General features: G+C 38.9%; 3 protein-coding genes across 9 annotated transcripts; 1 reads left to right on the top strand and 2 right to left on the bottom strand.

The window, feature by feature from the left end:
• The first annotated feature begins 31,913 nt into the window (after positions 1–31,913).
• Positions 31,914–39,334, top strand: rangrf (RAN guanine nucleotide release factor). 7 transcript variants are annotated; one of them, XM_065284592.2, is made up of 7 exons: positions 32,016–32,065; positions 32,185–32,323; positions 32,420–32,597; positions 33,055–33,122; positions 35,338–35,500; positions 38,012–38,106; positions 38,314–39,334. In XM_065284592.2, the coding sequence occupies exons 3-7, from the start codon at positions 32,424–32,426 to the stop codon at positions 38,423–38,425; spliced, it is 612 nt and encodes a 203-aa protein (XP_065140664.1). In that variant the 5' UTR covers positions 32,016–32,065; positions 32,185–32,323; positions 32,420–32,423; the 3' UTR covers positions 38,426–39,334. The 7 variants fall into 7 exon arrangements, with proteins under 7 accessions (XP_065140663.1, XP_065140666.1, XP_065140664.1 ...); XM_065284591.2 differs by lacking the exon at positions 32,185–32,323 and having other exon boundaries at positions 31,914–32,065; positions 32,455–32,597; XM_065284594.1 differs by lacking the exon at positions 32,185–32,323 and having other exon boundaries at positions 31,931–32,065; positions 32,455–32,597; positions 33,006–33,122.
• A 2,939-nt stretch (positions 39,335–42,273) lies between these two features.
• On the bottom strand, positions 42,274–51,697 carry slc25a35 (solute carrier family 25 member 35). The gene is made up of 5 exons (XM_065284590.2): positions 50,950–51,697; positions 50,471–50,536; positions 49,651–49,803; positions 45,763–45,897; positions 42,274–44,257 (listed from the first exon to the last, which is right to left on the bottom strand). The coding sequence occupies exons 1-5, from the start codon at positions 51,319–51,321 to the stop codon at positions 44,087–44,089; spliced, it is 897 nt and encodes a 298-aa protein (XP_065140662.1). The 5' UTR covers positions 51,322–51,697; the 3' UTR covers positions 42,274–44,086.
• An 838-nt stretch (positions 51,698–52,535) lies between these two features.
• On the bottom strand, positions 52,536–63,104 carry tmem141 (transmembrane protein 141). Its single transcript, XM_065284697.2, has 5 exons — positions 62,958–63,104; positions 53,994–54,060; positions 53,157–53,240; positions 52,926–53,033; positions 52,536–52,717 (listed from the first exon to the last, which is right to left on the bottom strand). The coding sequence occupies exons 1-5, from the start codon at positions 63,009–63,011 to the stop codon at positions 52,641–52,643; spliced, it is 390 nt and encodes a 129-aa protein (XP_065140769.1). The 5' UTR covers positions 63,012–63,104; the 3' UTR covers positions 52,536–52,640.
• Between the last annotated feature and the right edge of the window lie 8,985 nt (positions 63,105–72,089).

Here is a 72,089-nt window from a genome sequence, read left to right as displayed (position 1 = left end):
GGTCGTCGTGGTCAGGTGGCAAGGACGATCTAAAATTCACGTGACGTGGTATAAGAGTGCTGTGGGTGAGTTTCACTGATTGATGGTGTTTACGCTTGACTTGCTGTGCGTATGCTGTGCTTATAGCGTTCGAACTGCCCAGCCTCCGACGAGACGCGAGATGGTGACATCTGTTGTGGCCTGAATCCTATAGAGAGAGAGAGAGAGAGAAAATCAAGCTTTGCGCCCGGGGCGTGACAACGAGAGCTTCGCCTTCTACCTACTTGAACCAGTGGAGCTCCGTGTGGGAACGAGGATCCCCCGGCCCTGTGAGTAACGCAGCCTGTGCAATAACCTGTTCTGTGCTTATAGCAACAACCTACCTGAACCAGTGGAGCTCCGTGTGGGAACGAGGATCCCCCGGCACTGTGAGTAACGCAGCCTGTGCAATAACCTGTTCTGTGCTTATAGCAACAACCTACCTGAACCAGTGGAGCTCCGTGTGGGAACGAGGATCCCCCGGCACTGTGAGTAACGCAGCCTGTGCAATAACCTGTTCTGTGCTTATAGCAACAACCTACCTGAACCAGTGGAGCTCCGTGTGGGAACGAGGATCCCCCGGCCCTGTGAGTAACGCAGCCTGTGCAATAACCTGTTCTGTGCTTATAGCAACAACCTACCTGAACCAGTGGAGCTCCGTGTGGGAACGAGGATCCCCCGGCACTGTGAGTAACGCAGCCTGTGCAATAACCTGTTCTGTGCTTATAGCAACAACCTACCTGAACCAGTGGAGCTCCGTGTGGGAACGAGGATCCCCCGGCACTGTGAGTAACGCAGCCTGTGCAATAACCTGTTCTGTGCTTATAGCAACAACCTACCTGAACCAGTGGAGCTCCGTGTGGGAACGAGGATCCCCCGGCACTGTGAGTAACGCAGCCTGTGCAATAACCTGTTCTGTGCTTATAGCAACAACCTACCTGAACCAGTGGAGCTCCGTGTGGGAACGAGGATCCCCCGGCACTGTGAGTAACGCAACCTGTGGAATAATTTGTTCTATGCTTGCAGCAACTACTTACCTGAACCAGTGAGGCCCTGTGTGGGAAACGAGGATCCCCCAGGGCTGCGGGCATCAGTGGAGTGTTTGCCCTGGTCTGACTGTGTTCGATTCTGCCTCCGGGAGAAGCGGAGCGCGCCACGGGCTGTCGAGCCAGAGCCCCGGCCCCCAGTCTTTTCCCCAAGTGGCCCTGGAGGCGAAGAAGAGCCATTAGTTTTAAAAGTTCCCTTTTTTTTCTTCCCCCTTTCCCCTTTTAAATATTTAATAAAGTTTGTTTTAATTATAGTATACTCGTCTGTCTGGTCATTGGGGTGGTCTTGGGAAACTCCTCGAGGTGGAAGAGTTAAGAGGGGCGTGACCCTTTAGCATATTCGGGTCCGCCCCCGGGGTGTGACAGATTTGGCGTAGTCGGCAGGATTCCACCTCGAGTTGAGCGACCAAGGCCCTCCAATGGCCGACGACGAGTTGCCCGAAGCCCCACCCCGTGTAGTGCCCGAGAGGCCTGAAGCCCCCACCCTATTCCCCACCTGTTGTCCCCCAGACCGTTCTCGGGACGAGAACGGATTGGCAGGGGGGGATGTCACCAGGTGACGTTTAATTGAACGACGGGCGGAACCCGGCTTCCACATTTTATTTGGACGACGGGCGGAATCCGGCTTCCACACTTCATTTCCGGGGTTTCCCCAAAGGCAAAATTAAGCCTGATCACGCTCAGGTGGGGCAAATTAACACAGCGGTTGCTAATAGGCTAACGAGGAGAAGAGTCAGGGTATAAAGACACCTTTGGAGACATCAAACGGAGTTCGTTTCGGGCACGAGTTGCTACACTGCCTAGGGCAGACACCGACCACACGCTCCGTCCTTAGAGGAGCCGGAGGGCGCCGTCGATCCACGGAGGTGCTTATAGCACATGGAAAGAGTGCGGCAGCCAAGAAGGGCGAAAAGGACGGAGCGGTGGATTTTAAAGGAACACTGCACCGGAACGGAGTTGTGGTATACGTTGTGTACGTTGTGTTGCTGCTTTGCAGACGGATCACGCTGGTCGGATCGCTCTCCTGGGGAAGAGAGTGAGAGGCAGTCAGCGAACGAAGGGGTATTGTGGAGTTTATGTAAGGAGGAGTGGACACAGAGCCATCGAGAGCACCGTGAACAGAGGTTATTGGCAACTAAGCGTGAGTAACCGCTGTGATACCTCTCTGCAAATGTCTTGTATGAAGGATTACCCTGGTGTGTGTTCTTGTGTTTCGTGAGGTCCCTGGCCCCACTGGAGAGGAGAGCGTGGGTGAGCCGCGGTTGACCAGAAGCGTGGACGAAGCACCCGCCGCCAGTAAGCCAGTGGCCCTGTGGGAAAGAGGAAGTGCAGGTGAGCCAGGGAAGTGACAACCGACACGCCGGGCTTGTGAATACCATACATCTCTCCGTCCCTTGGGATCCAGTTGTTGCCCAACCGATCTCTCGAGGTCGTCGTGGTCAGGTGGCAAGGACGATCTAAAATTCACGTGACGTGGTATAAGAGTGCTGTGGGTGAGTTTCACTGATTGATGGTGTTTACGCTTGACTTGCTGTGCGTATGCTGTGCTTATAGCGTTCGAACTGCCCAGCCTCCGACGAGACGCGAGATGGTGACATCTGTTGTGGCCTGAATCCTATAGAGAGAGAGAGAGAGAGAAAATCAAGCTTTGCGCCCGGGGCGTGACAACGAGAGCTTCGCCTTCTACCTACTTGAACCAGTGGAGCTCCGTGTGGGAACGAGGATCCCCCGGCCCTGTGAGTAACGCAGCCTGTGCAATAACCTGTTCTGTGCTTATAGCAACAACCTACCTGAACCAGTGGAGCTCCGTGTGGGAACGAGGATCCCCCGGCACTGTGAGTAACGCAGCCTGTGCAATAACCTGTTCTGTGCTTATAGCAACAACCTACCTGAACCAGTGGAGCTCCGTGTGGGAACGAGGATCCCCCGGCACTGTGAGTAACGCAGCCTGTGCAATAACCTGTTCTGTGCTTATAGCAACAACCTACCTGAACCAGTGGAGCTCCGTGTGGGAACGAGGATCCCCCGGCCCTGTGAGTAACGCAGCCTGTGCAATAACCTGTTCTGTGCTTATAGCAACAACCTACCTGAACCAGTGGAGCTCCGTGTGGGAACGAGGATCCCCCGGCACTGTGAGTAACGCAGCCTGTGCAATAACCTGTTCTGTGCTTATAGCAACAACCTACCTGAACCAGTGGAGCTCCGTGTGGGAACGAGGATCCCCCGGCACTGTGAGTAACGCAGCCTGTGCAATAACCTGTTCTGTGCTTATAGCAACAACCTACCTGAACCAGTGGAGCTCCGTGTGGGAACGAGGATCCCCCGGCACTGTGAGTAACGCAGCCTGTGCAATAACCTGTTCTGTGCTTATAGCAACAACCTACCTGAACCAGTGGAGCTCCGTGTGGGAACGAGGATCCCCCGGCACTGTGAGTAACGCAACCTGTGGAATAATTTGTTCTATGCTTGCAGCAACTACTTACCTGAACCAGTGAGGCCCTGTGTGGGAAACGAGGATCCCCCAGGGCTGCGGGCATCAGTGGAGTGTTTGCCCTGGTCTGACTGTGTTCGATTCTGCCTCCGGGAGAAGCGGAGCGCGCCACGGGCTGTCGAGCCAGAGCCCCGGCCCCCAGTCTTTTCCCCAAGTGGCCCTGGAGGCGAAGAAGAGCCATTAGTTTTAAAAGTTCCCTTTTTTTTCTTCCCCCTTTCCCCTTTTAAATATTTAATAAAGTTTGTTTTAATTATAGTATACTCGTCTGTCTGGTCATTGGGGTGGTCTTGGGAAACTCCTCGAGGTGGAAGAGTTGAGAGGGGTGTGGCCCAGTAGTATATTCGGGTCCGCCCCCGGGGTGTGACATGTGCATGGGTTTATTTAAGACGACAAGTGCCCTCAATAGTCGACACACGGAGAGAGCTTTGCGTTGATTCGGCGCATGCAAAAACATTAACATGTCATACGACTATGAATAAACGTCTAGAATTTCCTCAGCCTCTAAACTTTCATTGCTATTAACTGTTTTCCTTTTGTTAAGTACATTTTCTGTTGCATGAAGCAGGTTTCACTTTCAGGTGCACAGGCTTTGCAAACTCTAGATAAAACACAAAGTTTAAACCAAGCATTGTCCAACATCTGATCCTGATCTAAACCAGTTTGGATTTATCTGGATTTGTCGACTCCAAACTTACTCTGAATTTTGAAAATTAAGAGTTTGTTGTTCAAATAGCTTCATGCAACAGACCACAGCCTCAGAAGCATATTTAAAGAAAACAACATAAACATTATTTTTTTCTATACTCAATGGGGCTCTGTGCAATATGCCATTTAATACAACCAAATGTTAGGGATGGCGAAAACGAAAAATTTTCTTGACCGGCCACCGAGCCTCATTGGCCGGTTGAAACCGGTTAACTGATAGGCCTATTAGTTTAAAATATGCTATGCTATTTAAAATAAACAGCCATTTCGAGCCGCGCCTGCAATTTCGCAACTCGCATCTCTCTGCGCTCTGCCTCCGGCTCACACACACACAGACCTCACAATACTTTTTAAATCCCCTACAGCGCGAAACATGAGTCCCGCAAACGGCGCCGTGCTTAGTTTCGAAATAGTTTAGGTACTAGGTGATCGCGTTGAACTTGAAAATAAAGGCGTTTGTGAAGCTCATTTGAAAATTGCCGCGGCTCATTTAATAAAATGACAGCTCAGACTGCGCTTTAGTTTGGGGTAGTAATATTAAAGACATAGGATGATCATCATCACCTTTTCTGTTACCACTGAAATATAGATGTAATGTATTTCCAAATCTAAACCCATCTTATGCGGAATGTTGCCTAATAGACTGCAACACGATAAAACCAATGGATTAAACGGGCACCTTCAGAATGTGTAAAAGCACCGGCCAAAGCAGGTCTCGCACTGTGTTTGTTCTAGAACAAATGCAGCAAAGATATTTAATGCTTGTATGAGGCATATAGGCCTACGCTGAGTTTTATTTATTTATGATGAGGTGTGTTCTAATTAACAATGCAATGCAAGTGAACGCGCAGTGCCGGCGCCTTCATGCACGGACCGGTAATTATATACTCTGCTATATTTGCTTTTTATTTAATAAATACATGCATTTGGTTGATTAAACATTTATTAAAATTAAGATACAATTTGTACAAAACGAAATTCACTTCAAAGAAATGCTTTCTACAAAGCAAAACTTAATAAAGTGGTAAAAATCATGGCTGAGGATTTACAGAAACAAAACTTACTCTGCACTTTACTGTTAGCCTAAAAGACATAAATGTTAATAATTTGGAACACAACCAGGAGAGACTTTAATTTTAATTATTGTATTACTGTATTTTATTTACTATTCGAATAAAGGAATTTATCAAAAAATAGCCTGTAGCATTTACTTTTCGCAAACCTTGTGAACATGCGAAACCAAAAGCAGTGACCTCGCGCCAAATGTTTTTTTATTGGTTTATAAAGTACAAACAGACCAGTTATGAAAAACTGAGTGTGAGGGATTTGTTCACTTCACACAAAAAGATCTTGGAAAGAAAGAGATGACTAACTGTAGTAGGGTTTAGTCCACTGTCTATAATAGCCTAATTTACAGACCGGTTAACGTTGATACGGTCAACGGTTAACATCCCTACCAAATGTAATATCTTTATTAAGATGATATGCGGACAACATTCAACTTTAGGAAATAAATTAGTTTATGACTTGACAAAGTAACTGAGAAAAATGCATTATTATTTCTTTAGGGACAGACAGACAGTCAGATACAGGCAATAGGACCAATGAAAAGGTCTCAAAAAAATTCAGAATTTCTTCATTTTGAAGAAAAAAAGAGAGATAGAAGCAGAAAGGCATGAGGAGAGGGAAGAGAGGAAGACGCAGCAGTAGTCCACTGACTTTTCTGCAAACCAAGGTATGTGTATTACATGCAGAGACCAGAGGGAGGTTAAAACAAAAACACATCAGGAGGTTTAAATGTACTGAATGTATCAGGATACAGTATACAGTATTATTACCTTCAATGTAGGGCAAGTTACACTAATTCACTGTTTATATGTATTTAAATGTGCCACCCCTCTCTAAGTCTGTGCCCCAGTCCGGCCCCCCTATGAAAAATTCTCTAGACCCGCCCCTGCTTGTAGGGGTCTTCCTTAAACAACATAAACAGACATGTCACAATACTGTACAATACATAAGATGACAGACACATTTCAATTTGACATATGAATAAAGATTTTGAAAGTCATCATTTATGAAAGCATGTATTTTGACAAATTAAATTAAAATAATGAAGTGCATTTACCAATGCATTTCTACCATATGTGCAACAAAAATGTTGACTAGGACTTCCACTATTCTGCTTAACGGCACAAATGACCATCTTCCAAAACACAATAAATGTTTGCATGTTACTTCTTCACGCACATTTAATTATGCATAGTGAAAATACTATTGAAATGTGTACTCTTTTACCTCTTTTGCCTTGGTCATGGAGTCATCTGTTGTCTTAAGATTTCTTGGAACGACTTTGGTCAAGTTCAGATGGTAAATGACAGTGGCAAAAGCTGCTTGTTGCATCTGGTGACAAAAATTCATGAACATACAAAAACTGAAAAATTAACCTAAATTAGTTTAATCATCACACTGTACCTTCATTTTGTCCTCTAGCTGTAAGCAGCACATCTTGCAAAATGTCTTCCTCGATTTCAGTGTCATCAACAATGCATACGTTAGTCCACAGTCAGTTTGGCTCAGTAGCGGAGCTAGACTTTTAAACCAGGGGTGGCAAAGGGGTGGCAAGGTATTATTTTGGGGGGTCAATAAACAAAGTGTTCAATTACACTAAAAATAAATTCTTTTCCACAAAATGTATATAGATTAAATTAAAGTTGTTTATTTTCCAAAATGTACACAATTATATATGCATTAAGTATACAGCAAAAATAGAACAACTGGGATCTATTTGGCCCTGATCTGCATCTGACTTTTGCTTCTTTAGAAAGAAGTTGGTAATATCGCTTTTTTTTTTTAATTCTGCTGTCCCTATACAAAGGAAAACTTGGTTACACACCTCATGAAGAAACCAAAATTTGGAACAATTTGCTTGTTTTTATTTACCATAAGTACACTGTTACAAATAATAAAGTAATACATTATGACAAAATCTGAGTATATTGAGGTCTAGCCTATTTGACAACACAAGGAAAATTGCTTAAAGACGTCTAGACATCTTATGTTTAGGGAGGAGGGAACGAGTTTTCGTAAACTTTAATGTAATTATGTAAATAGACTTCTGTTCCTCACATTAAGCTATGGAATGGCTTCAGATGACTTTGTGAAATTATAATCCAACCCTCAAACCCATGTCACCCAAACTGACGTGAAAAAAGCGCGCTGTTTACATCCTTGTACTATCTCCACGGTGGTTTTATTAAGTTCAATATGCTGCATTTCACATGCCAATATGAATAAGCCTACCTAATGTCTGTGATTGTTGCTGAACATTTGCTAACGACATGTTTTTTATTGTTTTAAGCATCTTCACGCAGGCGTGACAGTATTAGTCAGTTTCACAAGACTAGTGCTCATTGAAGTATTAATGCCAAGCACTACAGTGCAACGTCTCCTTACTTCCCGTTAAAACAGTACTTTGTTTAATTTAATACCAATAAAAGCCATACATACCAGCAAAACGCTCTACATCGATCCTGTTTGTGCTGCGCCGTTATGTTTTGGAGCACGAAGGAGCTCAAAGTACTGCGAGAGCGATTCGCGAAATCATACGGAGGAGTTTGCTCTTAAATCGCTCTCGCGGAACTTTGAGGTCATTCAGCTGTCGGTTCTTGCTGCGCTGCATGAAGTCGAACAAGCCTAATGAAAAGTGTAGCAGCAACAGCACGCTTGTGCAGTCACGTCCGCTGGGAGATTTGAGAAATGTTCGTAAAAGTCAAACAGTGTAATGTTTTTAGTGGGGTGGCAACAGGGGTGGCAAGGACTTCGTCTGGGGTGGCAATTGCACAAGCAGAAATAACTGATATTCACAATTTAATCACATTTAAACAGCGAAAATAACCCCTAAAGTTTAATTTATTAATAGTCTAAAATGAAGATATTGTGACAAATGTACAATTAAGGAGTTAGTGATAAAGGTTGAATACCACAAACACCTGCATTGCAATCATGTTTCTCTGCCCACAGTGCTTGACGCACACCCTAATCTGAAACCGCCACCCTGAACATAAAAGAACTGCACTAACTTAACTGTAAAAATACCTCAAATAGAAAATTAGCTATGTTTGCGTAGTTTGTTTTGCAAAAACGTCGAGCACATACATAATTATAGATTTTATTAATTATGTAATTTTAGACAAATTGTAGTGTAAGTTACCTCTATACAAAATTAAGAAAGCACATTTAATATAAAGTTAGTCTCTTAATAATAATTGGTTAACGTTACATATTTGTCCAAAATCACTCAAAAATTAAACTCAATGCATTATTTAAACAAAACTGCACCGTCATGAGGTAACGTTAACCGATTAAACAACGTCAGCCAATTACAAATTGAAATTCAGTTCAATTTTAAAGATTTCCTTGTGGTCACCCACCAAAATTTTAACGATTTAACAAACCTACACGGATTATTTGCAGTTTATTATACATTTATCACCATCATATTTAACTTATTTGACTTACCTCAGTAACGTGTGTCCAGGTCGGTCGATGCTGAGTAACTGACTTTCCCGCTTCAGAAAGAAGGGGCATGGTGTGAATCTTAACTCCCCGCAAACGTTATTATTGGAACACTGGAAAGCAACACCCCCTTGTGAAAGTTTCTGACACTGTGAGTGATGATAAATTATAAACAAACACTACAACTAACACCTGACCACTCTAGAGTAGGGAACTCTGTAAAATCAACACTGGTGGTTTTGCTGTGTATAGACCTATGCAATTATTGGCAACACTTTACAATTCTTATTTGTTAACATTCGTTAATGTATTAACTAACATGAACTAACCATAAGCAGTAGCCTACATTCGTTACTGTAGCCTATTTGTTAATCTTTGTTAACATTACTTAAAGGCAGGATAGGCAGGAATTATCTAAAAAACTTTTTTACAAATTTGTTTAAACTGTCTTTATATACAGGGTGCGATTTGTGAAAAAAACAGAGGGGGGGGGATGTTTTCATACTGTAGGCGTCGATTTCGGCGACGGTGGGTACTCACCATATTTCGTAATGAGTCAATTTGTACCCACCACTAGTTTTTACTTTTTTGACTGTTTTCAGTGGTTATGAAGAGCAATATGAGAGAGAAATTTGGTAATCATTGTCCGGCCTAACAAAAATCCATTATAATATTATTATTATTTTTTTTATATATTTCTAATTAAAATATTTCTAATATTCAGAAATGCGCTCTCCGCTCACGAGCTCTGATCGGAACAAACCTGAACCTTACTGTCTGCTGAACTTGTGCAGAAACATCAAAATATAACCAGCTTTTTAAAATGGTTTTAAAACTAAACATTTAGACTATTTTAGCACAAATTATGAGCTTATTGACGATTTTTTATAATACTTGGCATAATGCGTTTCTGTCCACAGCACATTTCAAAACATTTTAATTCATAAAAATAAATCATGAGAACATGAACTTCATCACTGCATTTGCAGGAATTGTAAAATCTTTTTTCTTATTAACTCATGAAGCAGCCTAACGCAATATTTTTACTCTAATAGCTTATCTTTCCCCACACATATGAACTGTGATCATGCACAACGAAAAAACACGCAATAATTAAATCTTGAATGGCAAAACTATATGGCACAACGTAGTGTCAACTTAAACATAAATATGAACAATGTATTGATTGCAAAGTTAAACCATTACAGTAGAAACAGCTTTACTGCTGCTTTTAAAGTAATAACATAAACTTTACACCGCAATGCTGTGCTACAGTGAAATGATAGAAAAGACAGATGCATTACATTAGTCACGAACTGGACTCATCGGCATTTATCATGTGTAACTTCGGTCATTCTCAGTGGTGTGACTGGGACACTAACTCTGCTTGTCATCATAAACAGATAATCAGATTGTTATGTTTATTCCCGCTTTATTAATATGCGGCTGAATATGCTGCCTTCCATCGTTTCGACACACAGCTCCATAACCATCTCGCAAGTGTTGATAGGCTATTACTCGTGAGGTGTAACCGGGTCTGTAACCAATCAGATAGCGCCGTGGGCGGGACATTGAGAAAGTCTGCAGAGTGGTGAATACAGGGAGGCTGCGCGGCAGCTGTATCAGAGCCAGCCAAAGTAGCGCATTTTAAAACAAAATTGACTTTAATCAAACCACGGATCCGTGATAAGTTTTGTGATACGTCTCGCCACTAGTGTAGTAGCACTGATCACTTTGAGGGGGGGGGGGGTAAATTTATCCCCACCGGGGGTAAAAAATAATTAAGCAGAGGCAGGGATACATTGACCAGAAAGGGGGAAATCCCACGCATCCTCCCCGGCAAATTGCACCCTGTTTATATACCAATAAATAAGTAAAATGTAAGTACTCTGAAAAAGAGAGTATAAAAATCAAGTGTCTGTAGACCTCTCACATATGTTTTAAACACAGCTCATTTTTACATTCACTCCACCCCCTCCCTTCTGGGTTTCTTCTAAAGCCACGCCCCAAAACACATGAACGCGCGACGCATACCGGCTCTGCTGGGAGCAGCATTTAACTCATACGAGCGGAGAGGAATGAGCGCGGTGCATGTAGTAACATCATGTCACAATCACATGTAATAATACACCTAACTTTATCACTATGAATATAAACAAATAGGATGGCTTTTAGTACTCACTATTAAGCTAGCATATCCATACTGGTAAAGTTTAAAATATATTTTGTTTGATTCTGTAAAAAACGAGCTTGTTTGGGCAAAAACAGTTTCTAAAAACAGATTGCATTGATACAAGTTTTTTTTATTACCATCAGTTATAGTTACACTGTGATGAAGGTGAATTTCGTGGAAGATTCATAGTACATAGGTGTTTTGCATGTAAGAGTTTCTGTGATGAAAGCATTGTTGACACTCCGGAGACAATACCGCTACTGCATTGTCGACTCGAGGAAAAGACATGCAATATTTACTCTCGTTTGATTTCTTCGTTTATTCCTTTTTTCGCCTTGTTTGCCTTCGCTGACTGAATATGCAGGTACTGTGAGTTCTGAATGCTCTTTCTCTGCCGTACTTTTGCTCTTCCTAGAGTGCCTCGTGCATGTTCAAATCAATCGGGTGTGCGCATGTGTGGGCAGATCCCATAGCAACAGGGGTGGTGCCATGGTCGCGAGAGAGAGTGACAGTCGTGCAAGCCAATCATTTGTTTCGTCGTGAGAGGTCTACAGACACTCGAGTTTTATACTCATTTTTTCAGAGTACTTACATTTTAATTATGTACTGGTATATAAAGACAGTTAAAACAAATTTGTAAAAAAAAATGTTTAAGATAATTCCTGCCTATCCTGCCTTTAATAAAAATACAGCTATTCATGGTTTATTCATGTTAATTCACAGTGCATTAACTAATGTTAAGGTCTAAATAGCATCTAGCCGGCCTGAAAAATGCACATGAAATTAAACTTGTTGAACTCACCTCAACATGTCATGTATTTTACAATCATTTAACCCCCCATGGGCAATGTTGAAGTCACTGTTACAAACTGTACAGCATGCAAGATTGTCATTACTTTTAACTCTTATAAGACTTTCGTGTAGTCTAGCTAAAATGTGTCTTATATTTTCGCTTTTGGGGCGCTCTTGTTTCTAGATAATTTGGTTCGGGAGAAGCGATAAAAGCCCGCCCACACTGACAATTGATTGGTTGATTTACCGAAACAGGCCAATCAGGATGCTCTCTGTCTTACATGCGCTTAATGAGGCACGCACACACACAGACCACACACACCCAGACGCAAGGTCTCCCTCTCTGCCGTGCGTGCGCTAAATTACATATTCACATAGCTTTTTGCGAAAATCGGGACATTCAGTGTTAGTGACAGGTTATTAAAAAGAAGGACAATCTTGGTAAAACCAGAACAGGTGGCAACACTAGACCCAACACTATGTACAAAAGTAAATATAAATGTATAAATAAGCTCACTACTTTAAGACAGACAAAAGAGATTGCTCACAGCACCACATTTGCACACTCGCTAGCCAGGTAAACTGACACAGATCTTTTTCTGGGGTTCCTTCTTATAGGCCAAGCCCCACCCCTTTTAGTTAAAACCCTCATTAACACAAGAGGTAAGTAAACAGATGTACAATTTCCTGAATAAAGATAGCCCCTCCCCAAAGGACACAGCATGATTTCACCATGCAGGCCCGGGACAACAACTCTCTACGATTCACAGTGGACTTCCTACCAAGACCATTTGGTTTTCAAAGATTACACATTAGGGCGTCATATATCTGTATTCTCATTTTCTCAAAGCAAACTGTTTATGAAATGCCACATTCTACAGTACATGCACAAAGAATCTGAAACTGATCTTATTTATTTTTCATTGAAATATCTCATTGCAAGTAGTTACAATGGTCTTATGCTGCGTTCCAGAGCCCATACAAACCAGTGGGACGTGGGACTTATCCTACCTCCAACTAGGAAAAGTGCACTGGAATGCCTGTCGAAGTGGAACCTCCTACTGGCGAACTCGGGGGAGTTCGACCTATCCAAACTTTGCAAAATTAAGTCGGAGGATAATGGCGGCGCCCATGGAGTCTTGCGTCGTAAGAGGTAAAGTTTCAACAAATAGGCTATAAACTGTACTTCTCTGCTTGTTGGTTTTTTTTAGACACTGTAATTTGAACACAACTTGTTTTTTATATTATACCGTGAAATTGTCGTTATTATCTGTTAGCATGAAGCTTAGCGCGCCGGTCGTCCATGTTTTCTGTTTACGTTCCACTTCAATTGTCTGGAAAGCTTTGAAGTAGGAGCTAGTACACTTCAGGAAGGATAAGGTCCCACATCCCAATGGTTTGGATGGGCTCTGGAATGCAACATCACTCTTATAACAACAGAATTCAATGTTAAAGTGTAAGCAAACTTCACTCAATGTTGATAAGACACCTCCCATCTTAGACATAAACCAATCACCCCTTGTATGCAAATTAAGGACAGCCTTGAGTTTTACAATAACCAATCAGTACCAAATTCCTATATGCTTTGTTCTCTGGTTATTTAAGGAGATGTGGTAAACGATTCAGGTGGGACTTTCTATATCTAGAAATTCACCCCCAGGATGCTGTATCTTTGATACAGCATCATGTATTTCATTTTACTTTGAGGAATCTGTAACCAGATCTTCATCATTTCCCAGGTATGCAATGTTCTCATTTGATTCTATTTGAAGAGTTTCGTTGCAAAACGAGATAAATCCGTTTTTAACATTTTTGTCAAAACATGTTTGTTATTATGTTATCATGTTATTATTTTATTTTATGGTGCTACTTAGCTGTATTGTTTAAGTTATGAAGGTTTAAATCAAAACAAACCAACTTCAGTTGAATTTATATTAATTGGGATGCACAACCAAAAAATGAGATTTCTGAAATTTTTTAAAAACTGAGTTATCTCGTTTTGCAACGAAACTCTTCATTTGTCTTCAATTGGATTGTGAATTGACTTTGAATTATGACCTTCCAACCTGGCTAATAAATTGTGTTTTGATTTATTCTGTGTGCTACGAAAGTTATTGACATGACTAGTAAATTACGATGTATCCTTGTTACCGCAATGACTGAAATCAGGCTAGTACTGGACTAAAATCGCAGTCTAGTTGGCATAGTGGTACATCAGCAGAGGATTTTAGAGATCCGACTAGCACTTGCCATTAGTTTAAGTTAAATTAGATGCATGGAGGCTAATAGAGTATTTCCTGTTTAGAGTAACATATATATATGTTGTCTGACCACTCTAAATCAGATGAGCCTCAACCTCTGGTTATTTCAATATTAATCTATCTAAGTTGCATATTAAATTATGACACGATTATACAAAGCTATCATTGGAGAAGACGGTCAGTTTTGTTTTATGATAGTGGTCCTGAACCTCTGGTTAGAAATAACCATTTTAATAATTAAGTTACACCTGTATGGGGACTAAATAAAGTATGTTCAGAGATGAGCAAGCATAAGGCGACCTTCTGAACATATGGTCAAACCTCTTGCAGCGACCAAGCCTGGTTCAATTGTGATTGTGGGCCCACATGATTATTAAAAATTAATAAACGTCCGGTGCATGAGTCCAAAGTGACATGTGTAGGCGAACGAACGGATGCAATAGCAAGTAGGGCTAAATCAGAATAACCAAACATCCACCCAAATACTGCAGCTGTTAAAAGTAATTATCAATCTGATTTATATTAACTTTATCTTTGGAGTCAGATAACAATACCTAAATTGCGTAATGCCAAAACGTCATCTCCAAGCGCCGGAAAAGACCAAACGCGCTAGAATCCTTTACCATAACAATACCTAAAGTGCGTAATGCCAAAACGTCATCTCCATGCGCCGGAAAAGACCAAACGCGCTAGAATCCTTTACCATGCGCATGGTAAAGGATTCTAGCGCGTTTGGTCTTTTCCGGCGCATGGAGATGACGTTTTGGCATTACGCAATTTAGGTATTGTTATCTGACTCCAAAGATAAAGTTAATATAAATCAGATTGATAATTACTTTTAACAGCTGCAGTATTTGGGTGGATGTTTGGTTATTCTGATTTAGCCCTACTTGCTATTGCATCCGTTCGTTCGCCTACACATGTCACTTTGGACTCATGCACCGGCCGTTTATTAATTTTTAATAATCATGCGGGCCCACAATCACAATTGAACCAGGCCGTTGGGCCAACAGATGGATGGGGATTATATATTTTCCCCTTACAAAGGACAAGTACATTTACACAACACAATTATATATATATATAAACAGATATCAGCAAAATATTTATAGAAACAAAAAGGTGATCAAAATAACAAACACAAAAAAAGATAAACAAAAATAATAAACACAGAATAATAATATCAAATTCCCCCTGTAACAGACAAGACAATGAACGGGCTGGCTTCCGGCTGCTTCACGCCGACACGCCCACTCACAGTGGACTCAGCGCTATTTATCCAGGCCACTGGTGGTCCTCGGGTTCGACCGGCCGATGATGGAGAAGCAACGCGAAAGACCGGCAACACAGATGCTGACAAATGCTCATAACAAGTAAGTATAGACACAACAACAGGACAAAACATCAAATGAAAGAAAGCTACTGTGTGTGTGTATTAAAGCCAGTGTGAATACGGTTGGGGATGGAAATGGAGTGGATATAAAAACATGTGTGAAGACCAGACCAGCGTGCTAAAGGCGTGCTTGTGCACACGCCTGCCTCAGCAGGAACGCAGAGGATGAGGTGCGCAGAGGATGACTGTGTGTGTGTGTGTGTGTGTGTGTGTGTGTGTGTGTGTGTGTGTGTGTGTGTGTGTGTGTGCTGCACGGAACAACGGTTATAGGAAGTTACTCTGTCACATCACCTTCCCCTTTCCTGGCCCCGAACTGACCGGATTCTGGGACAGGTAGTTGGCAATCCTGTTCTGGACCCCAGGTCGATGTCTGACCTTGAACTGGAATGGTTGCAGGGAAAGGTACCACCTAGTCACCCAAGCATTATGGTCCTTCATGGTATGAATCCATGTCAGAGCTCGGTGGTCAGTCTCTAAGGTGAATTCCCTTCCTAGCAGGTAATACCAAAGGCTCCAAATTCCACTTGATCGCCAGCCCCTCTTTCTCCACGGTAATGTGTATGTGCCTTTTCGTCATGGATTATCTTCGATTTTATGAAAATCTTCATAATCTGGTGCCATCATTGTGCATGGTCGTTTTGTTATCTGATCAAATTAATAATATCATCTTAAACACTCGCAGCACTTACAAAATTAAATAGCTACCAATGGTTTTGTTTACCCAAAAAACTTTGTTCAAAGATGATGGTTCAAAGTTATGGGGTTCCTTTTGTGCCAAAATTAAGTCGACATGCTATCAGTGTATGCTATGTGTCGTCTTCCATGTCTATGTGTCTGTTTACTGTCTGTGTCCATGTCTGTCTGTCTATGCTATGTGTTGTCTTTCATGTCTATGTGTCTGTGTCCATGTCTGTCTGTCTATGCTTTGTGTCGTCTTCCAGGTCTCTGTGTCTGTGTCCATGGCTGTCTGTCTATGCTATGTGTCGTCTTTCATGTCTGTTTACTGTCTTTGTCTATGTGATTGCCCACATGATTCAACTTTTGTCTGTGTCAACTCAACTTACTCCTGTCATCTTTCCTTGTTGTTTGACTGTGTCGTCTTGCTGTGTCAATGCTGCATGCGTCATGCCTATGTGTCGTTTTCCTCCGTCGTTACCATGTGTTGTTACTATGCGTCGTTTCCCTCTGTCGTTACCATGTGTTGTTCCTATGGGTCGTTTCCCTCTGTCGTTACCAGTGGCGGCTGGTCACTAGGGGGCGTTGGGGCGCCGCCCCCTTAAAGCTGGCCAGAGAGGAAAGCTACTTTAACATGTTACCAAAAAGTTAAATATATAGTGCAAATTAATAAAAAATAAAATCATTTAGTTGTACTATTTCACTGTTAGTCATGTTATAATTTATTTAAAACAATTAAAAATCAAAACTGAGTTTGTTGTGTGTGTGTCATGTTTGTGTGTCTGGGGCGCACCCCTAATGAGTGTCTATGTAGGTCAGGAAAAAGGGTAAAAACATGTGACCTGAGGCTGAGCTCTAAGTGGTTGGTTTCGGATCCGCCCTGGGGCGCAGGATTGTGCGCCCCAAACACTCCCACTTATGTTGTAAGCAAATCAATATTGCTTTTACTGTTTTTTACCTCCTGTGATTGGATCGTTCTCAAAGTCTCATAACCGCGTTGGAGATTGCTGTGTTAACTGATAGCTACAGTACAGATCAGTGAAAGCAAGTGAAATATCTTGAGATGAAGGAAAATATGCTTTTATCCTTACAAAATCACCCTATACAAGGTATTTAATTGATGAATAAATAAAGGATTAAGAACCTTGGACCAGATCGATCAACGGAGTCAAATGATGGCAGTCTGTGTGCTCCACCACTTCTCATGGCAAACGGATTTTGCTAGCTGGATATCATAAGTCTTGAGTTTTATTTTTTTCCCTGTTTGCTGTTTTAAAGTCTGAATGCGTGATAGACGCACGACATGAACTTTTGTGGCGCGTTTGAGCTTGTGTTGCATGGACATAATGAGAGCGAGAGCTCATATAATCCTGTATATTCCGTGTGTAACGATAGAAACACGCTGGAAGCAGATGCAGGAAAATAACACAGGTTTATTTATATGATGTAGACACACACAGGGATTTAAGTAAACACAATGTCCAGATGATGGTAATGGTGCTCGAAGGACTACGGTGGTAAAGCGGGTGATGGTGGTTGTGATGGTCGTTGGTGGTGTAGGTCTGAAGTGGAAAATAATCCTGAACATAGACCGGAACATCCAACACGAAGACGACACGAAACAATCCACACACGCTGTACAAACAATCCAGGAAGACACGGAGGCCAAACAAAGAGTGAGGATCTGACGAGGAACAGAGAGCAGAGTGAGTTTATATGGAGAGTCTGTAATGATGAGCAGCTGGAGTGAGACAATCAACACAGGTGAAGGGGATCGGGATAACGAGCACATGACATCACAGGTGAGTAAACACCATACACGAGACACAGAGAGAGCAGTGTATTTACCCACCGTGACAGTACCCCCTCCCCTAGGACGTCACCTGACGTTCCTAGCCTGCTGTACCTGTTGATGGTAATCATCAATAAGGGAGTGATCCAGTATGTCCCGAGCAGGAACCCAACTTCTCTCCTCCGGACCGTAACCTTCCCAGTCCACCAAGTATTGAAATCCGCGTCCCCTCCGCCTAGAGTCCAGAATACGATTCACCGAATAGGTGGGTTCCCCTGCTACGAGACGAGGCGGGGGGGGGACCGGAACTGGCGGGTTAAGTCGTGAACGAAAAACTGGTTTAATTTTAGAGATGTGAAACGCAGGATGAATTCTCCTGTACGCAGGAGGGAGGTTAAGGCGAACTGTTACCGGGTTAATAATTTTGGCAACAGCGAATGGGCCAATAAATTTGGGAGCAAGTTTGTTCGAGACGGAACGCATCGGAATGTTCTGAGTAGAAAGCCACACTTTTTGACCGACGACGTATACGGGAGGCTTAGACCGGTGGCGATCGGCTTTAGCCTTGGTGCACGCCCCCACCTGGAGTAGAGCTTCCCGAGCTCTAGTCCAGGTGCGGTGACACCTCTGGACATAGGCGTGAGCGGAGGGAACCGCAATCTCGGATTCCATACTGGGAAAATTAGGTGGCTGGTAACCTAGACTACATTCAAACGGAGATAGGCCCGTAGATGACACTGGCAACGAATTGTGTGCGTACTCCACCATAGAGAGATGTTGGCTCCAGGACGAAGGATTCTTGGAGGCCAAACATCGTAACACTCTTTCAACATCTTGGTTGGCTCGCTCGGTCTGACCATTGCTCTGGGGATGAAACCCGGAGGACAGACTCACAGTCGCTCCTAACAATTTACAAAATTCTCTCCAAAATTTGGACACAAATTGGGGACCCCTGTCGGAGACCACGTCTGTCGGAAGGCCATGTAACCGGAAGACGTGGTCCACGACAGTAACCGCTGTCTCCTTGGCAGATGGTAATTTGGGCAAGGGGATGAAATGAGTCGCCTTCGAGAATCGGTCCACTACGGTTAAAATCACCGTATTCCCCTGGGAGGGTGGGAGGGCGGTAATAAAATCTAGCGCAATGTGGGACCAGGGTCTCGAAGGGACTGGCAGCGGTAAAAGTAACCCGTCAGGAGGGCGATTCGAAGTCTTACCAGTGGCACACACCGAGCAAGCCAAAACAAAATCGTGAATGTCACGAGCCATACCTGGCCACCAGAATCGTTGTTTGACTAAAAACTTAGTGCGACTCACCCCTGGATGACAAGCTACCTTGGAACAATGACCCCACTGGATTACGTTGGACCGTAACTTCTCCGGCACAAACAAGCGGTTCGGTGGGCAACGAGACGGGGGCGTTACCCCTTCTAAGGCTGTCAAAACCTTCGATTCGACCTCCCAAGTGAGCGCGGAGATGAATAGAGTCTCCGGTAAAATATGCTCGGGAGTAGAAGTGCGATCGGAACGCTCAAAAAGTCGAGACAAAGCATCGGGTTTGATGTTTTTGGAACCCGGACGGTATGAAAGAGTAAAATCGAAACGTCCGAAAAATAAAGCCCACCGAGCCTGCCTGGAGTTAAGTCTTTTGGCAGTTTTAATGTATTCGAGGTTCTTGTGATCGGTCCAAACGATAAAAGGTACACCCGAACCTTCTAACCAGTGACGCCATTCCTCCAAAGCCAGTTTGACTGCCAATAACTCTCTGTTACCAATGTCATAATTACTTTCCACCGGAGATAACCGATGAGACAAAAACGCGCAGGGATGAACCTTTCCGTCTGAGGGTGTGCGCTGGGAAAGCACTGCTCCTACCCCCACCTCTGATGCATCGACCTCCACTATGAACTGACGTGTGCGATCAGGGGACACGAGAATGGGAGCTGAAACGAAGCAGCTCTTGATTTTGGTAAACGCAGCCTCGGCTGCGTCTGACCACCTGAATGCAGTACTAGGGGAGGTCAAGGCAGTCAGAGGAGCGGCTAGTTGGCTGAAATTGCGAATGAAACGCCTATAAAAATTGGCGAACCCCAGAAATCTCTGCAGGGTCTTGCGAGAATCTGGGGATGGCCAATCCACCACAGCCTTAACCTTATCAGGATCCATGCGGACACCCTCAGTCGAAATGATGTGCCCTAAAAAAGAAACAGACTGTGCATGAAAAACGCATTTTTCCGCCTTGACAAAAAGCCCATTCTCTAGCAACCGCAGAAGCACTCGTCGTACGTGTTGCACATGTTCCTGGAGAGACGACGAAAAAATCAATATGTCATCCAGGTAGACATATATGAACTGATCTATCATGTCTCGCAACACGTCATTAACGAGTGCTTGGAAGACCGCTGGCGAGTTCGTCAATCCGAAAGGCATGACGCAGTACTCAAAATGGCCACGAGGGGTGTTAAACGCAGTCTTCCATTCATCCCCCTCCCTGATGCGGACCAAATGATAAGCATTACGTAAGTCCAATTTAGTGAAGACGGACGCTCCTTGCAACCTCTCGAAAGCTGAAGACATTAACGGCAAAGGATACGTATTCTTTACCGTAATGTTGTTCAACCCTCGGTAATCAATACAAGGTCGCAAGGATCCATCCTTCTTCCCCACAAAAAAGAACCCCGCCCCCGCTGGAGAAGAGGAAGGACGAATGAACCCCGTTGCTAGAGAATCAGAAATATATTTCTCCATGGCCTTCATCTCAGGAACAGATAAAGAGTATAACTTGCCTTTAGGCGGAAAAGTACCGGGAAGTAACTCTATAGCACAGTCATAGGGACGGTGAGGAGGTAGAGAATCAGCCCGCGACTTACTGAACACTTCCTTCAGGTCATGGTACTCTGCGGGCACGTTAGATAAATCCACTGCTTCCCCCTGAAACACAGACTCAGAAACAGTTAGACACGCAGACAAAAGACAAGACTTGTGACACCCCTCACTCCAGCTGATAACAGTCCCAAGACGCCAGTCGATCTTCGGGTTGTGCTGGTGAAGCCAGGTGTGTCCAAGCACGATGGGTGAGAGAGGGGAGTCTGTGACGTAGAATGAAATGTTCTCGTGGTGATTGCCCGATGTGATGAGGGAGACAGGTTCCGTGATGTGGGTGATAGTAGGAAGCTTGTGTCCATTAAGTGCGAACGGTGCAATCTGGTGAGTAAGCTGAGTGAGTGGAATCTGAAGCTTACGTGCAGTGGCGTGATCGATGAAACTCCCCTCAGCTCCCGAATCCAAAAGTGCGTGACAGTCGTGAGAATGAGTGCACCACCGTAGTTTCACCGGGAGGAGCGTAGATGTAGATGAGGTCTTCATGGAGGAGATCCCGCCCGATAGTAGCCTCAGATTTACTATCGGGCTTGGTCTTTTACCGGGCACTGATGGATCTGATGCCCGGCTCTACCGCAGTATAAGCACAATCCAAGGGACCTCCGCCGGAGCTTCTCCTCCCGGGAAAGCCGAGCTCGACCCACCTGCATGGGCTCGAGATCGTTGGGGGGGCTGACCGCACCGCTCTGGCTGGCCTGGAGATGATCCAGTCTTACGGGTAACGGCGTGGTAGCTCTCCGGCGTGCTGCTTGGCTGAGTCGGGCGTCGATCCTGATGGCCAGGTCGATGAGAGCATTCAGGGACGTGGGTAAGTCCACCACATGGATCTCTTGCTGGATGCGGTCAGCCAGCCCATGCAGGAAATGGTCCCACTGCGCTTCTTCGTTCCACCTACACTCCGCCGCCAGGGTGCGAAACTCAATCGTGTAGTCCGACACGGTTTTATCCTCCTGCCGGAGCTCTGAGAGGCGTCTCGCGGCTTCCTTCCCGGCGACGGAGCGATCAAAAACCCTCTTCATCTCGTCAGCGAGGGCGGAGAACGAAGAACAGCAGATGTCACGGTTCTCCCACACCGCCGTCCCCCAGAGGGCAGCCTTCCCAGTCAGGAGAGAGAGCACGAACGCCACCTTGGTTTGCTCGCTGGAAAAAGTTCTGGGTTGCAAAGCAAAATGGAGAGAACAGTGAGACAAAAATGTGCGGCAAAAACTCGGCTCACCCGCGTATTTATCCGGAATGGGAAGTCTGGGCTCTGACTGAGAGGCGCCCTCTGGTGAAGAAGATGTAGCTGGGGGTGTGGGAGGCGCAGTGGGCGGTGGTTGTTGTTGTTGGGTCAGCTCGGACACCTTCGTCACCTTTTCTTGGACTGCTCGACCCATCTCCTCTATAACCTTATCCTGGCGATCCATCCTCTGAACCGCCCGCTGGAGAAATTCCTCGAGAGGAGATGGGGAGTGATTTCCCGCTGCTTCCATTACTGGTCAGATCCTTCTGTAACGATAGAAACACGCTGGAAGCAGATGCAGGAAAATAACACAGGTTTATTTATATGATGTAGACACACACAGGGATTTAAGTAAACACAATGTCCAGATGATGGTAATGGTGCTCGAAGGACTACGGTGGTAAAGCGGGTGATGGTGGTTGTGATGGTCGTTGGTGGTGTAGGTCTGAAGTGGAAAATAATCCTGAACATAGACCGGAACATCCAACACGAAGACGACACGAAACAATCCACACACGCTGTACAAACAATCCAGGAAGACACGGAGGCCAAACAAAGAGTGAGGATCTGACGAGGAACAGAGAGCAGAGTGAGTTTATATGGAGAGTCTGTAATGATGAGCAGCTGGAGTGAGACAATCAACACAGGTGAAGGGGATCGGGATAACGAGCACATGACATCACAGGTGAGTAAACACCATACACGAGACACAGAGAGAGCAGTGTATTTACCCACCGTGACACCGTGGCTTGATCAACTTTGTTGTTAGTTTTGTTGTTGTACAGTGTTGTAGAGTTTAAAAAAGCACCCACGAGAAAACCACAGTTTTTAAGGAAACTTCACGAACCGTTCATATTGAGCTGATGGACTGTATGTACTCCCTGTTGTGAGGGAAAAATGTGCTTGTGCTATTGCTATAAAAGCAAAAAGAAACGTAGTAGTCTGTGATTAGGCAACTTTAGTGTCTCTTTTTTTGTGTGTTCGGTCGCGTTAAACGAAAAGTCTTTGACGGAGAAAATTTAAGCAGAATGAAGAAGAAAAATCTGAACGCCATTTTGGCAGATTGCCCATACAACTCAACTTGAGAATGTATTTCCTATGTATGTCCAGTTGGTGGCAGTGTGTTGCTCAAATGACGCCCTGGTTTCTAAACATTCTCGCGATATTTTGATGTCATACACTGATTGGTCTGTGCATGGCTGCTGAAGTTAAACACTACAGAAGCGCTGCAACAAGACGCCTGTCTAAGGTAAAGATACAAAATCTAATGACAAGAGTCTGCATTAATCTGCCCTCATGCGTTTATTACACAAGATGGTTTCAGATGAGTTTAGTTTTCTTTCAGATTTTTACATGTTTATTAATATTTTAATCGCAGTAGTATTTTGTTATTTGATTTCTTCATATTTGCCTGTTCAGCATAAAGCTCCGTGTTTTATTGCCTCCGCTGTCACTGTGAGAAAAAAACATTAATTCATCTGCTTCATGTGATGGTAAAGTGAGGCACGGTCTCCGTTTATCTGTTCTCTAAACAAATGAATAAACACATTTGACTTGTATGCTCGTCTTGTAAGTTTATGATTAGAAATGGACATGTGAACGAAAATGAAAATAATTAAAACATGAAATTACGGATAATAACTGACTGTGAAGGACTCTTTACAACGCTGTTTTATAAAAAAAATGACGGAGATTGAAAAAGTCTTTCACAACCTTTGTGTGTGTGTGTGTGTGTGTGTGTGTGTGTGTGTGTGTGTGTGTGTGTGTGTGTGTGTGTGTGTGTGTGTGTGTATGAATGATTACCTTGATATATTAGTTCATTACAGATTCATAGTACATTTATTTTGTGCGTTTGATTTCAACTGTAACATTTTCAGCATTTTAGCTAAGTAGTAGCCTAATGATACTCATCACCTGATAAATGGCTTTTAAGAGTACTGCATTACTACAGTAAAAGTTTGATTTTGAGTGTGTTTGCGCCCCCCCCCCCCAAATAGGCCTGGAAAACTCGATTCCTTTTAAGGATCCGGGTTATTGTGAGTCACTCACTAAAGTGATCCGGGTTGTGTGAGTCACTTGAGTCACTTGAGTCAGTATTGCTAAATTGCCAAGGAAACTCAGTACAGACCCACTTGTAACCGGCTGATCCACGCGACTCGAGATTCTCAGAGCCGGAAACATTGCAGACTCGCAGACCATGGACATGAGACTCGCTCTACAGATCCACTAACCGGCTGATTCGCGTGGATCAGCCGGAGCCGGTTAGTGGATCTACAGAGCGACTGAAGTCTCCTCAAAAGCAAATCCATAACAAAAGCCTTTCACTTCTGAAATAACATTCTTATTGTCACGATGGGTTACAGGATTAAGGACACAAGTGCAGAGTTCGGAATAAATAAATTACATTTAATGATAACAAGAAAGAAACACGAGAATCAAACAACGGGCAGGTAAGTATACACAGGAACAATAAAACGTAGAACACAGGAACAGACAGGCAATCAGCGACAATGATCCAGCAGTGAGTGTGAAACAGACAGGGGTATAAATACACAGACTAAATGACATACAGGTGTGATGAGGCAGATACTTAATTAATGAATGTCCAGGTGACAACAATCGGAACAGAAACAAGACATGACACGGATTAACCGTGACATTACCCCCCCCTTAAAAGAGTGGCTCCCAGACACTCCAACATAAACAAACAAAAGTGTGGGAGGGTGGATCTGGGGGAGGGCTTGGAGACCAAGGTAGAGCCGGCAGAACAGGAGGCCAGGGCGAATCCGGCCAAACCAGAACGGCCATCTTGCCCCGGGCAAATTGTTCCCAACCGGCCTCGGGAACAGACTCCGACGATTCGACCATCGCGGGAACCGACTCTGAAGATTCGACCATCACAGTATTCGACGAGGATACGACCATCCCGGGCACCGACTCAGACCATCCCGGGGGAACAGACTTGTGCACAGCGGCAACCACCCCAGGGAATGAATCGAGCATGGCAGCAGCCGTCCCGAGAACTGAATCGAGCATGGCAGCGGTTCTCCCAGGAGCCAACCCAGAAGATGTGACCATCACAGGAATCGTCTCAGCAGATTCAACCTACACGGGAACCGATCCGAAGATATCGACCCTCACAGGAAGAGGCTCAAGTGCCGCGACGACCACCCCGGGGAATGAATCGGGCGTGGTGACGGCCAACTTGAGCCCAGACTGGAGTTCCGAGCGTTCCCCCTCAGTAAACTCCAATGGGCATCGGAACCTCGCAGCTTGCAGATTCCGATGTCCACTACTCCTCCTAAAAAAATATTAGGGGAAGCTACTCTCTCCGAACTCGCTGCGTCCTTTAATGGCTGGATCATTCTGTCACGATGGGTTACAGGATTAAGGACACAAGTGCAGAGTTCGGAATAAATAAATTACATTTAATGATAACAAGAAACAAACACGAGAATCAAACAACGGGCAGGTAAGTAAACACAGGAACAATAAAACGTAGAACACAGGAACAGACAGGCAATCAGCGACAATGATCCAGCAGTGAGTGTGAAACAGACAGGGGTATAAATACACAGACTAAATGACATACAGGTGTGATGAGGCAGATACTTAATTAATGAATGTCCAGGTGACAACAATCGGAACAGAAACAAGACATGACATGGATTAACCGTGACAGCTTATAGGTTTTAGGTTTGGTGTGTATGGTCGACCATTTAAAAAAGAAGCCTAATAACAATAGCATAATAAAATAGAGAAAATATAGAAAAAAACTGTCCTGCTTATGTAGCCCCCAGAGCCGGAGACTGAGAGACAGTTCGCGCAGATCAGCCGGTTACGATCAGCCGGCGGATCAACTGGTTACGGATCAGTCGGTTACGGATCAGCCGGTTACGAGTTGAGAGACTCTCGAGTCAGAGCAGATTCGCATGTCTCTCGAGTCTGCATTGTTTCCGGCTCTGAGTGAGAATCTCGGGTCAGTTTCGCGGTTCGCGCGGATCCACAGGTCTCTTGAGTTTGCAATGTTTCCGGCTCTGAGTGAGAATCTCGGGTCAATTTGCGGCTCGCGCAGATCCACAGGTCTCTCGAGTTTGCAATGTTTCCGGCTCTGAGTGAGAATCTCGGGTCAGTTCTCGTGCAGATCAGCCGGTTACGAGTTTTGTCTACCCCCACATTTTTTAGCACCAGCCGCCACTGGTCGCTACCATGTGTTGTTATCATGCTTTGTTTCGCTCTGTCGTTACCATGTGTTGTTACTATGCGTTGTTACTATGCTTTGTTTCCCTCTGTCGTTACCATGTGTTGTTTCCCTTTGTCGTTACCATGTGTTGTTACTATGCGTCGTTTCCCTCTTTGGTTACCATGTGTCGTTACTATGCGTCACTTTTTAACAAGATTTTGCTGGGTGGGTATGACAAAGTGAAACGACGCGTAGTAATGACACATAGTAACGACACATGGTAACGACAGAGGGAAACAATGCATAGTAACAACACATGGTAACCAAAGAGAGAAATGATGCATAGTAACAATACATGGTAGCAAAAGAGGGAAACGACGCATAGTAACGTCATGGTAACAACAGAGGGAAGCGACCCATAGTAACAACACATGGTAACGACAGTGGAAAACGACACATAGTAACAACACATGGTAACGACAGATGGTAACGACAGAGGGAAACAACGCATAGTAACAACACATGGTAACCAAAGAAGGAAATGACGCATAGTAACAATACATGGTAACAACAGAGGGAAACGACGCATAGTAACGTCACATGGTAACAACAGAGGGAAGCGACGCATAGTAACAACACATGGTAACGACAGAGGAAAACGACACATAGTCATGATGCATGCAGCATTGACACAGCAAGGCGACACAGTCAAACAACAAGGAAAGATGACAGGAGTAAGTTGAGTTGACACAGACAAAAGTTGAATCATGTGGGCAGTCACATAGACATAGACAGTAAACAGACACATAGACATGGAAGACGACACATAGCATAGACAGAAAGACATGGACACAGACACAGAGACATGAAAGACGACACATAGCATAGACAGACAGACATGGACACAGACACATAGACATGAAAGACAACACATAGCATAGACAGACAGAGATGGACACAGACAGTAAACAGACACATAGACATGGAAGACGACACATAGCATAGACAGATAGCATGTCGACTTAATTTTGGCACAAAAGGAACCCCATACAAAGTCTATTTCTTAAAGTTTATATCTAGATTTACCCCTAGAGGGAGTGCAAATCACATTTGCTCTGACTCTGAGGTCCAATATGATTAAAAAATGCTTACATTTTAGATCTGCTCATGTTTCATCAAAGGTTTCCATTTATTTGCTGTTTTTGCAGTGTGACCATTACAGCCAATCAGAGAATGCTTCAATGGTTAAATGTTTATTGTCAGTGTAAAAAGAGAATTTGTTTCACCCAGTTTTTCATTAATGTGTAAAATAGCAATTAAAATAATCCATAAATGCTTCTGACATTTTTGTAATATATAGTCGGTAAGAATATGGTGTATAATTTTTTTTTTTATATTCTATTAATTGACGTTAACAATTATGATTATAGTATGAAGTATAGCTGTGCACACTGTGCTTCCTTAAAATAATTGGTGCATGCATAATGGGTCAAGTATGTTAGGTGGAAGAAATACTGTACTGTGGAGATAACAACCTCTTGCTGTAAGTAACCTTGAGCCTGGCATCAACTTTGTATTCCTAATGAAAAACTGTTCAGGTAAAGCCAATTTTCAAGTTATCGGGTTAACTTCTCAGGTTAACAGTGACTTCCTGTGGAGGTACTATCGGGTAAGATTGGATTGAGCACATTTAGTTCCTTAAGAGGGTCAGGGGAGGGAACCATGCCATTGTGGAGACTGATCTCTGATGTGATATCTAATATCTAACCTGATCTGAAGACCTAGTTTATGGTGCTTAGCCGAAAGTGAATGAGAGATAAATAATTGATGGATTAAAAATGAGTTTGCTGAAGAAATTTTATCTCTACTGTGCAACTTTTGAATAGCAAGAAATTGTAATATTCTGTTTTACCAATGTGTGTCTAAATGTGTTGACAGACTGTTAAAGAACATTGTTTGGTGTAGTGTTTGATGTTTTACCTTACAATCTGATTAAAACTGTCTAACAGATCAAATTGACTAACTAAGAACAGTTAGCTACTTACACTGATAAAGTATATCCACACGTATACATAAGCACCTCCTTTAATACCCACTGCTCTCAAAAAAAGATACTTATAACACTGGAAATTTGAGTAACCTTCTAGAAGCAACACTGGGGTGATAGTTATATTAGTGTAGTAGTGAGGTTCAGTGCCAGGAAGGAAAAGGACAGTGATGGCTCAACTGAGGCTCATGCTTTTTATTCAGTTCATGCAAGAAAATAAACGTGGCACTCATAGTGCACTCATAAAACTCAGTTCAAGACAAATAAAAGATGTAGCTCTCCAGAGGCACCAGTATCCCCAGACACATTACGAGACCTCAGTTCTCCACACTTCTTGTTGTTTGTTTCACACTGCACCAGTCTCTCCATGCCATTTAGGGCAAGCAGACACACAGGTGTAACAACAGTTTCTGAAACAGGGACAGGTCGCTCTAAACACCTGATATTGGACCAGTGATTAGGTTTGTTACAGGAGGGGAAGTGATAAAGACACACAAGGACACAGACTAGAAAGGACTGAAATGTATTTTGTTGGTGCAAAGATAATAATGGAAAACAAATGTAACACAGTCACAACAATAATTTAATAAAATTAAGTAAAACCAAATGAAATAATGATTCTTTGAATTCCCTGTTGTTGTTTTTTAACTGTGAGCTCTGTTCACTATAATTTAAATTGTTTCTCTCCTATTTGCTCTAGTTATTCAATTTATGTTTCAGTTGTTTAGTTTCTGTTTTGGTTTATAGATATTTGGTTTCACTAACTTTTAGTTTATTAAGAGCTTTTGTTATCTTTGGGATTTTTATCTTTTTCCTATTCAACCCTTTTATATTTCACTCATAGAAAAGATTACACCAAATTAAAACAATTAAAATGAGGGAAAGAAATGTACATCATCACAATAGTTCAATTAGAAACAGTTTAACTCTTTGAACAATTTAACAGTAAATATCTTCTCAGTCTGTGTATAAATAAACATTCCTTTGTCATCCAAAGTGAAAAGATATGCTAGTGTGTGCAAAAGTCCTTTGGTGTAGTGTTTTAACAGTCAGTAGTGCAAAGTAATCTATGAAGGGAAAGTCTGCTTCCCTCCGATCAGAATATAGACAATGAATTTGATCCGAAGAAGCATTAATCCATTAGTATGCAAAGGATTTCTCCATCTACAACCAGCGTCTTAAGTTTCAAAAGCATTTACACGCCACATTCTTTCCCTGCTGGTTTGCTATTGAACACCAGCTAAACCAGCATCAGCACCAGCATTAGCACCAGCTAAAACAGCACCAAACCAGCATTAGCACCAGCATCCCATGCTGGTCATACCAGCATATGTTGTGTTTTGGTGCTGGTATGCTGTTGACCACCAGCTAAACCAACATCAAACCAGCATAATTCCCATGCTGGTTTGATGCTGTTTTTTCAGCAGGGTTAGAACACCTCACTTTACACATTCATCAATTAACTATCAATCTAAATGAAAATATAAACATACTATGTCATGGAATAGGGTGACCATACGTGCCATTCTTCCCGGACGCGTCCTGGCCAGGATTTCGGGTTCGTCTTCCGGAAGTCGTATTTCTCGGCCGCATACGTCATAGAGGATTATTATTATTATTACAGAAAAGCAACCGTTAAATTTTAAGATAAGAATGAAACTACAATTGTATGTCTTATGTTTTTAACTGAATGGTGTATGCGGTCAACAAATACGACTTTTGGAAGATGCACCGAAATCCTGGCAAGGACGTGTCGGGGAAAAATGGCACGTATGGTCACCCTATCATGGAATATTATATTACATTTCACACTCCTTCAGAAACTATTACACATATAAAATCATTTTCTCACATATTCCACATATATAAAATATAATAGAATATGTCATCATGTGAAATATGGCTCCATATACATACACATATACACACATAGGCTATACATCAAAATTGCTCGAAATGGATTGAATAAAAAACACAGCCACTGTCCAAAGGTGGCAATTATAGGACAACAGAGCAATGCATCATGTTTATCATGTTTGTAGCGGGATCCAGGGTATTAATATGTAAATATATATTTCATACCTAGTGGAGTTGGTAACTAATAGTAAATGTGTAAAGTAGCATAAAATAGAATTACATAATAAAGCAAGAAGAAAACCTCAAATGTGTACTATTCAATGATTGGATCCCACACAACACAACACATAGAAGCCCATACAGCATTTACTGTAGGTGTACCAAGTGAACAAAATTTACTGATGGCTTAATTTGAAAAACGTCCTATTGTGCTTCTGATTTGGCTGTGAGATTCGCTGAGAATGAATTGGCTGTGAAAATTTTCATTCCGAAATGGCGGCCGCGCTACCGAAGCGCCAGCTAGTGGCTGTTGAAAAAAAACGCATCGAGTTTCGCCTCTTGTTCACATCTAGCCTTTATTATACAGATCTGTGCTCCAGATCAGTGGGTGGCGGTAAATGCACCCGAAAGTTGTTTGCCAACCGCAATTAAAAAGAAGAAGAAGAAGAAGAAGAAGAAGAAGAAGAAGAAGAAGAAGGATGATAGAAAGTAAAGGAAGATATCTTTATAAAAACAACCCATTAGTTGGGAATACAAGATTTGGAGTACAAAATAAAAAAGAGGATAAGGTTATTACAAGATTAAGGAATGGTCATACTGGTCTAAACAGTTCTCTACATGTTATTGGAAAGCATGTAAACAGAAAGTGTGAATATTGTGGAGAAAAAGAAACAGTGGATAATGTATTATTCTATTGCAAGAAGTATGATTTAGAGATAGAAGAGTTAAAAAAAAATATTTAAGCCAAAATGGAGAACAAGATATTAGTAATATTTTTGTAAAATCTCCTGGTGACAAGAGTTGGGATCTCCTATTAAAATATTTAGAAGCAACAAGATTAATGAATATAATCTGAGGAATAAAAAACAATAAAAAATAATGATGTGTATTTATATATTTATTTATTTTCCTTTTTCTTTAAAAGTTAATGTAAGTATTTTTATGCCACACTCCAGATCAGTGTAGTGATGGGAGAAAAGCTTCGAATCAATTGAACCAATGGCTTCGCAAATTGATTCAGTTTTTCAAAGCGTTCGAAACACCATACACGCTGGCGACATCTGCTGGTCAAAATAGTGTAAACGCAAAAAAATCTTTCCAAACATTTTACACTTTTTACAAAATAATAGCAAAATTGTTCTAAAAATATGTTTTTTAAGAAAAAGAAAGTATTTAATTTAATTAAGACATAATTAAAAGTGTATTCTGTGTTTTTAGTTTTATTTATGGCAAACACATCATTAAAACGAACTCTCTTTTTAATTCTGCACATTTTTTCATTAAATCTCTGTCTATAAACAAAAATTATACAAATTGATAGTGTTATTAGTAAGAAGGATAAAAAGTTTTATGAACTTTTATTATTACTGACCCGAGTACACCTATACGGATCATTGGTGATAAGCTCCCCCTAGTGGTGAATCCTTGGATTTTCGAAACGTTTCGAAACAGTTATGACGTAATGAAGCCTCGTTTGCTAAAATCACGTGACTTTGGCCAGTTTGAAACAAGCTCCGAACCAATGATTCGAAACAAAAGATTCGTAATTGTTTCGAAGCCTCATGAAGCAGTGCTTCGAAATCGCCCATCGCTAGATCAGTGGGTGGCGGTAAACATAGGTAAATGCACCCGAAAGTTGTTTGCCAACCGCCATTTAAAACAAGAGAAGAAGAAGAAGGAACCTTGCACCAGTTGGTGGCGGTAAATGCACCATAAGTTTGCCATCCGCCATAAAAAGTCAATAGAAGAAGAAGGAGGAACCTTGCATGCGCTTCCAGTAGCAACCTGGATAAAAGGTGACTTTTTTTGCGCAATTTATTACGAAAAAATACAATTTATGATACAGATAATTCCAGGTTTAGTTGTTGTCTTGCGATGTTAGTGATTTTATAGATTTCGACCTTTCCCATTCCAGTATTAATAAAAAAACTGCCCGGAGCGATTGCGGAGACTTTATTTACCTGGACTCTTAATGCTTAATCTCAATTTGCATCATATCCGGTACACGCTTATGGAGGAAAGTTAACAACAGTAATTTGAGAGTGTTTATAAAGGTATTTTTGACAGTGCAATAATTAAACCATGATATCATTACTAAGACATCATATGCCTAGATTAAATACGTTTTTGAATTTGTTTGTTACGTTTAGGACAATGTTAAAGGCTGTGAATGTTTCTTTGACAGGACATGGAAAAAACGTTACAGTATTTGAAGTATTCTGGTTAAATTTATTGTTTCATCATTGCACTGGCAAACACCGCTATGGCTCGGCCTCTATTCGGTGGAGCATTATCAGCTGCTATTCCATCCAGTGCCCAGGATATCAGGTAATGTGTTTATGGATTTATAGTATTTTATTATTATACCAACAAACAATGCCATTAAGCACGCTTTACTTAAATACCCAGGTTCAAAAGTTCTTCACCACACTTCATCATGAGCACCACATCACATGACTTAAATAGGTCCTTCCAGGGACAGGAACCAATCAATACAGTGCATTAATTAGATTACACAAATACACATTCTCGCATCAGTATTTAATACACCACAATCTCTAAATTATAAGACGTTGTTATAGCACATTGGTTGGTTTAGCCTCTAAACCAGCATATGCTTAAACCAGGAAATAGGTTTATCGTCTATCCCTAACAGGGTATTGATATTGGTGTGTGTAATAATTAGTGTATGTAATGGTTTGTGTTGTAAATTTCTCTCTTCTCTGCACTCTGCAGTGAGTTAAGACAGATCCCTGATAACCAGGAAGTGTTTGCTAATTCTCAGACAGATCAGAGCATCATTATTGAACTGCTGGAGTACCAGAGCCACGTGCAGGGTGCTGAGGCTGTCAGGTAACTGCACCATATTACATACCTTCAGTATGGTTTTCATATTAAAAACTATGTATCTATTTTGTAAAAATGGCCGCAAAACAGAAAAGACATTACACCTTTTTAAACACGTGTGGGTGTGATTAGTCCATTAAAGAAACAGGACTTTGTAACTAATAATTTATAGTCGTATCAACATGTAAGCTTACCGAACATAGTGTTTCATCAGACGCACGTGCATTTGCCGTGGCATGGTCACACGCCTAGCCCAAAGTTCACTTCTGGTCTGTGCTTGTTTATCAGTCTGGCTAGCGACAAAACGGACCTCTGTAACAAATACCTTGTGAAAACTAAAAAACGTTTGGTCTCCAAAAAACGATGCAAGATCACCACTGTGCGGATTTGGCAGTCAGGCAAAAATTTAAGGTACTGAAACGAACATTATGTACAATAATTTTACACAGTAATGTTAACTCACTGTAGCAGTTGATATGCTTTCGCTATGTTTTTGAACTATGTAATTTATGCCGTCTCCATCTTGGCTGCGTATCACTCACGGATTTCCGAAAATGGGTAAAGAGGCGGGATATGGGTCAAACTGAGAGGGCTGGTTACTGAAAACTAACTTAAAACTTGACTCATCTGTAGTTACATCGTGTACTAAGACAGACGGAAAAAAATTAAAAGTCGTGATTTTCTAGGAAGATATGGCTAGGAACTATACTCTCATCTTTCAAAACATGGTAAGGAGCGTCACATTTCCGTTTATGTAATTGAGGTATTCACCCAATCACAACGCACTCGATAGCTGGCCAATCAGTTCACACCGCGCTTTCTCAGAACGTTGAGCTTTGTATAAAACAACCCGTTACAGAAGGGCGGGACTTAAAGGTGCTGTAAAAATGTACGATATGTGGAAAATAATGCTTTTTTGAACCATAAACCACACAAACACATTGTATTACACCAAATATACAAAAACATGTGCTTTTTAGCCACTAAATATGTGCTCTTTAAATAAATGTTTATTCAAAAGCTGAATACTGCAATGTAATATGTTACCATGTCATCATGCTTAAAGGTGCTCTAAGCGAATTCACGCTTTTTAGGGGATAAAACGTTTTTTGTTTCATACATTAAACATCTCCTCACTATCTGCTAACTGCCTTTCCCCTGAACACACTGTAAACGTCACACAGATTCACTTAGAGCGCCTTTAACACTTTGAAGCATAATAAATGTAATGTGACATGAATAAATCACAAAATGCAGACATGGTTTTATTTTTTAGTATACTTACCTAAAACAGCCTGTGCAGGGATCGCAAAATCGCTAGCCCAACCTCCCGGGGTTATTGTGCCTTGCAGTCAGGCTATCAAAATGCATCTCCACCCTGCCCGTCAGGCTATCTTGACTTATAGGGAGGAAAAATATATTAAAATGCTTATGCATTCTCTCACAGATTTGTATGGGTAATTATGGTGCCCATGGTGAAAATTAATTGAAGGAACCCTTTGCTGTGCCCACAACGTTGAGTGGCATTTTCATATCTGTGACTTCAATTAATATTTCAGATTCAGGATCTGAAGTTTATAGATATTTCAGTTCAGTTACAAGTAAATATTTGTATTCATGATTGTAATTTGATTATCTGTTATTTGTGTTTGGATAGATGTTTTGTCTCAATACTCTACATTAAAAGTAATGTCTTTTTATTTGGCTACTTGCATTCATTTCGGCCTACCAAAAACTCAAGAGTGCCTACCCAAAGGGTTACCAGTAATTTTTTTAATTTTGCGAGCCCTGCTGTGTGTGGAGGTTAGTAAGAAACTCTTGTTTTGATGTCATTCAAGCGGGAAGTAAGGGACTGTAGTCCAAACCAGCTGTTCGCCGTAAGCTTTGAAAGGGGAATTCTACTAAAGATAATATATCGCTTGGCATTAAACTTTGAGCTTTATCATTTTGCAGGTATTATTTATGCCCTAACAGCAACATTACACACACACACTAACTAAAGTTTGAAAAATGGGATCAGGAAAAACGGGACTTGTTAAGGGGTCACCTGCATAACCGTTAAATAAGAACGAATCGTGAGAGCAATAAATTACGATCTGGCAGATACGCGTACATGTTTTGCCGGGGCCTTCGTCAAGCCAACATCAAAGTTTGTTCACAAACTTTAACCTCTAGTTCTAATTGGTATGAATAACCAGTTCTCTGACTTGTATTGTGACAGATATCATTTTGATGATGTGGCTGCAAGTAATGGGGCGGTAGAGTCCGGGTCCTGGAAGATCACAGGAGTAGAGCAGCTCACCCAATCGGAGCTGTTATTACAGGAATGCAGTTCTGCCTGGCTACTGTCTGGAGCTCAGCTGGTCTCTAAATTTAATGAGGAGGTATGTTTGTTTCTACCTGGTACTCCCTTTCGTCTCGGGTGGATTAATCACAAGTGGACTAAACTAAATCTAGGGCTGGGCCGATACCATTTTTTAATGTCTGATTCTGATACCGATGTCGACTCGTTACCACAACCTTGAGTATCTGTCGATACCGATACATTATCATCTCCATCGCCCTTTTAATCAATTAAGCTGCAAATAACACGGTTGTTAGCCATACAAATTTAAAGTAAATGTGTGAAGTAAACCATAACTTAAAGCTGCCGTCGGCAACTCTGGAGGATTGAGCAGTTTCCAAATATTTACAATTTCATGTCCCTCCCCCACTACCACCGAGTAACCTCCTTCGAGCTCGTCCTCGTCAGCGCGTGTGCGTGCACCAGTATTATTTTGAACGCAAACTTAGCAAGAATACTTAGATTACTTACATAAAACTCAGAAATACAATCAATGGTTGATAAATGCTGCGTTCAATTCAATCCAACATGCTTGTGAACTTCAGGTGTATGCACGTGATATTGTAAGGCGCGCGAGGGGGAGGAGGGATCTGTGGCGCATATGCAGGTACTGTGATTGACAGGCAGATTTTACACAGCCCTGCGCTGATTAGACCAAATGAACCGGCCTGCGCCAGGAGCTGTGGAATTTTGCAAAACAAATAACAGGCTCTAGGTGGAGCTAGAAGCGCTGGGTTTTTTCTTAAACAGTCTAATTTATGTAGTTCTGTGGGAACATAGTGTTGGTTTCAGTGAATATGATAAAAAAAAAAGATAAAAAAAAGTTGCCGACCGCAGCTTTAAGTATGATAAACATAAAAAAGTACCTCCATTACAAACATGTACAGAACACCACTCACAAATTAGATTTTAAGCATTATATCTAGTATCACAGTAGATGCACAAAAAAAATATATATATATATATATATATATTAGTTTTTCCACAGTGTAACATTTGGGGTTGAACTGGAAAACACATGTATAAAACTAACCATTTAAATTGGATTTAACTGAATGTTTAACTCTTCAACTCCTGAATGAATAGAGACTTGCCACGTGGAATTCTCTAAAATGACTGAGTTGTATGGCAGTTGGCATACCAGAAAGCTCATTATCCATCAGCGGCACCTATCTTACAAGCGTGAAATAGCTGAAGGTAAACAATTGTTGTATCATTGATGTGAAAGCTTGACTCGTTAGCAGTGTTTCCCAACCTATTTTCTGCCACAGCACAGTTTTGATGAGTAAAAAATCTTACGGCACACCACTTTCACAATAAGTATTAATAGATCTGCACAAACCTGTATCGCAATGTTTAAATGACTTGTTAAACTACAATATTATACTGAATAAAACATAGTATTCACATTTAATGTGAAACTTGATCTTGCTTTGATTAACCCAAATAATATCCTGGCTGGAATTGATGACAGTAACACATTCAGCGGTGACCAACTTCACAACCTGGTAGTTAGCTTCAAGTGCTTTTTCAACACTGTGGCAGTTTTATTCTTCCACAGCACAATTATATTTGACTTTTAAATTATTATTTTTAAATATGTGACACTGACTTTTTTTTTATCGGGGCCAGTGAAAATTTTGGCAGGGCAAGTGAAAACCTGAACCACTGCCCCTACTGGGCCATTAGAATTTTTTTTTTGCGTTGAGCCCTGCAAGGGTTTTAAACTTAGATGTAATAATAAAGCTACAGTGACACGTAAGAAAGCAGCATATTGGTTCAGCATAAAATGTGTAGTGGGCCAACATATTCCATTTATTAAGAAACAAAAGACATCCCATTACTTAGTGCATATAAGTTGCCACGGATGTCTACGCCCAGAATGGTTGTGAATGTTTCACATCCTTTTTCATGTGGTGGGGATTCACATGCCTTTTATGTGTGGTTTGGGGTTATTTTGAATTTCAAAACCTTATATGAGCAAGTTTATGATTTGTATAAGTTTTCCTGGAAAGACCAACTGCAAAAACAAAAGACTGATGATATACATTAAAATGGAGCAAAGCCCAAGAAAAATGCATGTTTGTTTTTCTATATTATGTACTTATAGCTGCTATGAGCAGTTATTTGAATGAATTGCATGAAATGTCCCTGTCTGACAGCTATAGACGGTTTCATCAGACGCACGTGCGGTGACGCGATACGCGTATGGTCCGAACTTTACTTCCGTTTTTTTTTTTTTTTTTTTTTATAGTCTGACTAGTTGCTAAACTGAACTCTTGAACAAAATACCTCGTCGAAAATAACAAATGTTTTTGTTTCCTAGGTAATCTATGTGTTGTTTATTTTGCTTGTTATATAAATAAACTACGTTTAAAGTAGTTATTTATTCTTAGCAGAGTTTACAGGGAGGTAAGCGTTGACCACGAAAGACGCTTATTTATGTTGTTACTGCTGAAACCGTCTATATATGTACTGAGATATGACACTTTTAAAATTTTTATGTTACGATTTGAGCCTTTTGTCAATATAAATTTGTATTGCTTCTCAGGCCAAGAACACGGTCAACATTTACCTGTGCCTGTTTCGCCTGCCACAGTTCACCACTGATATCCTGGTGACCTTCAATGATCCTGTTTGTATCAAGTAAGTTGTTGATACAATGTCAGTCACTGTTCTGTAACTTAACTAACTTTTATCCTCCATAAAACATCCTTTATATACATTATTGGATTCCCTTTATTATATTTAAATGGTATGACATCATATGCATCTATGATCTGCTGTGTATATAGGTGGCATTAGGAGATATAGTCAAAAAATCTTTGTGTTTTGAGAGAGTTTCTCTGTCAGTCCCCTTAGCAGCAGTGCAGCTGGATATGTGGCCGCTGTTCCATGGACATTACAGGACTTCCAGAATGTTCTTCAGTCCTTTCATCTACTCAACCCTGGAGTCTTTGGATAGATTCTTCACCATTAAACTGACAGACCAGAAAGACTGTGATTGATCATTGATATTGATGAAACCAGCAGTACTGAACAGGTTAAAACATATCAATAGGAATAAGGTAAAGAGGTACCTACTGGAAGGCTACACATACTCATTTACCAAGTATTTTCTTGTAGTATGGTAATTAGGTTACAATTAGGTTATTCATATAAATAAAAATGCTGCTTTATCATGGGATAACTTTGCTGATTCATTCAATAGCATTTTTTGGAAAAGTCATCATTTCCTTCTGCATTCAGATTTTAACATAATCACCGGTCGTTAAACAGTTAGTAGTTAACCTTAAAATTGTGTGTGTTGAAAATCAGGTTTTTCCTTAACTCTAAAGGAGGAGACATATTATCATATTTATCCTAAACATTCTGGTCTGGTTGGTTTTGTGAACAGGTGTGTTTGTTTGCAGATGCTGACTTGCTAGTTTGTCTAATCCAATGACACTCATACATTTTAATGCATGGCTTCATTTTAAAGTGTGGTTGAATAGTTAAAGATTATAGTGACAATCTTAATGATAAAAAGCTTTTCAGTTAACCTTATATAATGCATACCAGCTGCCTATTTACAGTCGTGCTCAAAATTATTAATACCCTTTGTAAATATGACCAAAGAAGGCTGTGAAAATAATTCTGCATCGTTAATGCTTTTGATCTTTTATTTAAAAAATCTACAAAAATCCAACCTTATCACAAAGGGTATTAATAATTTTGAGCATGACTGTATACTTAAAGAACATATTATATTCATGTACATAGGGCAAATGGAGGGTTACATTAAAAAAAAATAAGTTTAATCGCAAGTTGTATACTGTTATGTTACAGACTGAAAATAAACATATGCAAATAAAGTTATTTAATTATGACCCATTACAGACTCCCAAGTAAATAAGTTAATACATTCATTCTACACATTCAGTATAAGCACCTTTAGTGTAAGGCAAATGGTGACCTGTTTTTCAGAAATTGCCCCCCCCCCCCCCAAAAAAAAGAAACCATGTATATAACTTTATGTTAAGAATTCTTGACAAAGCTGTTCAAAACCGTTAATGTATCCTGACATTTGAAGTTGGGGGGCCAGACTGGTCTATCAAAGTATCTGTACCGGAACACGTGCTATGATTTGCTGCTAACTAAAGATTACTAATTACCTATCAGGATTAGTTAATTTTAGGACGTTTTCTTCACTTATAAAACACAATTCAAAATACAAGTAAAAACAAAACAGAAAATTCATATGCAGTGAAAAGTACATTAGGTACATTATAAAAGTCTTGGGTAAAGTCATGGACTCCACAGGTTTTGACGCGGCTGAACACGTCAGACATTGTTCTTAAAATGAGTGATTGAGTGCGCTCTAATGTGCTTTGGTTGCTATAATACGAAACATTTGTGGAATGACAGTCTTAAAGTTTCTGATTTTGCTGTTTATTTGTTTAATCAATGCATATTAAATATTGTGGTAGCACCGGGTGTTATACACTTGTGGACAAAAATATTGGCACCCTTGGTTAATATGAGCAAAGAAAGCTGGGAACTGTTTATCCTTTTTATCTTTTATTTTAAAAATTCACAAAAATTATATAATTGTATATTTAAAGGTGCAGTGTGTAATTTTTAAAAGGATCTTTTGACAGAAATGCTAAATAATATACAAAACTATATTATCAGGGGTGGATAAAGACCTTTCATAATGAACCGTTATGTGTTTGTTAACTTGGAATGAGACGTTTTTATCTACATACACCGAGGGTCCCCTTACATGGAAGCTGCCATTTTGGGCCGCCATGTTTCTACAGAAGCCCTTAACAGACAACCTTTTTTTACTAAGTTGTCTCCGACAATGACATGTTTGTCTGGTGGTGGCTACAGTAGCTTCTCTATGTGTTTCAAAAGCGAGGTTTGAGTTGTGGACTGAGCCATTGGTTGCAATTCAACACTTCACCACTAGATGGCGCTAAAATTTACACACTGCACCTTTAACTATAGACATGAAGCACGTTTTAATTCCTGTGTACACCAAAGCCAAGGTTTCTAAAGTTCAAATACGGCTGGTGGTGCTTTTTTCCTTTTTTATTTTTAAGCTTTCCAAGGATCACAGATGCAGAACTTCAGAGAGACTTTGTCCACTCAAATTATTCTCTTTGCTGAGCATTAAGTTGATATAGACAAATGTCCTCTTTCAGGCAGATTATACTTCAGAGATTATGAATGTCTAGAGGTGCCAAATTTCCAGTGTTTATTAGAGAAAAACATTTATTTAATAGTGTACCCCCCCCCATTTTTAATTTATCGTTTTACTTCAATAAAACGTGTTTTTTTATTCTTTTATTAAAGCTCAAAAGGAGAAACGTTGTAGATTTATTTTTTCATAGCTTTCTTTTACTCATATTTACCAACCGTGCCAATATTTTTGTCCACAATTGTATATTGTAATCGACAAGCTATATTAACTTTTATGTTGTTGTTCAGTAGTAACGGTAGGATGTAGTATTTGTCCTGACTCTCCTCCATCTTGATTGGACGACTGACATTACAAACCGCGACATTTTAATAAATACATATTATGACAAGATTAACAACCGTTTTACAAAGTATCTTACAAAGTAATGTTTTAAAATGCATACGAACATAAATTAAAATGTATTTAAAATTTATATTTTAAAAATCATTTTAGCCAATGGGGGGCCTGGCGCCCTCACAAGCTCCGCCTGTGTTCGTAAGTTCTGCCCTAGTAAACTAAAAAAACTTCAGATAATTTTGGCAATTGTAAATTCAACATTATGACTTAATTGTGCTGCTATGATAATAATTCATGAATGTTCAAGCAACTGACACAAGACACATAATAAAACATAAATGCATCGGCAAGACAAAGACTATGTAAGCATATTGGTAGCCAATTTCAATTTAGAAAGTAATACAATATGGCAGTGCAATATGTAAAATGGCAAGTTAAATGAAAAAAAGGCATTTAAATTTACATTTGGTGCAAAAAGAAAATGAAAATTCAATAATTAAAATCACATTTGCTGTTTCTTACAGTCCTGTTTTAAATGCATTTTTTAATGCTATTTAAGTTGGAAAAAAAATTGAAATGGATTAGATTAGATGTGATTTAACATGGTCAAGAAAAAACGGTTGCAAAACGATAATTTAAATGTAATTTTCCTAAATACATTTACATGTACGGGTAGAACACATGGGATTGGATTTTCATTTATAAAGAATGTAGTAAAATGTAATTTAAATGGCAAATGTAATTTAAATTATAGAATTTTCATGTTGCACCATACATTGCACATATAGTATGTAAAATTTAAATACAGAAATGCATTGCCATATTACATTCTAAATTGAAATTTGCTACCAATATGCTTCCATAAAAGACTTTGATCTAGTTTTGAGCACTTAGTTTGAGTGCAACTTCATTCTAACTTCACTCAAAGTAAGCCTTTGTTCTTTGACACTCAATTATGAATTAGCAGCACGAATATAACAGCTATCATAATGTCAAGTCCAAAACCAACAAACGCAAACGCATTTGTCATATTCTCTACATTTAGAGTGCTTGCAGCACGTTTGATTCATACTAAAGTAATTTTAAAGTGTTCACCATGTCATGCAGATGCAGTTCACATTTAATCTTTGGGATATGGTTAAAGTAAAAAACATAAATAATCATTAATTGTGTGTTATTTTCCTTCACTTTTACCTTCACATATACCATGCCGCTATCTAAAGACACTGTTTTTAGCAGAATTACTTTGTTGTGCATCAACAGGTTAAAAACGGCAGTTATTTTTGGTATCAAAATTACATAGGAGACTTGTAATGAAAAATGAAAACTACTAAGCATCAACATTTGTCAACTAAATACAATTAAGAATTTAAAAATGCGAATATATGAATTTGCATAAGTAACCTGTTTGTTTAGAAATACATGTTTTACAGTAACACTGATGCAATCACTGAGTGTACAGAGGCGTCATGCCCATTCAAACTGAGGGGGCACTTGCCCCCTTGGTTTTTTGAGCCTCAAAATCAAAGAAGCGTCCATTAATCTGTTATTTGTCTTTTAATCTGTTTAATATGCACAATATTATTAATTATGTGCTGCATCCTTGTCACTTTTCGGAGATTTTCGCCGTTTTGATCGTGTTACATTACTTTATGCTGGCGGCAGGCGCTGCATTCAGCGCAGTCAATGAAGTCATCAACGTCTGAGCGCGTTCACGAGCTCTTTGCTGTTGCTGCTGCATTTTGCTATCTGAGGAATTAAAACGTGGAAGAAACGTTCACAACATTTCCAAACCCCAGTACGGTAATGTGCAGCTAACCCCCTCTGTGTATGGTTGTATGGTTTAAAATGTGACCGTCTCAACGTTATGTTAGTAGAGATTTTAGATTCATCTTCTTGGTACAACGCCAAAGTTCGCCAAAGTTCACGGGGACGCGGAATATCACACATGTTCACATGAGGTAAAGTTGAATGCAAAAATCAATTTCTCTAATAATTTTTATCTAAAAATTTTTTGAATCATTATTGAACATTAAAATCAATCTGGCTATAGCTTATGTAATTTTCGTTGTTTATAAACTTTATGGATTTAAAATTACATTAATTTTATAGGATTATCCAGTTGTTGTGCAAAATGTATTGACACAATTAAACAAGTCATTAAACAAAACGTGAATAAACAAAACATGCCGTTCCAGATGTAAATGCCAATATGTCATTATTCCGATTGAATAGTATTTGATATGAAAGTTAGTCAACACTTTTATTTTGGAGGTTTTTGTCATGAAGGCAGGAAGGCTCAAAACAGTGCCATGGAAAAGACTGAAAGCTTTATAATATTTCGTTTGCTGTCCGTGTATGCATACATTTCTGTATCTGTGCACACTGTGCCCCCTTAAAAAAAATTGGTGCATGACGCCCCTGTGAGTGTAGATCTGTTCTAATTCGCAAAACCTTGCAAAGCAGCTGGTGTAAAGGGAATATAGGCTATAGGATCATGGAAATCCCTCCCTTTTGGATTCAATAAGTCTATGCTACGAGTAAGAATGAATTCTTCACTTGAGTAATCTAATCTACAGTTCCTGTCTGGCAGATATTAAAAAAGGATATAAGATTTTTTTCACCTGACAATGACCCATAACATGGTAGCAACCACCTAAAACACCCTAAAGACTGGATAGCAGCACCCTGGCCACAACAACTGTTTAAATGACTAAAGACTATAGATATTAACAAAAGACTGCAGTGGTATTACTATAAATGGGAAAAGGACAATGCCCAATACAACCACTCAAATGTAGGAAGTCCCATCTTTCATTAAATCTTCTATCACTCAAATAGCTGCAGTGCCTTCATTAAAGGAACATTTTGTTGTGTGGGTAAGTCATCTTATCAGTCATCTTATAGCTTGATTAGTATAAGGCTTGTAATATATAAACTTTTTAAACAGCCTTAGCTGTTATTTTAGACCTTAGTTATTAATAATAAAATTGGAATATTTAATAAGGCTGTAACCTTTAAAAAAATATCTTGCATACTATTCCGCTAATGTTGGGAAACATTATAAAGTTGATCTTTTTCTGAAATATATACTGTAATACGCTAGCTGTGGCTGTTATACAAAGAGCGTAGCTCATTCCAGAAGAGCAGAGAGAGGATGGTGTGTGGACCGAGCCGGAAGTAGGAGGCTCCAAGACCTTTATAGAGACCAGTCATGCCTTCCTTTTTCAGTGTCATTGAGAAACAGTCCACAAAACCTTTGTACACTATGCCCTGCAGGAAGAAATTTGCATAGAATGAGCAGAAATATTTTTTTAAGAGTAACTAAACCCTAAACCCACTTTTTTTAGTTAATGATCTAAGGATGATGCTTTATTAGTGCTGTTCATTGATTTTAGTAACTTTTTTTGACATTTGGATATAAAGTGTTTCAATACTGCAATATATGGTGTAAAAACGTCTGAGTGCTGCCCTCTTCAGGTTGAACGGTGGCTACTGCAGTTGAATTTTCCTATTGGATGTTGGGTCCAAAAAATGACTCGTGACGTAAGCAGGTTCAATCTCACCACACACTTGGTTATGAGCTTAGTTCTTCCCCTCTATCACCGCTGGGATCTGCCCACTTTTCTTGCATTTTTCAAATATTGCCAGTGGGTGGAGTCAGGCTCTGACCAGGGGTTTAGTTACTCTTTAAAGAGTTTTACCTTTTTGTAATCGGGGCTCTAGAGTGCGGCCTAATTTCTCAATGGTGCAACTTAAAAAATCTCAGGTAGCACTGGTGCAACCAGCCGTTCAACGGGAAGAAAGTCTCTGCAACTCTGAAAGTCTCCTTGTGGTTAATCAACAGACAACAATAGGCCCGTGTCGTGGTCTAAATCAGAGATAGTGAAGGGCGTACCGCTCCCTCTAATTGGGCGTGGTCCAGATAATCCTGGACCTAGGCTACGTGTGTGTATGTTTGAAAATGCGCATGCGCTGCAGTATTTACTGCGTTATTTGCGGAGCGGCCAGGTTGCAGTCTTTGTGTCAAATGGGCGGGTATAGAATAAATTGATGCTGATGTCGGATAACACGTCAGGTGTTCTTTTAATCACTGTGGATAAGGGTTATCAAACAAACTGTGCATGCCTCGTATAAGGAAAATGGAATGACAGCATGAAAATGATAAAATACATGTTATTTTTTATTCTGTACATTAAACCACCACGGGTTCTTGTAAAACTGCGGTGTTAAAGGGATAGTTCACCCAAAAATGAAAATTCTGTCATCATTTACATGCCTCATTTTGTTACAAACCTGTATACATTTCTTTGTTCTGATGAACACAAAGGAAGATATTTTGAGGAATGTTTGTACCCAAACCGATCATAAGCCCCTTTCACTTCCATAGTAGGAAAAAAGAATACTATGGAAGTGAATGAGGCTCATGGATGGTTTGGTTACAAACATTCCTCAAAATATCTTCAGTCGTGTTCATCAGAACAAAGACATTTATACAGGTTTGTACCAACAATGAGAGTGAGTAAATGATGACAGAATTTTCATATTTGGGTGAACTTTAAAAACTTTTTAGAAAAAAAGTTAGGTGCACCAGTGCAACCAGTTCAAATAGTTAGTCTAGAGCCCTGGTAATGTTTATGCATGGAACTGGAAAAGTATCATGCTAAAAAAAAACTGCAACCACAATTTGACTTAAGATATAAAACATTTGGTAAAGAAAACCTAGGTTTTCAGTGTTGATTATGCTGTATGTTGTTTATATGCTGTTAGAAGATCACCTTGCCGTGATGGTCCACCGGTTGGTTGTAGAGGCGAGTGCTGACCACATCAAAAGGGGTCATAGCTAATACAACCACTATACTGCTGATCATACCAGCACTTAGAGCTATTAACCAGCTGTTCTCAGGGAAAACCTGTAAATAAGGGGAAGGAAATCTTTATTAGTATACAGAAGAAATTACAGTTTTTCCTCCTCCCAGGGATTTTTTTACTTTTCATTTCATCTGCACTTCTGCATTTAAATGGCTGGTTCAGCCTAAACATGTCACTAGACTTCTGTGCCAGTTCTCACAACTCTTTCTTGAAACTTTTGAGACCTGGAATATTCATACATACATCTATACATGCAGCACATATACAAGCACATATAAAATGCTTTCTGTAAAGCTAGTTTACTAAAAAACTTTGCAGCGAATACTTAAAAATACATGGTAAGAGACTTAAAAGTTGATGTTTTTTAAGACAACTATTTTCCTAAAGGTGCTGTAGAGTTGAAAACTGTATTTACCTAGGCATAGATGAATAATAGGAATAACATATTGTCAGCCTCAAACACTCTTGTTTTCTCCTTTTTTTGTAAACCTTGTGCATGCAAAGACCACTGAAAAACAGGCCTATCTCAATGAGATTGTTGTACAATGTTGTTTCAATGCTAAAAACTACATTTGACTGTCGAGTTAGCGCTTTATGCTAGCGTTTAGGCTGAAGTTCTATTATTGACATTATAGTAACAATTCGCAGGTCCATACTGAAAAAACACAAACTTACTACTCAGAAATGTCCATTTCAAATCTCAGAATAATTGATTATTCCTCAAAATATGTATCTTCATCTGATACAGGCTCAAAGATAAGGTCTGTTTGCACCCACAGAGCTACTGAAATGAAGCCCCTATGATAAACAGCCAATCAGAGCAGAGCTTAACATTATTATTCATGACCCTTTTAAATAAGTTATAATAGACCATTTAATTCTAGGTTGTAAATGGATATGTAAAACCGTTTCTGGATCATTTTTGCACTTAACCTGTTAAGCCGACCAGCATGGCCCGACGGGTATTTGTTTACAAACATTTACATTCACTATGTAATCTATTGCACAAGAACGGTCTAAATCTTAACAACCAGCTTATCATTCGAAAGGTCTAAGGGTTTACTTGTGATATCCGAGCACTATTTTATTAAATAAATGCTGTAGCATTCGCCGTGCATTCATTTGTGCAAGGACTGCAAACGGAACTTGGAAAATCATAACGGGACAACATACCTTTGTTTAAAAACTGAGTGCGAGTCCTAAGTCCATCCGGTCTCATGTTTGTAAATAATTTTTGCCAAGCGTTCCCTGTATAACATCGTGCATTTGTAGTCTACAAAAGTAACAAATCTAAGAAATATTGATATATTCTCCGTTGTTTACATCAGATTTCATAGAAGAGAACCATCCACCATTGTTGCTTTTTAATCAAATATGCACGCAGCACCCTAAAACCGTATTAAAACTCCATAGTATCTGATAGATTAGAGTCTTACGTTTAAAATAAGCCTATCCATAAACTTAACTACAATAAGGCAGTATTTAACCAAAATAACAAAACAGTCACGCCCACTGTGGCGACGTTCTCAAATGGACAGCCTATCATTTTTGTCGTACCTCTGCCAGCCAATGAGCTTTCAGAAATATTTTGTCATACATAACATGTAGCCAATAGTCAGACGATTCCATTGATATGCGGGGTGCTTATATTCTGCTTAAAGTGACGATTATTTAATTCACAACTTGTTGCTGTCTGCGTTGTTTGGCGAGTTGTTATCCAGCATACCTGTCATCCACAGCGATTAGCTGCGTCTGCTTTGTTTACATTCTCTTGGCTTTTTGCTAGCAGTTTGTTTACGTTTGCAAATAAATACTATATACAATATAACTTATGTTGTTAGTGTATGTTTTTATGGGAAGTCATAGTGTAGCAAATAATAAAATAAACTAATACTGTTATTGGGGTCAAGTCTGTATGATAACTGTTGAGCCTTTTTTTATCAATTGTTGTCAATTGGTTATCAATTTTTTACTTATCAAAATAATGGTTAGCAAATTCTCACCTATCAAAATAACGTTTAGCAATTAATTTCTTACGTATCAAAATAAAATTTAGCCATTTACCAGTTATCAAAATAATGGTTGGCCATTTACCAGTTATCAAAATAATGGTTAGCCATTTACCAGTTATCAAAATAATGGTTAGCAATTTACCAGTTATAAAAAAATAATGGTTAGCCATTTACCAGTTATAAAAAAATAATGGTTGGCCATTTACCAGTTATCAAAATAATGGTTGGCCATTTACCAGTTATCAAAATAATGGTAAGCTATTTCTCTGATTAACATTGTGTTTAAGTTGTAAATAGTAAATATATCTGCTAAAGTTAAATTTTTTAAAAGATTTTTTCACCCCAAATATTTAGTGTAAATGTGCACTTTTATTTTTTTGTAAAATAAAAAATCATAAAACATAATTTGTGTGTATTATTTTAAAAAACTGCAAATAATGAAGGTTTGCTATATGTGGTACATCTAAATTGCACTATTATATCTTTTTATACCACTTACCATTTGGTATTCTGTAAGATCAAACCTTACAGAAACCTTATTTTTTATCATATCTTCTTCAAATTTGAAACATAGATTGGTCAGACATGTGCTCTAAGGACTATGTTGTTTTTGGGTTGGTATGGCACATTTAATATGACATTAATGAAATAAAAACATAAATATTTTTTCACCAAACTTTAGTGTCTATAACTTTAGCTTTTTTTACATCTGTATTCTGATAACTGGAAAGTAATGTCCCAAGTGTCTTCATTTTAAAGATATTAAAATCATGTCTGTAGGGCAAAGGGTTTAGGAACTACAACTGTTTTAGTGTGGGCATGTCAATTTCATTATTTGGCCTGAAAATGGCTGTTGGTTTTAACAGGTTAATAAAACCACATACCTTCTTTGTAGATATCAGATAACAATGTAACACATTGTATCAATGCATTCTTTGGTACCTTTAAGAACTTTCTCTTAAAGCTGCTTTCAGCAACTCTGGAGGATTGAGCAGTTTCCAAATGTTTACAATTTCATGTCCCTCCCCCACTACCACGAGCAACCTCCCCTAGAGCTCGTCCTCGTCAGCACGTGTGCACCAGTATTATTGTGAACGCATACTTAGCAAGAATACTTAGATTACTTGCATAACACTCTGAAATACAATCAATGGTTTATAAAGCACAATTACCTGTTGAGAAGAAATGTGGCAAGCTCTGCATCCAGCTTGAACCCTTTAAAATCTCGTAGATTCCTCCACCTTTCAAATGCTGTTCCGATTTTGATCGTAGTTTTATTACGTCACGGTCGCTTTCTATCTTTGTTTCCTTCTTTTGATTTGTTGTTTTCCAAGCTCTGGTTGTTAACCGAGGAATTGGAAGTTTGTTAGCGAATGTTCTCTCCGTCATCACTCTGCGTTCAAACCAAAACACCTGTGAACTTCAGGCGGATGCACATGATATTGTTACGCGCACGAGGTGGAGGGGGGGATCTGTGGCGCGTGCAGGTACTGTGATTGACAGGCAGATTTTGCACAGTCCTGCGCTGATTGGACCAAATGAACTGTCCTGCGCTGATTGGACCAAGTGAATCGGGAGCGGTGGATTTTTTGCAAAACAAATAACAGGCTCTAGGTGGAGCTAGAAGCACAGGGTTTTTTCTTAAACAGTCTAATTTATGTTGTTCTATCGGAGCATAGTGTTGGTTTCAGTGAATATGATCAAAAAATATGATCAAATAAGTTGCCGACCGCAGCTTTAAGAACATTAAATGACTTACTGAATAAAACATTCATTGTTTACCTGTATGTCAGTGACCAGCTCTTTAGAAGCAGAGAAGGTAGAGAGTTGAGCGGCTGATCCCACACTGACTCTTGGGACTGCTGCACTTGCCCCCCTCCATAAACCCAGAATGCCGTGCTGTCTGTGGATGTCCAGCAGTGCATGCATCATGCCCTGACAGAGGAAAAATAGAGATATAACAGAAACAATAGCTTTGTTTAAGCCACAACAACAGTAAGTTGATATTATTATCAATAGTAAATACAGACCGGTTCCTGGTATCATGGAAACATCTGTTGCTAAGGTTTTAAAAAGAGCCTCCAATCCAGAAATTATACTGTATATGGAGAACGTTTTATCCAGTATAGCTGTTTTCTTATTTATTGGTTTTCTTACAGTATGCTTATGGTGTACTGTTGCATTTTTATGTCTGTGTTTTGTGCTTGTACTGGTTGCTTCAAGTCTAAACATACACTGAAAAAGAATTGTTGGATTTACACAATTCAATTATAGACACTTGTTCCACGTTATTGAAATAAGTTGTCTTACTTAACATGTTACCTGTGTGGGTACTTGTTAATTTTATTTTAAGATAACCTGTGTCAATCATGTGTAACACCGGTGTCCATAATTGAATTGGGTAAATCCAACAACTATTTATTTTCAGTTATTTCCTTTAGTGAGAGCATGAAGCAGATTCAATAACCACAAATGTAAATGTAAAATTTAATTCCACAGCCCAGACCTCAAAAGGGGTAAAAATGTAAGTTCTCCAAATAAAAACAAATTCGTAAAAATTAAACCTAAGTTTTCAACTAAGTTGAGTTGAAAATTAACTCACCCTATGCTTATACTGGTGTCCAACTGCAATAGAGGAAGTCGACTGACTCTGAAGATGTGTCTTTACCTAAAGGAAACACAAAATGCAATAGAAATACTTAATAATTACTTGAATAATTTCAAGAATACCTGAGATAAAAACCTCAACAAAGACACTACAAATAGGACATTATTTTTAGGTTAGTTTAACGTTAAGTTTCCAAAAACTAACTTTAGGGTAACGTTCTGTGCTTGCTGGGATCATTGTAATACTTTATAAATACTATTATAAATATAACCTACAGGGAACGTTCCCAGAACGTATGTAGCTAATGCTTGTACAACAACCGTGGTCTTGCACCAGCACTAATGTATTCTAGCGCCGCCCACGTCTTTGCTTTTGTCCTTTCTGATTCTGTGACCCTACTGTTTCCACGAAATCCAATCATTAAACATGCGCCTAATTCGAACTGTAATAGAGAAACACAAAGCAAAACTCACCAGGTAAATTGGGCTTCCCATAACAGCGCCTACGACACCGGCAACGCCCCCGGCCAGCGTGCTCTTCGCTGCGCTGACCCTGTTGTCCGTGTGAATGTATCCCAAGGACTCGATGATAGCGTAAGACCCCAGCCGGACCCCATTCATAAATAACTGATAAACCAGTCCGGGCACCAAGCCTTTCTGGAGACCAGCCAGTCCATCTATTTTACCTATGGTGTAAAAGGCGTGAAACACATTCTTGTAATAAACTTGGTAGGTTCCTCGGCTTTTCAGCTCTCCTTGCAACTGCATCCGAGTTTTCACGACCTCTAACGGGTTTGTAAATAAACAAGCGCCACACGCTGCCACGCCGCCGAAAATGAAATCCATGTTTAACGCGGTTATTCCCGGAAACGTTTTTAGTTTAAAGTTATGGAAAATCTATTCGAGATGAATAGGCCGGCGTTATAAGCAGCGAGAAAATAAAACAATAATTTGACGGTTCATCATTACATTACAAGCTCAGTTGTTGCTCGTTTGATCTTCAGCGAAGTGCATACGCGGCTCTACTGTAACATTTTCCGAGTCATGCGATGCGCGGAGACATTTTGCCGAGTATGAATGACAGACTGCGCTGAGCAGGGCGTGTTCATGGGCTCCAGGCCGGCTTTCTTAACCAATCACAGCACAGACATCGCCCCATGCTTTCTTTTGGACCCTCTGATTAGACGGCTATAAACACAACGTCAAGGGCCATTTACACGCGGTTGACGGGCTCCATGGTGATAGTCTTAAATTTTGACACTTTGTTTCATAAATGTTAAAATTGTCATGAAGTATAGTATTGCTATTGGGGAATGTTGTCAATGTGTGATATCAAGATATGTTCCTGTGAATAATTGTAACGTCGTTCATAACCTTTTTTTTGTAGGTAAGAGTTCAAGAAATATACAATATTTTATTAGTTAAAAGCATGACAGCCAGTTTGATGTATTTTTAAATGAGAAAATGGATGAGTTGAAATGCTAAATGGGAATCATAATATTAAATATGACAGTTTTAAAGGATTGATAAAGGGCTGAAACCAAGCTCTTACTCAAGATGTTATTTAGCTTTAACCTTATCCTTAGATGTTAGCAAATCCCTTCACCTTTTTCACCTTTCTATCATTAAAGTGTTTAGTTTAGTTCTAAGTTTAGTTTCTTATGTATTATTTTTAAGACATATGTGATAATGTGATGTTTGTTACAGGTTTGAGCCAACAGAAGGGTGAGTAAATAATGACAACAATGGGTTAACATCCATTCATAGACAGGTGTGATGTCTGTATACTTCAGTCATTCATACTACTGAAGTATATGATAATTTCTTATGAGATGTCATAAAACATACCAGTGGTGCTTAGCAATGACAATCTGTCTGTTTATTTAGGTCACACACTTGGCTTAAAAGTTCAACCTGTAACATATGTCATTAGTCATATCTGATCTAACAAAAATTGACAAATAATATCAGCTGAATAAAACGTGTGAAAATTTTATGGAGCATGTGTGTTAACTAGATGGAACTGAAAACAAAGATGTGTTAAATAATTTATTGACACACACAAACAAAAATGACTCAACTTCAGTTTAATACAGAAAAAATACAATTTTAATTGACCATTCTGAGTATTAACATAGGTAAAATTCACTGCAGAATTTTTGAGTTCATTCTATGACATCTCCATATTGTGTGACTTTTGGCTTGGCAGGTGATGTACGAGTTGAAGTCTCATCCTCCTCCTCTAAATAATGAAAGAAATATAGTCACATTACTACATCATAAGCCCAGTTTTCATTGGGGAAAACGCATGTTAAAACAAATGCAAATGATCGGTCTACAAAAATTACCTTAAAATAACAAGTTTGAAAGACTACTACAGACTGTATTAATCCAGAAAATTCATACAAAAATATATATTTTTAAAAGCTTGCAAGTATGTACACACTTACTGAGAGAGCTGCTGTCAGGAACATTTCCTGTCTCAAGGAATAACCACAAATCTGAGCACCTCCTTGTTTCCCAGCGTGTTACTGAATAGCTAAATAGTGATGAAGCAACTGTGCAGATAAGAGAAAGTCATGACCAAATGTTTTTCTTTGAAATACCTTTAAGTTTACTTCTATAGTCTGTATCCATTTAATTAATATTCTCTTGCATTTCCAATAAAAATAAAGGCTTACCAACAGACACTAAAACATTCCACTGCAAAGGATACGAAATTCTCTTCTGAAGTGCTCGCTGTACAAAAAATAAACCGGTTGTGCCTGAAAAAGAAATTCAAAGCTACAGTATTTGAATACATACAGAGATTCTTTCATAGCTGCAAGTCAGTATTTGTTTTCAACATTCCTAAAATTACTAAGAAGAAATAAAATGAAACAAGCAAGACAACTGTGTCATATAGTAAGGGGACTATATGAAGAAAAAAACAAGTCAAGTCTGAGATCCCTTTGAAACTTTAGTGAAGACTCATACATAGGGCTGGGTATCGATTCAGATGTTCCAGATCGATTCGATTTCGATTCACAAGCTATCGATTCCGATTCTCGATTACATTTTCGATTCCGGTTCTCAGGTAAGTTTTTATACTCGATTCTCGATTCAACTCAATGAATATAGATTTAATACACATACTATATTAATAAAAAAGAACAGTGAACAGCAGTTTACAAGTGGGTAATAAATAAAAGGAAATTAAAAGCCACAACATGTCTTGCTTGCGAAATCTAAAATGCTTTCATTCCTCCGTTCAATGTTTGCAGAAATAAATCTTTGAGGATCTGCTCTTTGAGAATCGATTTTTAATCGACCACATTTTAAAAAACGATTAATCGAAAAATTGATTTTTTTGCCCAGCCCTACTCATACAACACAAGATTACTAAATGCTTTTAAGCAGAACATTTTCAGAAGCCTACAACCTAAGAAAAAGTCTCTATCTGATTGCAGATCTACAGATTTCCTACAAGTAATACAACCACTATAACGATCATGTGACTACTTTTATATGACACTAACCTAGCAGAAAGCTTGCTGTGCCTTTCATGAAGGCATACGACTGGCAGGCGGCATACTGCTGCAAACCCTGACAGGAGAACAAGAAAATATCAGTGGCCTACCAGGCAATAATTATGGGATTGCCTCTTTGAGCTGCCTTAATTTAAAAAACAACTTGCAATGACAAATCTTAAAATACAGTGCCCTCCACAATTATTGGCACCCCTGTTTAAGATGTGTTAAAAGCGATCAAATTCTTTTTTTTTGCACAAGCATAATCTCTATCAGAAAAATTTAGAAAAATATACCCTTTAGCACAAGTGAAAAATTATTTAAAAAGTCCATGAATTAAGAATATATTAGTCCATTCCACAATTATTGGCACCCCTAACAGTTCCTATGAAAAAAAAAACGTTTTAAATATATTTTTCTGTAGTTGCTAAAGTTGGTCAGGGTTGGTCAGGTAGTTTTAATTAGTAATTCATGACTTCCTGTTTCCCTGGAGTATAAATATGACGTGACAAAGAGGCTTAATTCTCTTACCCATTTGTCATCATGGCAAAGACAATAGAACACACCATTCAAGTAAGACAGATGTGTGTCGACCTTCATAAGTCAGGCAGTGGCTACAAGAAAATAGCCACTTGCCTTAACTTGCCCGTATTTACAGTCAGAGGAATCATTAAGAAGTTTAAAACAACTGGAACAGTGACAAACAAGGCTGGAAGAGGTTCCAAGTTTATCTTGCCACAACGCACAGTGAGGAGGATGGTAATACATTATGAACATTATATGGCATATATGGCATTATGAACGCTTTGAACTACCAGGACATTTTAAATAAAAACCTGAGGGCCTCTGCCAGAAAGCTGAAGATGGGTTGTCACTGGGTCTTTCAGCAGGATAATGATCCAAAATATGTGGCAAAATCTACACAAAAATGGTTCAGCAGTCCCAAATTCAAGGTCCTCCTATGGCCATCTCAGTCCCCAGACCTCAACCCAATCGAAAACCTGTGGGGCGAGCTAAAGAAGAGAGTGCATAAGAGAGGACACTGGATGATCTAGAAAGATTGTGCAAAGAAGAATTGTCAAAGATCCCTCTCTCTGTGTTCTCCAATCTTATGAAATGTTATAGAAGGAGATTAAGTCCTGTCGTGTTGGCAAAAGGGGGTTGTACAAAGTATTAATATCAGGGGTGCCAATAATTGTGGGACGCAAGATTTCAAGTTTTTGTAAATTCTTTACCACCAAAGTAATTTACTTAAATGAAAGGTTTGATTTTTGTCTTTTTTTGCATTTGGGTTCTATGTTGTTTAAATAAAAATGAGAATTTTTAGAAGTCCACGACCACATCTTAAACAGGGGTGCCAATAATTGTGGAGGCCACTGTATATAACAGGGCTCAACATAAAGGACTGCCCGGTGGCCCAGGGCAAGCGTGAGAGACGTTCGGGACAGTAAAAAGTATTGTCACTTGCCCGATCGGGCCAGTGCTTCACCCTCAGTCACTAAAATATATTTTCATCAATGTATATTATTTTACATCTTGGAAGCAGACATTTACTTGGACAAAACACAACGAAAGAAACTATGCAATATTTTGAACAATTTGCTGTCGGTTTACAAATAAAGCAGAAAAGTTGGGAGCCTTTTTTCGTTGGAACATGTCTGTTGTATATGTATACAATTATATTTGACTTTTGAATTATTATTATTTTTTAATATGTGACACTGACATTTTTTATTTAAATTTTGGCAGGGCAAGTGAAAACCTGAACCACTGGCCCGACTGGTCCAGTATAAAAAAATTATTTGCGTTGAGCCCTGTATAAGTGCCCTTGTTTTGTCTCAAGGTCCAAACCAGCATTGTTTTTTGTATGATATGTTTGTAAATGTCATAATATAACTAAAGGTCCTAGCTTAATCTAAACCCTGTCCGGGAAACTGCCCCTATATGTATTATGCATGATTTATGATGTGTAGGGCAGACAGACCAGTGCTATTTGTCACATGGACAAATTGTCACAATGGCTATCTTACTAACTAGGGATGCTCCGATCGATCGGCCGATAATGGCATTAAATGACTCGATCGGTACTCGCTAAATTTCTTGAACTGATCTTTCTGTTTACTTTTGTCATCATAGCGATCCTGAATGCGGCTGCAGTTAGAGAGCGTTTTTTACGTAGTGTGAGCATTTATATAACCCGTTGCTCATGTGTGACGTGCAGATTTGTATTGGTCAACAGCACGGCACATATTCACATCCCCATCAAACTGTGTATACAACACATATCTATCGCGGGCAGTTGCATCCTCATTCCAAAATGTTATTTTTGCATGCGTTTTAAAGTTTTGACCGTTTCAACTTTCTTTTTCCTCACAGCTGCTCTTGTCTGCGTACAACCGACACACACAGCAGTCTGTCATCAGTGCACGTGAACAGAGCGATCTCTCTCACGTCTTAAAGGAACATTCCACATTTTTGAAAATATGCTAATTTTCCAGTTCCCCTAGAGTTAAACATTTGATTTTTACCGTTTCGGAAAGCATTCAGCTGATCTCCGGGTCTGGCGCTACCACTTTTAGCTTAGCACAATCCATTGAATCTGATTAGACCATGAGCATCGCGCTAAACATAACCAAAAAGTTTCGATATTTTCCTATTTAAAACTTGACTCTTTTGTAGTTACTAAGTCCGACAGAAAACAATTAAAAAAGTTGTGATGGCTAGGAACTAGGCTAGGCCTATAGGTGCTGTGACGATGGCAGTTTTTTACCACTGCAGTGGCAATGCACAAATTCACTGCGGTGGCGCGGTGGTTATAGATTGATTGATTGTGTGTGTGTGTGTGGGGGGGGGGGCTGCATGCGTGTATGCACACGTGCACATTGATGCATATAGGTCTTATACATAATGCATACATACATTTTAAAATATAAAAATGAAAACGATGATCAGATATACAGTTCTTAACAAACGTGCGTCTTTATAGGCACCAAAATCTTTTTCTGCTGGTGGGTGCTCATCACAGCGTCAAAGAAATGCTTAGGTTACTTAGCAACGAAAGACGCTCTGAAGCCCACGCATGATGACGTCACACTTAACTATTTATATGTATTTATAAACTGTTTTTACAAGAGACTGACTGATATATGATGTTGTGATTTTATATTAAGTTACATTTAGATATTATAACAATATTTAGGCCATTAGACATAAACTGTGTAGGATAAATCATATGGATCCTAAATGAAATATCTGCTGTACAATTCACAATAGGTCGTCATACAGCTACAAAACATGTCCTACATAGCATTTTATGAAGACAAACACAATGTAACTTTTCTAAAATTCCAAGGGTCATTTAAAAGAAAGAGACAATATGATTCACAAAAAAATTTATTAACACCATGACTTGGTTATTTCTTAACAGCATGACTCCTGGTTTGCCACTTTTTGAATGTTTTTTATCCTGCTATCAAAGTGCTCTCACTCACTGATAAAAAATAAACAAAGCAAAGGTTGAATAGTGTTAGAAACAATGGTTACTTATAATTAATGGCAGTATATCGCATCAATCGTTTATAAATAATAAATGTATAATTATAATACAATCAACAACAATAACTTTAGCAGATTATTTAACATACCTCAATTCGTATCGCTTCAAGAAGGTCTGCTGCTATCATACGGTCTGCTGTTCTGATATATGACTAGGCTCATATACTAATATACAGCCTCCCCCTACTGGACGCACGAGGAACAACAGGGGCGTAAAACTGTCAGGGGCGTAAAACTGCCAGGGGCGTAGATCTACCGTCTCTCTCTCTCTCTCTCTCTCTCTCTCTCTCTCTCTCTCTCTCTCTCTCTCTCTCTCTCTCTCTCTCTCTCTCTCTCTCTCGGAGTAATTGGTCCCAGGGGCCTCATGTATAAAACTTTGCGTAGATTCCATCCTTAAAGTGTGCGTACGCACATAAAGCAGAATTTGCGTACGCACAAAAGTTTTCAGATTTATAAAACCATGCGTACTCCAGAAACTGCGCAAAATTCCATTCATAAATCCAAGTGAGCGGAAGATTGTGAGTACGTGAGTCCCGCCCCATCTCCTCCCCGAAACAACCATATATTGAGCGTACAACCCTTAGTTTTACTGGGCATAATGTGGTCTGCATATCATTTTAATATGGATTGACGTTACAAAACGCAAGGAAAATATCGTAAAAATATATTTTTAAATTCAAAATATACAAAAAATGCCAAAAAATATATTTGCTTAAATATATTTTGAAATAGGTTTACAAAAATATATTTTTCACAAGTAAATACATTTTAAAGCATTAAAAAATATATTTAGCCCTTCATATATTTTAATTCAAGGAAATATATTCACGTCGCATTGGAAGACAAACTTTGTGTTACGAACCTGTAAACAAAACAGTTTTAAAAAGATTAAAATGAAATAGTTTCAACTTAAAAAAATATACTTTATAAAATTAACTTATTTAGCATATAGTTAAAATATACTTTTGGCCAGAGAAATTATTTTTTTAGGCTTATGGGTTTTTATTGTTTAAACACTGGCATTGTCAAAGTTGATACTGGTTTCACATATGGCCAGACAGGTGTCATTATATTCATAACATTTTTGATATAAAACAAACTCAGAGGGAGATTAAATGTTTTTGACCAGCGGATGGTGGAGATTGTTTCGGGTCATGTTCGTCTTTATCTCAGGTGGCAAGTGCATCAATTATACCATTGAAGCGACTTAATGCATTATGACTGCAATATTACATACCTTATAAAGAATAGGCTGCTATAGGCCAGTAGACGAGCCCAGCATATAAAAGTTTCGCGTTAAGTGTTTCCCATAATAAAACATAAAGACAATGATGTATTACCCAGCGCTGCCATAAGGCATTAAGATAAAAAAGTTCAGTAGCTACAAACGAAAAGTTCAGTACAAACCTTAAAAAAGCATATTTACACGTAAGCAGATGAAACCAGAATATAAAAACCAATGAGTTTAAATACTTGTTAGTGTTTTTCTTATATAAACCTGCATTGTAATAACGTCTCTTTATATTAGGCTAAACTTTAATTATTAAATGTCCGAGACGAGTGCATCACATTTTTTTTCATCATCTTACAGGTTATAAAGTCTATTGTAGCAATGTAGTCACTCGGTTAGTTTCTGTCATTTGGCGTAACTAAATTAAAACTTTTTTTTTTTACAGTTTTGTCTATGATTAGATGATAAAGACTAATACACGAAACATTAGCCTTTAGGGTTTGTTGAGTGAAGAAAAGCTTATTCATGTAGTTCTTTATAGCCTTGCGTTTCAAACACGCAGACGCGTTCATGACAGATGTGTGTGGCACTCCATTCACCGTGGAGGCTTCGTCTTTTCAATAATTTTCATCTGTTAAATATTTGCTACTCATAGGCAGGTGCGACTCCTAGATGCAATTTGAGTGCTGATCTTCATGAATGAAACAGGAATATTAAAACTAAATGTGTATAAAAACAAGAACAGAGTTTGTGTTCTTTCACTCCGCTCAAAAAGAGTGCGTACGCACAGTGGAGAGCATCCGTACGATGCGCACTTATTTACGCCAAGTTTATTTTTTATAAATCCCGATATGTGCGTGGAAAATTGCGTACGCATATTTCTATGCCCATTTTGTGCGTACGCAACGTTTATACATCAGGCCCCAGGTGTAGTGGATTAAGGAGTGTGCTCTGTGGTATAAAGCAGTGGTTCCCAATCCAGGTCCTCGGCCCCCCCTTCCAAAATGTTTTAGATGTCTCCTTATATGAAACACCTGATTCAGTTCATCAGCTTGTTAGTGTGTTTATTAAGGAAATGTTTCAAACATTGAACATTTCCAATTAGGGATCGACTGATATGGATTTTTTAGTGCCGATGCCGATACAGATTTTTGTTTCATCAGCCTTAGCCGATGACGGATAAAGGCTGCCGATTTTCTTGAGCCGATATTTGGAGCCGATACTGCTTTTGCTCACTTAATTTACATCATAAAAATGACACAATGATGATGCCAAATGTTACAAGTTTCAATTTAAAAAGTTAAATTTATTGAACTTTTATTGAAAACTATATTTAACAAATAGTAAAAACAGGTGAGGGTGCTATGGAACAATGAACTGCGCTCTCCACAATGACGAGGAACTATCAGCAAAGGATATTGATTTCTAGCACTTTACTACTACAAATATATATATATAGAGATGAGAAATTAAAACCCACTTTGTCCAGCTATGATCAGCTGTTAGACCGAACTTTCAATGTTGTCATGGAAAGGTTGGTTGTTTTTAGTCAAATGACCTGCAATCGCTTGCGGCCGGCTTCCAGCACTCTGTCTGTAAATAAGGCCGTGTGATATATATCGGTCTATCACTATTTCCAATGCCAAAAATGTTTTCTGCCAACATAAAAAGTCGGATGTTTTAAGAACGTTTCTTGGTTGTCTGAATGTTAGAGAAATGTTTCATTCTATCATTTTCAAATGTGATGACAATGTTATCCATCGAGTGTTTAAAATACATTTGTGATAGTAATGTAAAGTTAATAATGCACTTCTGTGGTGGTTGGTAAATAATGATTAAGATTACCATATAATTAATTATTTTACTCACACATCAAAAGTTTTCTTTCCTGTCAAAATGGTATGCAGCAGTTATTAATTAAGGATTTTTAGAAAATATGGACAAAAATTACCACTGTCTATTTAGGACACACAAGCATCAAGAATCAGAGAATGAATCTCAACAATGTTGACAATTAAATGAAAAACTTTATGCTGCAATGCTATATGGATAAATAATGAACTTTTTAAATTTTCTTTGTTACCATTGTTGTGATTCATACTCTGATTCTTGATGTTTGTGCGTCCCAAATACACAGCGGTTAATTTTTTTTCAAAGTTTCTAAAAATCCTTAATGACAAACTGCTGTGAGAGTGCTGGACTTCACATAAATTATTGACAGAAAATAAACTTTTGATGAGTGAGTAAATCAGTTACGTACCAACCACCACATAATTGCACTAATAACTTTACATTACTATGACAAATGTATTTTATACATAGATAAAAACTAGCAAGCAAGATGTCAAGGGTCAAGATTCCAACTAAAACACTAAATCACCATAATGGTGACTTAAAATGAAACAAAACATCAACATCTAAGCCCAATAAGTGAATTGTGTTTCCTACAGAAATATTTTTACAGAACATTGAGAAATAATGTTTTATAACAGTTAATAAAATGAAATGTTTCTCTATCATTTACATAACAAACAAAAAGTAGATATAGAAAACAGTTGTTTTAAAACATGACATTGTCGTAACGTTTGAAAATGATAGAATGTAACATTTCTCTAACATTCAGACAACCAAATAACGGTCTTAAAACATAAACACTGGACACTTTTTATGTTGGCAAAAACATTTTTTGCGAACATTGGAAACGTTCAAGGAACGTTCTTAGAACTTTTCTCTGTTAGCTGGGAGAATGTTTAAACATTTCCTTTATTTACACACTAACAAGCTTATGAACTGAATCAGGTGTTTCATATAAAGGGGGGGACCTGCATTGGGAACCACTGGTATAAAGGACAAAAAGTCTCAGGACGCAGTGCTGACGGCTACACTTTTCGCACTTTCGGGTACATCTGATCCTTTTAGCTTCGATTGTTTGCAAAACCATGGTTTTGGTATTGTACAACTAGATACTTGTCCATCTGAGCTAATTAGCTAATACCACACTTTTGTTTATGTTGGATTTTTTTGACTTGCTCATTTATTGTGTTTATTTTAGTAAGGAGGCTTTAGGGAGAGGGAGCCATTTATTTTCTGCCCCCTTTCATTCCTGTTTATGTTATTTAGGGAGACAGGTAAGCATGTGTCATTTGTTTGTTTATTTTAACTTTTGATACAGCTTATTTAGTTCCTTTAAGAGTTAGAGGGTTTTTTGTTTGTTATGTTGGCTTGACTCTCTCCTGGAGATTTTCTTCCTTTATACTTTCAATATTTTGTTATTAATAAATCACTACTTTATTCTCAATTGATCTTAGTTGTGGTTTTTGGTTCATTCTGGATCAGGAGATTGATGTGTCCGTCAGTCATTTATTTTAGTACATTTACTTTTTTATTTCAATTGTTACATTACCTCCCTTGTTTTCCCTAGACATATAAAGAGGTATGTAACAAATGTGAAGGGTTTAATTTTCATTACTTTTAAGAGACAAACATTTTTAAAGAGATATTAAATATTTCTTTGCAGAAGTAATATTTGTTGTGCTTATTTATTTGAATCTCTATTAATACAATAATATACCTAATTACTTTATATAAATTTTTTACAGTCAAAAAGATTGCATATCAGCGAAGATAACAAATCTGTAATCGGTATCGGCTGCAAAAATCCTTATCGGAGCATCCCTATTTCTTACTAGAGGGACATATCAGAATCGATTAAATTTTTATGTGGGTTTCAGTCAATTACAGACTTAAAAGCTGAACACATTAAAACCACTATGGCATATATAACGGCACTAAAAAAAAGTTGACGACATATTCCTTAATTTTTTACGATAACTATATATTTACTCCATAGTCAGTGTATATTATCTGGAAACCTATTAAGTGGCTTATATTAATTCAACAGTGTACCTTTTGAAAAGGGTAACGTTAGGTAATAGGTATAACAATTTTGTAGCGAAGACTTTGGATGTGTGTCCACACAGAAATGGACATTTAGGAAAAGTCTATAACATATTCACTTGAATTAAAAAAAAAATGTGGACAACCCAGCCTTGCTCTCTTACAAAAATTCCAAGTGAGCACATATAAAATAAATTAGTTACCAGACAACAGATTATAATAACTCTTATTATAACTCATGTAAGTTAACTAAACATTTCAGTGACAGACATGTTAATGTTTATACTTACCGGGTGTTTCGCTACAAGTGCATCATCAACTTTACTAAGTCCGAGATTAACCATTTCGACTAAAATATATTTCTTTACAGATCTGAGTTTCTCCGAAATTCTTCTTCTTTTGTGTTTAATGGCGGTTGGCCAACCAGCTTTTGGTGCATTTCCGCCACCTACTGGGTAGTGTGAATACCAAGGAGGAGACAAAGGCAAATGCTTCCAGTTAACAAAAACAAACAACAACCTCAAATTCTGTTTATCAGACGTGTATCTCTCAAATACGTAAATAATATTGGGTAAATAAATATTGGTAGTTCTTCCACAAATTGAGCTCTTTCATTCCAATATACCTCACAACGAACAAGCATATGCTCTAGACCTACTGTTTCTGCCACCCCTGCATGCACTCATTTGTCTCATTTTTCCTTATCATGTGCAAATAATGATTTAATCTGGTGTGCCCAATGCGTAGCCTAGTGATAATAGTTTTTTTCCCTTTTGGATCCATATTTCCTCCTTTCACTCCCCACGTCTGAATATTATAAAGACGTCTTCCTTTTAACTCCTTATTCCAGTTTTCTTGCCAGATGTTATAAAATATAATTACATTTTTCATATTACATTCTTCCGCACGTACGGTGAAGAAAATATATTAGTATAACAGAGATAACAATGTACAAATTGTCATGATGTAGCGACCTCATATGGCCTGAAATTGTTACTGCTGTTAATGAGCAAATGAACAAATAAGATACTATAGTTAGTAGATGATGAGATCCATCTAATTTTTTGATAAAGGTTGCTCTAACAAAGGAACAAATGAATACAAATAATACAAACATTCACACAGTGATTCTTTTTATGTGTTAACATAAAAGCTATGTACATGACATTTACCACATTTTTATGGGGAAAAAAATAAAATGGAAATTTATGTTGAACAAATTCTGTAGTGAATCATAGAAATCCTCCAATGGTTATGCGAGTTTTGTGTGTGATGGTGCACGGTATTATCTTTCTTTCTGACTTTGGTCTTTTAGAATGCTTTAAATCTGGAACAAAGGAAAACCATCTGTGAATTATAAATAAAATGTATATTACCTTTGTGTAATGAATTGTCATACAGCAGAAGAAAGTTAATAAGTTTTACTTAAAAAAATACACAATATGTTCCCCTAATTTACAGCAATACTGACAAACTATAGTATAAATCTATACAACTATATTGACAAACTATAGAATAAATCTATACAATACAAAAAGCATATTGTACAGAATATTTAAATACATTGGTGAATTTGACAATTTCAAAAACAAGAGAATTTGTTTAAAAGGAAAAATTACATTACCCATAAAACATTTATAGAACTATGTTATAAATATTCTCATGTCAATAATGTACCAATGTTTGTACCAATGTCGCAATACTGTAAGAGACTCATACCTGTCTCTTTGCACTTTGATTTGATTTTGCCCTGTCAATTGCAGGTTAGACAAAGTAAATGAGACCAGCTGGAGTGGTCTCACTTTCTCAGCTGGAACAAGAAAAAAATACATTATAATAATGTACATAACAAAGCAATGATATAAATAATTTAGAAGATGTATTTTATGGGGACCCCCTGTAGTCAGAAGACAAACTTACAGATTTGTTTGTTGATGCATGGAAGTGTTTCTTTGGAAATGTGTCTGCTTGAACCCCTTATCCTGGTTACACTGTTAGATGTCGCTGTAGATTTAGCAGTACATTACTGTAAAAATCTACAGTACTATACTGTATGTGTACATTACAGTAAAGTACTGCAGTTCATAGTGCATTCTGGGTAAATTTGTTTGAGCGGGAAAATTTTACAGTATATTTTGGTCTTGATGTAACCTTGCTGTAGCCATTGCTGTAATGTGCCATGCAATAATACAGTGTTCACTCTAAAAAAAACAAAAACGGTGCTATATAGCACCAAAACTGTTGCTTTGGATCGTAACCATATGAAGAACCGTTTTTAGTGCCATATAGCACCAGTGAAGCACCTGTGTAGAACCATATAGTGCTTTGTAGAACCATATGTGGTGCTATATGGCCCCTATATGGTTCTACACAGGTGCTACACAGGTGCTTCACCGGTGCTATATGGCACTAAAAACGGTTCCTCTATGGTTACGATCCAAAGCAACAGTATTGGTGCTATATAGCACCGTTTGTTTTTATAGAGTGGTGTAATCAAGTGCGCCAACGTCAAATCACACAGACAGAGGGAGAGCACAACTCCTGGCTGCAGCTGAAGGGGGACGATTGATTTCTGTCAGTTCGGTAAGTTTGGTATATTTTCTGTTTCATGAAAACTTAATTTTTAGTAAGAATTTAGTCAATAGTTTGTCATATTGTTTTAAATGTGCAATGAGAGAGAAAATGGTCACCAACAAAGTTTTAATCTCCCTCAGAAAGTAAGCTTACATTACACAGATGCCTACCGCTGCTTTAACTTGCTTTACATCTTTATTAATGAATATAGGGTTGTTTTAACTAAATTATGACGGTTTTGGTGAGTTTATATTTGTTGAAAGTGTGGTGACAATGAAACTATTTTTGACAAAATGGAGAAAGACAACCCGCCAGCATGGTCTTGCGGTCCCAGCATATGGTAGTTTATCTCTGTGTTTTATCTGTTCAGTTAGCGGTAGAGAGTATTAAAGGAACAGTATGTAAGAAATGTATATCAATTAATCATAAAATGGCCCTGATATGTCACTAAGAAATCATTTTCATTTCAAATACTTTTATCACTGACAACAGTAGTCTGGCCAGGATATTGTCATTTAAAAAGTGGAGTTGCAGCCCTCAACTGATTTATGTTGAAGTTATGTTGTCGTTTTGTGTATTGGCCACCAGTAGTGTGATTGCAGTACCAGCTTTAGCCACAAGTTTTGTGATTGCAGTACCAGTTTTGGCCACAATCCTACATACTGATCCTTTAAGTTCGACTGTTTGGCAAGGCTGACTCGTAGATTAACGTTAGCTGTGCGCGTGAAAAAGCACAGTTTCATATATCAATCATTAATCTGTATTTGTGTCTCTGTGAAAAGTTGGATATAAGAATATCAACATAAACAGACAGGACTCGACACGCCGTAAACTTAATATTCAACACAGCAGACTGTAGTAACCAACTCCTCCACAGAAGTGAAACCAAGAAACCTTATATTTAACTGGATATATGCATTGCAGTTGTAACTGCGGCCAAATATCATTCAGACCTGGGCTCATCTTATTATCAGATGAATGAAAATGATTGCCGCGCTTATTGTTATCATTATATCAGCAAAAGCAAAGCATATCTTCTTTAAAGCGTTTTACACGCCCAATAAGTTGTCCGATACATTTTGTATGGCATATTATTTCCACCACTTCAGATGCATTACATGCAATATAAGTTTCCAAAACACCTCAAATTAATGCACAAAAGGAGAATGGGCTCCGCATTTACGTAATAGCATGACAGGTACCTTTGTCTTCTCATCTGTCATCTGATCCTTCATCTCTGGATGTAAAATAGTCCATGTAACATCGTGTAGGACACTGGCATCAACAGGATTGCTCAAATTGCGGCGAACATGTTAATCCTTAAAGTGAGCAGCTACTAACTTTGTAAAAAAAAAACTGTGAAATAGCGTGTTACACCGCCGCCGGTTCGAGTTAAACATTAAAGAGGCAGGCTTTTTACCTTATAAATCACTATTTTCTGCACTAAACGAGATATTTTCTGAGATTTTCTGTAGACAAGATGTTATATAATAATAATTTAATAAAAACCCAACTCTGACAAAAGTTACATTTTACTTATACCATGGTCTGTTTAAATACTCGATTCTGATTGGCTGGAAGGTGTGCGTTAAAACCGTTTAATGCACAGGTAGTTCCAGTCAGTTTGATTACAGTTAGAAATTAATCCGCTATTATAAACATTGGTAACCATAGTAACACAGTTACACTTGCAGAGAGAGCGAGAGAGAGAGAGAGCGAGCGACCGAGAGAGACGTGAGTGCGTCACGTCTCTCTTTAAAGTGCGTCTCTCTCTCTCTCTCTCTCTGGTGCTTCTCTTTCAGTTCTCTATCTATCTCTTTTAAAACATCGCTTCGAAATTTCCAACTGTTTGATTTTTGTTTTCATTTAATGTCATTCATTTAACTTATTTAAATAAAAGCAATACAATGGCACTACTTTATTTAAAGTGGATGGAGTGCGAGCCTTAACTTAAGAAAATGACCGTCATTTTACCCGTCTGTTAAAGAATTACACTGTAAACATTAATTACAGCTTTAACTTGGCAAATAACCAAGGTATAAGCGGGATAATCCACGGCTAGCCATGCATTAAAGGGTTTTAATGCACTTCGCAGAGGCAACCACCCTCCGCTACGCGTCGGGTGGTTCTTCGCCTCTACGTCGTGCATTAAAACCCTTTAATGCATGGCTAGCCGTGGATTATCCCTTACTTATTTAGTTATTTTTCTGAAAATCTGTAACACATCATATCTTTTTGTTACAGCTCTAACGTTACAGTTTGCTCCACTTTGCTCTGTGGTTTATATGTTTTCTGTAAGTATTGACCACATTTATATATAACCATAGACTGTAAAAAAATAACACTCACATATATATATAAGTCTACTTATTTCTATGGCTAACAGATTTTGTAACATTTGTATTTTTTACAGTCTTACCATTGCTTGTAAGCTGGATTGGGTAAGATGGACCATCTTTAAAGGAACCAGGCAAGTACAGGATGTACAGTTACACGTTACAAGTCATGGTTTTTTTCGACTGCAATATTAAATGCTTTCACATCACATGTAGAAGTACACAGGAATGTGGCTAATCACTTTTTATTTGTAGTTTACCTGAGTGTCCTTGCACTTTTCAGGAGTTAAGGCAGATGTGGAGGCACACGGGTGACACCAGACACACACCAAGCACATTATGTTCGGTAAGTTTGCACTTTACCACTACAGTTTCTTTAAATACCCATGTATACACTCATACACAATTCCCACACGCAACACTGTCACACGACCACACACACCCACACAGAATAAAATATTGTATCCAAATCAGTAACAATTGTACTTTCTGTTCAGGACATTCAATCATGACATGATCCATGTGGAGGCTGTCCATTGAGGAAAGAGTTTGTTCAGAGGTAAGTAAATCTTCTGTATTTTAATGTAATTAGGTGTGGAACAGTAGAATAAGAGCAAAAGGTTTCAGAATAGGAGTAAATTCAGGGCTGAGTTTAGTTTTATTTTTTAAGAATCTTTTTCTATCTTGTATTTGTTGCCTTAATGTTTATGATATTTCTAACAAGTTTCTGGACAGAATTAATCCCAAAGATGGGAAAAAGTGCACATCCAGACAAGGAGCAAGCAAAAAGACAAGGAACTTGGTGCAGAGAAAAGCTGTGGCCATTAACCCCCATGTGAACAGCTTCATGCAGTCCCTGATAGAGTTTGAATGGGCGACTTCAAACTAAAGGCCAGTGTCTGTGTGCCACAGTTTAATGCATTTATTTTAGTGTTCAATGAAATTCAAATAGAATATTTAAAACTATGGGCCAGTGTTCTTTTTACCACAGTGAAATGTTACCTTTTAGTCGATGATGGACTTTAAACTGAAAACTTCAAACTATGGAACAGTGTTCTATTTGCCAGAGTTAAATATGTTACACAGGGGCCTCCAAACTTGTTTATACTTTATAATATTTTATTTTATTTTACTTGTTTATTATTGTTTATCTCGTTTTAAATGTTTTGTTTCAATTACATGTTTTTTTAAATAAAATGTTTGAAATAAACATTGCTTGGATTGCCTTTTAATTCATAATGTCATGTCAAGGATAGCATTTTTTTACTATATTAATAACTATAGATTGAAACCTAAAAAGCCTATTATTGTAAAAATACAGTACAATACTGCTTTGTAACTATACGGTACTAGTTTATGTACTGTAAAACTGTATAACAGTACAGTACTGTAAAACCAAAATACAGTAACTTACTGGCAACCATGCTGCCAGTACCGTACTGTAAAAATACAGGGAAATCGTTAACAGTGTATATTTAAAGGTACAATTTGTAAAATATTTGCAGTAAAATACCCAAAAACTACTAGGTCAGTGTTATATATTTTGTCCAGCTGATTACTAACAATATCTCTAATGTTTTCAACTAGTTGTAAATGATGAAAAATTCTAAACAGTGACACGGGGCAATGCAGTCGCCTGTCAATGACGTTAATATAAACACAAAGGAAGGTATTTTGAGAATTGTTTGTAACCAAACCATTTGTGAACCCCATTTACTTCCATGGTATTATTTTTTTCCTACTATGGAAGTGAATGGGGTCCACGAACGGTTTGGTTACAGACATTCCTCAAAAAAGAAATCTATGCATGTTTGTAACAACATGAGAGTTGATGATGACAGAATTTACATTTTTTGGGTGAACTATCCCTTTAATCTACGTCATTGTTATTGTTTTGATCAGGTGCTCTCTAGCGACAGATTCTACAAATTGTATCTTTAATAAGCACAAAGGCAGCGGTAGATGTTTATTATTATTTTGGTTTTGCGTTGTAAAATAGCTGATTTGTTTTTTCTTTGCTTTTCTTAAAGTGCCCATCTTATGACTGCTTTTCCACAAGTTAAATAGGTGTATGAGTTCCATAAAACATGTTTCAAAAGTTGTTTGCTCGAAATAGTTTGTTGGAAAAGATTGTTACCCATCTCTAGTAGCCTCTATTTCAGTGCATCTCAGATTGTGCCGTTTTGAGGTGGTCATTACATATTTATGAGCTGCTGCTCCTTTGGCCATGTCCCACTACTAACGTCATGTGCACATGCACAATGGTATAGCGAGCAGTACAGACTGTATTATTATTTTAATATATTATATATTATTATTAACGGTTTATGTATTGCCAACAGACAAATCAAGCATAAAAGTATCACTAATAAGTACACTCCAGCAAAAGAAACTCATGACACAATGATTCGAGAGTAAACTGTGATGTAGCAGTCTCAACAACACACTCGTTTTCCCTGGGCAATGCTAACATATTCCGTTATAAAACATTTTCAAACACATTATTTTCGCAAATTACAGAAATTAAGACCCGGCGGGGGATGTATACTGCTTGTGGACAGCATGCTAATTGCTAGAAGCTAGCTGGAGGTCCACCGTATCTTGGGAAAGTGATAAGAGACTTGGGGGTACGTTAGGCTTGTCGGAAAAGCCGGGTCGGTAAAGCCGGTCCTGGTTAGTTTGGCAAAACACTATTACTTAGTAAGTTCATGTAGAATTGTAAAATAAAGCAGTTAAATATTTCTTTTAACTTTCGAAAACTATGGTAACGTTAGCTGGTCACTGGCTTTGCAGGAGAAACCACGCTGCAAACTAACTGACGTGACGTGACTTCTTACCTTTTGTGTTGATATAACGTTCGCGAATCGAATCCAGTCTGTTTCAGATGTGTGAATAATCCATGAAAGTCCAATAAAATACATCCAATGAACATTTTTGTCCACAAATGCGTATAATCCTTGAAATATAGATATATAGTCTGTTGTTTACATTAGATTTCGCATGAACATCTTGTAATAGAATATAATATCGCCTACAATCTGAGGACTATTTACTTCATAACAAACTGTATTTGAGATTACACTTTAGGTTCCAATAAACACGCGTTAAAACGTTGTTTTTAAAAGTAGGCGGGAGTATAATCCATAATATCCTAATAGCGCTGTTATTATCGTGAGACATGATAACAGTACAGAGGATATCAGCAAAGTGATGAAGAAATTCAAATGGAATGTGACGACAAGGCTAGTTTCGTCACACCGGAGCTGCTTTTGAAACCGTGCAATCTGAGACTCAAGGCAGAGGACATTCAGAAACCTGTATCTCACTCAAAACAGCATGGATGCGTGAGTTTTTCATAATATGGGCACTTTAATTTCTGTTCATGGTTTATGTTACAAGGAATTCTACCTTGGCTGATCTTGATCCTCCTGTGTGTGGGGTCTTCTGGGGTCCAGTGTATGTCCTCAGACTGTCCATGGGAAGGCACACAGAGAGGGTCAGTTGAGCTTACTGGCAACACAGCAGATGGACTCTTTCTGTCAATCACTTCATCTAAAACAGAAACTAAAACTGCTATTTTTGTATTACTATTATATAAAAAAATTCATCAGATATTAATCTTATTGCACATACACATAAAAGGTGTAAGCAGTGGCGGTTCTACACAGAGGCCAAGGGGAGGCCCGTGCCTCTGTAGACATGTCCGTAGCCACCCCTCTGGGGATTGTGGTCCCTAACTGTCTAGCGATGTGTGTTTATAATAAAGGCACTCTAAGCGAATCTGTGAGACGTCACTTTTTGTTGATGTTTGAACTGTTTTCAAACAAACGGAGCGTAGCTAACTCCTCCCCCTCCCTTCCATGCTTTCATGAACGCGCCCAACCCCCACTCCCAAATCCTTCATGTCGTTTATTGGCTGGAACACTTTATGTTTCGTGGTGCTAGGTTTGGCCACTGTGTTTTTATTGCAGTTTGTGGAGCCTGGGCTGTCTACAGAGATCACCTTTTTTACAGTTTGATCAGCGGAATGCGGCTAGCAGGTAGTTTGCTGTATGTAACAGCAAAAATGTTTTATGGTCTAAAACGCGTGAATTCGCTTTTAAAATCACCTTTAAAACTAAAACAAACGTTTGTCTTTATAAAAGTTCGCATTTCATGAAGTTTATTGAGTAGTTTATTGAAATTTGTTTAGAACCGCCACTGAGTGTAAGAAGAAGAGGGAGGTATATAAAAAGCACTTATAACATAATAATCATACCTTTGATTTCCAGTTTAAAGATTTAATTTCCTTTGAGTTTTGTATTTGGACTGACAGTCGCCTTTCAGACATCAAGAAAACATACACAAACACACAAACACACAATAAAAAAACAATCAGTAAGCCACGTTACTATTTCTCAGAAGATTAACCATAACTGGTAGTCAGTGGTGGCCGGTGACTTCTTTTTTCCAGGGTGGTCGATGCGAAGTTCGTCACAACATGTATGTAGCCCGTAATGTGTGTGGTTCTCA

This window comes from Paramisgurnus dabryanus, chromosome 5 (genome assembly GCF_030506205.2).
Source record: "Paramisgurnus dabryanus chromosome 5, PD_genome_1.1, whole genome shotgun sequence".
Classification (NCBI taxonomy): Eukaryota; Metazoa; Chordata; class Actinopteri; order Cypriniformes; family Cobitidae; genus Paramisgurnus; species Paramisgurnus dabryanus.
Note: the sequence above shows the minus strand (reverse complement) of the source record. Positions and strands in the feature narration are given on the sequence as shown.

Coding starts and splice junctions, on each gene's coding strand:
- rangrf (XM_065284591.2), top strand. CDS start 31,975: ATGCACCATAAGTTTGCCATCCGCCATAAAAAGTCAATAGAAGAAGAA. Junction 32,066..32,454: donor AGTAGCAACCTGGATAAAAG/GTGACTTTTTTT, acceptor TTTCTTTGACAG/GACATGGAAAAAACGTTACA. Junction 38,107..38,313: donor AATGATCCTGTTTGTATCAA/GTAAGTTGTTGA, acceptor TTTCTCTGTCAG/TCCCCTTAGCAGCAGTGCAG.
- slc25a35 (XM_065284590.2), bottom strand. CDS start 51,321: ATGGATTTCATTTTCGGCGGCGTGGCAGCGTGTGGCGCTTGTTTATTT. Junction 45,898..49,650: donor AGCTGGTCACTGACATACAG/GTAAACAATGAA, acceptor CCTTATTTACAG/GTTTTCCCTGAGAACAGCTG. Junction 44,258..45,762: donor CGGTGGACCATCACGGCAAG/GTGATCTTCTAA, acceptor TTCTTCCTGCAG/GGCATAGTGTACAAAGGTTT.
- tmem141 (XM_065284697.2), bottom strand. CDS start 63,011: ATGGTTAATCTCGGACTTAGTAAAGTTGATGATGCACTTGTAGCGAAA. Junction 53,241..53,993: donor CACAGCAAGCTTTCTGCTAG/GTTAGTGTCATA, acceptor TTTCTTTTTCAG/GCACAACCGGTTTATTTTTT. Junction 53,034..53,156: donor GAATGTTTTAGTGTCTGTTG/GTAAGCCTTTAT, acceptor TTATCTGCACAG/TTGCTTCATCACTATTTAGC.